Below are 72089 nucleotides of genomic sequence, written 5' to 3' on the forward strand. Positions count from 1 at the left end.
AAGCAAAATTTTTATAGATAGTATTAAGCCTTGGAAAATAAGACTTTCGGAGATATAATGGGGGGAAAACGGAAAATTCTAGCAAGGATCCAAGGAATTCAAAGTTCTAGGAACTATACTCATAGTGACTTCCTTCAATCTTTAGAATACAATCTTAAGAAGGACTACAATGACATCCTTAAAATAGAAGAGGAAAACTGGAAGATTAGATCAAGGATACTGTGGCTTAATGAAGAGGATGAAAATACCAGATTTTTCCATATATCTCCTTCAAATAGAAGAAGAAGAAGAAATAAAATTACCTATTTTAAGGATGATGCTGGAAACTGGATTAATGAACATCACTTGATCATGTCTCACGTGTTAAGTTTTTTTACCAATATTTTCACCACCTCCCACTCCTGTACAAACTGGATTGATATAAGGGAAAATCATACTAGTCATCCTAAGATAGACCTTAATTCATTAGACAATCCTCTTTTAGATTGTGAGATCAAGAGGGCTATTGTAACGACCCGGCCGGTCGTTTTAATAATTAAAGCCCCGATCCCCTATTAACTGCATTCCCCGTGTTTGTTTCTGCTATTGTGAGTTGCCGGGAGGATTTATTGGAGTTTTGAGACACTTAGTCCCTAAATGAGAGCTTAAGTTTTAGAATTTGGATCGTAGTCGGAACAGTGTGAATACGGCCTCGAAATAGAATTATGTTGGTTCCGTTAGCTCCGATGGGTGATTTCGGGTTTAGGAGCGTGTTCGGATTGTGTTTTAGAGGTCGTAGCTCATTTAGGCTTGAAATGCCGAAAGTTGAATTTTTGAAGTTTCTATTTCGATAGTGAGATTTTGATATCGGGGTCGGAATGGAATTCCGGGAGTTGGAGTAGCTCCGTAGTGTTGAATATGACGTGTGTGCAAAATTTCACGTCATTCGGAAGAGGTTTGATAGACCTTTTGATCGAAAGCGCAATTTGAGAGTTTTTGGAGTTCTTAGGCTTGAATCTGATGCTAAATAGGTGCTTTGATGTTGTTTTGAGCATTCCGAAGGTTGGAACAATTTTGAATGATGTTTTAAGATTGTTTGGCATATTTGGTTGAGGTCCTGGGGGCCTCGGGTGAGTTTCGGGTGCTTAAAAATTTGAATTGGACTTAGGAAGAATTTGAGGTTGGCTGGACCTGTCATAACCACACCTGCGTGAATGGGACCGCAGGTGCGGTACTGCAGAAGCGGCTGAGAAACCGCAGATGCGGCCAAGTGAGCGAAGTCTAGAAGCCGCAGGTGCGGAAGTGTGCACGCACCTGCGAGACCGCAGATGCGATAAATTGGCTGCAGGTGCGGAAATGGGAAATTAATGAATTATCGCAGGTGCGGTTGATTTTCCGCAGAAGCGGGACCACAGGTGCGGTCCCATGGCCGCAGAAGCGGATTTGCTGGGTAGAAAAGAGAAAAAAATCGAGAGTTTGAGTTCATAAGTTGCAAAATTGAATTGGGAGCTCGGTAGGAGACGAATTTTGGAGAGATTTTCGGTGGGAGTTTGCGGGTAATGATTCTTAACTACTTTTTGCTTATAACCCATTAAATTAAACATGAATTCATCATCTAATTTCGGATTTGGGGTGAGAAATTGGGGGGAAATTTGGAAAAGTTCTTAGGCCTAAGTTTCGAATTTTGATTGGGGATTTGACATCAGATTTGGATAATTTTGGTATGTATGAACTCGTGAGAGTTTGAGGATTCTGAATTTGTAAATTTTACTCGATTTCGAGACGTGGGCCCGGGGGCATTTTGGTTATTTTTCCTAATTTTGCGTATTAGCTTAGAATTAATTAGTGGAATCAGTTACTTGAAGTTATATTTACATTATGCAAATGATTTGAATAGATTTGGGCCATGGAGTTGAGTACTCGTGGCAAGAGCGTGGTTTCGGGTTGATTTTGAGCCGGTTCAAGGTAAGAGGCTTGTCTAACCTTGTGTGGGGGACATCCCCCTAGGATTTGGTATTGTTGTTATATGAATGCCATGTATGTGAGGTGACGAGTGCAAACACGTGCTAATTGTTGGTAACCCGTTTTTCATTAAGTAAATTAACTGTGTTTCTTTCTTCTTGAACATTTCTTGTATTTTAAGCCTACTGTGTAGTTTAGGGAAGCATGCTTAAGTGTGTTAATTGTCCTATCTGCTTAAACTGTTTATGTGAACTCTATGCAGCATGTTAGGTTAGAATTACCTGTCCATTTTGATGTTAATTGGTTTGAGTTGATTATCCTTGTGTTGTTGCTGTGTGTTTACAATGGGACTACGGGCGGTTCCCGGTAGATTCCCCTTGTCTGTTTATTTGGTACTACGGATGTGGTATTCCGGGAGCTCCCCCTGCACTTTTATATTGGAACTACGGGACTGCACCCGGTAGATTCCCCCAATACTGGTATTTACATTTGGGGACTACGGATCGGGATTCGGTAGATCCCCCGTGCACTATGAGTTGGACTATGGGACGACACCCAGGAGATCCACTGGATATTTACATTTGGGGCTACAGGACGGTATCCTGGTAGATCCCCGGTTGCTGGTTGCTATCTCTGTGTTGAGCTGTATTCTTTCTGCGATATTTTCTCTGTTGTAATTGTTATTATTCTTATCATTATACTGTGTTACTTCATACTGTGTCGCTCTTGAATGAAATTGTGGATTCCTTCCTTGATATTGTTGTCTTTTAATTTTGGGACTACGGATGAGTATTCCGGGAGATCCCCTGCGCATATATTGATTTTGACTGTAGTGCGGGATACCAAGAGATCCCCAACACATATATTGAGGATACCAAGAGATCCTCGGGATATCAAGAGATCCCCAATACATATATTGAGGATACCAAGAGATCCTCGGGATACCAAGAGATCCCCAGCACACATATTAAGGATACCAAAAGATCCTCGGGATACCAAGAGATCCCCAGTACATATATTGAGGATACCAAGAGATCCTCGAGATACCAAGAGATCCCTAGCACATATATTGAGGATATTGAGATATCCCCGAGTATTTACGTTTGGGACTACGGGACAGGATCCCGGGAGATCCCCTGTCGATGTTTCTGTGTACTGAGTGTATATTTGTCTCTGATTTTCTTCTCATTTTCTGATACTGTTTGATTATACTGTTGCACCTTACACTGTCATATCTTGCTTTATATTTTATAGCCGGTACGCCCCTGACCTTCCTCGTCACTATCCGACCGAGGTTAGGCTTGGCACTTACTGGGTACCGCTGTGGTGTACTCATGCCCTTTCCTGCACATGTTTTTCGTGTGCAGATCCAGGTACATCGACTCAGCCATATCGTTAGCGAGGTGAGGCGATCTATAGAGACTTTGAGGTATATCTGCCACGTCCGCAGACCGAGGAGTCCCTATCTACTCTCTCTTTTCATTATAACCCTTCTGTATTTCTTCTTTGTTTAGACACTCTGGAGTTAGGACACTTTATAGTTATTCCATAGCTTGTGATTTCATGAGATTCCAGGTTTTGGGAAATGTAGTTTCAGTTTGAGAGTTTGTATTGTATATGCCGAGCGGCATCTTAAATGTTTCATTATGTTATTCCGCAGTTTTGACTAGTTTTATTATGTTGTTTCGTTTTTTCCGCAATTTGTTAGGCTTACCTAGTCGTAGAGACTAGGTGCCGTCACGATAGTTCACGGAGGGCGAACTGGGGTCTTGACAAGTTGGTATCAGAGCTCTAGGTTCATTGGAGTCATGAATCACAAGCCGGTTTATTAGAGTCTCGCATATCGGTACGGAGACATCTGTACTTATCTTCGAGAGGCTATGTAACCATTAGGAAAATTCCACTTCATTTGATTTTCTTGTCGTGCGAGATTTCTGACATCACAGTCCTAAACCTCTGTTTTCCATTCTCTCACTGATGGTGAGGGTACGTTCTAGCGGAGGTGACCAGGCACCCGCGTCCCCTACGAGAGCCGTCAGAGGTCGGTGCCGGGGTAGAGGCAGTGGACACGCATGCGGTACAGCCAGAGCACCCGCGCGAGCTGCTACAGAGGAGCCACCTGCAGTTCCAGTTGGAGCCCAGGCGCCTGATACGCCTACTGCTACTACTACTCCAACACTTCAGGAGACCTTAATACAGATCCTGAGCATTTTTGGTACATTGGTTCAGGCGGGATTAATTCAGGTTGTACCAACTACTTCAGTTTCACAGATCGGGGGAGGGACCCAGACTCCCGCCGTCCCCACTCCACAGCATCGAGTTCCCATTAGTCAGGTCCCAGGTGTCATGGCGACACAGCCTGTGGTCCCAATTCAGCGGGTGGTGAGGATCTCTCGCCGAGTAGAGGACATGTAGGTCTAGGAGGGAGAGGACAGACGAGGTCAGGAGAAAGAATATAGGGAGGCGAGGAGACCTCGTAGACCGGAGAGATCCACTGGCCCTTATTTTGGAGGAAGAGTACTTTCATGGTAGAGGTTTTATGGGTCAGCTAGCTCAGTTTGCGTTTCGGGCTTCGCACAGTGTTTCATGTGTTCAGGGGTCTCAGAGTAGCCATATCGCACAGTTCCCACTGCCACGTCAGGGACGAGGTTGTTTTGAGTGTGGTGACATACGCCATGTGGTGAGGTATTGCCCTAGACTAGGGAGGGGTGAACCTCCACAGACTTCTCGGCCACAGCGCGCCCCGCAGAGTTCTCAGGCTATGTGACGAGTGTCTAGCGTATATGAATTTAAACTCGTACTCTGTCAAATTATAGTATAGAAAGATGTCGATCCCACAAAGATTGCTTTATCTATTCTACAAATTGTTCTTGTTTTAATTACTATTTGAGAGAATCGGAAAAGTTGAGTTGAGGGTTAACAAGCAAATAATGAACAAACAAACTGTAGAGAAAAGTATTTTGGTTTTAACAAATATGATAAAGATGTTGGGATCCTGATTTCAGTTGATAATTCTATTAAAGCGCATACATTTGTTTTTCAGTCTATATTTCTCAAACAATGCATAAATGCCTCTCTCGATTACACTTATATATGATTACTTAAATTGAACAATTAACAGCACTCCTCTCGGTTATACAAATTAATTATCAAGATAGTAATATTAAAGAACCAGAAATATATATTTGAACTGAAACATGCTCTATTTTCAAAGTAAATCCCTTTCGGTTACCTTACTTTTTATTACTTGAATTTTATACTATTCGCCTCTTTCGATTTCAGAATTAGTATAAAGTCAAATTATAACACAAAACAGATAGATGTGATTAAATAAATGTCAACACTTATCAAAACCACTATTAACCTTATTACCTCTTCTGCCTCTCTCGAATAAAAATGAATAACATGTTAGTTTGTGGTACAAAGAGAATAGGTGTGACTAAATTAAATAACATCTAACTATAAAAGCTGATAAAATTATAAATCGAAAGTTTCAAACCAAACAAGTGAAACTTTAAAATAAACTTTCACTATTATATAAAATTATCAAGATCCATCATTCTCCCAACATAAGATAATTACTCCATACTAGATCTAGTACTGCCAATAAAAATATTCATGTCCATTAAATAAGAAAATAGAAAGAAATATTCAATAAGAATAATTCCGCCTATTTAATTAAAAATAGGAACTAGAGTAATTTCCACCTTGAAATTTATTTAGAACTGAAATGAAAGTGTAGCCACTACCTTGGTCTACGAAGACGATTAAAAACTGAAATAAACTTTATAAGAGGAATGATTTCAAATCTGTCACGACCCAATTCCCAACCCGGTCGTGATGGCGCCCCTCGTGAAGACAAGGCCAACCAACAGATCATTAACACTTCTTTTAACAATTTCTTAGCATAAACAGGTCTAAATCATAGTTACTGAATAATCATAAGTGCGGAAATAAAACGTAACATAACGGAGAAAAACCATCCCACACTCGGCCTGATGATCGGGGTGTCACAAGTCATGAGCTACTACGGAGTTTAAATGAAATACTACAAGTCTGTGTCTAAGAACATAGTCCGAAGATAAATGAAACACTGATCATAAGGAAGAAATGGAGCTGTGGCCGTCGACAGCTACCTCGTCTCTCCAGGTCCGCCTGGTTTGGAAGGAATCAGCACTCAGGAATGAACTCAGCTATGCCTGTATCTGCACACATGGTGCAGGGAGTAATGTGAGTACTCCGACCCAGTGAGTAATAAAAAAAATAACGACTGAGAACATAAAATCCCGTAAAGGCACAAGTAATGCTATCTCAAGCAGTAAAAACTAGATAAAACAGTAAAACTAGTGAAATATAGCAAGAAATTCTCTTTGAAAACAATTAATTCAATTATGCTCAACCAGTAAGAAATGCTCAGAACACTGCCCCTCGGGCATGATTTTTGTTCCTGGTCTGTCATCGTTACCTGACCGGTCAGCCATTGTTACCTGACCAAAACGCATATTACAGTGACATTGTTACCACTGATCAGTCATTGTTATCTGATTGGTCAGTCATTGTTACCTGACCAAAACGCGCATAACAATGTCATTGTTACCACTGTCTAAAAGTTAACTGCTCTAGATGGGTACCCGCGCTCACTGTGGGTGTGCAGACTCCGGAGGGGCTCCTACAGCCCAAGCGCTATCAACAAGGCCTGAAAGCCTGAACCATATCAATACGAGGCCTGAAAGCCTGCTCACAATACACTCGAGGCCTGAAAGCCTCCTCACATCACTCATCATGCACTCACATAAGGCCCTCGGCCTCAATCAGTCCAAAAATAGTCAAAAGACCCCTTGGGCATCAATAAAACAACAATACTCAGCTCAAACAATAGTCCAAATATCAGTTAAAATTCTAAGTTTGAGTAAATATAGCTGAGTTAATGAAACAGTGTAAATCACATGGACTAAGTTCAAATAATATTTCAAATAGTGAGGAAAACAGTGATGATAGTTCATAAGGAGTTCAAACAGTCGGCAATAAGCCCCAAATATGGCAAATAGCCCAAATCACAGTGTAAAACAACAAGTCATAGTTAATACGCGGTAAAATATCCTCCGGATTGGACCAAGTCACAATCCCCAATAGTAAATGACCCCCCGCTCGCCATTGAACGCGTGCCTCATCTCAACACAGCACCAAGTTGTGCAAATCCGGGGTTTCAAACCCTCAGGACGTCATTTAAAATCATTACTCACCTCTAGCCGGCCAAAAGTCTAGCTCGCCAAGCCCTTTCCCCTCGAATCGACCTCCTCGCGCGCCGAATCTGATCAAAACCATAAGGAATACATTACAATAGGCCAAAGAAACATAACCCAATCGAAAATACTCGAAAAACGTCGAAAATCATGAAGTTGGCAAAACCCGAGCCTTGGGTCCACTTCTCAAAAAATTACAAAATTTACATCTCCGGATTCCTCGTCTCGCCACGAGTCTATACATATCAAATTTACCAAAATCGGAGCCCAAATGTCCCCTCAAATCCCAAATTTTCATTTCAAAAACCAAGCCCTAGTTCTTCAAATTTTTACCCAATTTTTCCAAGAATTAAAGGTTGGTTCTTCAATAAAATGATGTTTCTAGGCCATAGGACTTACCTCCAATCGATTCCCAGTCAAAACTCTCTAAAACCCCGTCAAAAGCTCTCAAGCTTGCTCAACAATGGAGGAAAATACATAACCCTCGCGGATGAAAATGATATTAAACTCCTACTGGCCTTCAGGGGTTTCCGTTTCTGCGGTCCCCACGCCCGCTTCCGCGTGACCGCTTCTGCGGTCCTTGTCCGCTTAAGCGGAATCTCATTAAATCTCAGAGGCCGCTTCTGCGACTCATATTCCCGCTTCTGCGGAACTTCACCCCCAGGCCCAAGCCGCTTCTGCGGTGACTTTTCCGCTCATGCGGATCCGCTTTTGCGAATACCTTTCCGCTTCTGCGGAAACTGCTCAGCCTCACCCTCTTCCGCACCTGCGATGCCTTCTCCGCTTCCGCGCAGCCGCATCTGCGGTCTCCTTTCAGCAGATGCAGAAATACCTGCTGCAACCAAGAACCTGCAATTTCCAACTTCAATTCCTTCCGTTTAACCACCAGAAATCACCCCGAGGCCCCCGAGACCTCAACCAAAAACACCAACACATCCTAAAACCCCATTCAAACTTGTTCCCATCCTCAGAACACCTCAAACAACGCTAAAACCATTAAATCGCATCGGATTCAAGCCTAAGTTTCTTAAAAACTTCCGAAATACGCATTCGATCAAAAACCCAACCAAAACATCTCCGAATGACCTGAAATTTTGCACACACATCCAAAATCACCTAACGGAACTACTGCAACTCTCGGAATTCCATTCCGACCCCCGAACCAAAATCTCGCCCACCAACCGGAATTCGCCAAAATACTAACTTCGCCAATTCTAGCCTAATTCCACACCGGACCTCCAAAATCACTTCCGATCATGCTCTTAAGTCACAAATCATCCCATGAAGCTAACCGAATCACCGGAAATCACATCCGATCCCTCTAACTCAATAGTCAACTTCCGGTTGACTTTTCCAAATAAGCTTTCCTTAAAGAGACTAAGTGTCTCATTTCCATCTAAAACCAATCCAATTCAACTCGATCACCTCAAATACCGATAATGAAGCATAGAGAAACATAATATGGGGGAAACGGGGTGGTAACTCACGTGACGACGGGCCGGATCGTCACAAAATCTCCCCAGTTACTTTTGCAGAGATTGGCAATGTCCATTTTATAGCCATGAGGTAACTTGATGGTAACCGTTTTGCTTTCTTAGAAACGGTTTTTGATTAAAAATGTTTTTCTTGGTTGTAATTTTGTTGCAGAATATCTTTCATTTTTTTTCTTGATACGTACTGCTTCTTGCGTTTTACTCTGATGTATTTCTTGTTTGAAATCTTCTTTGACCTTGCACTACTACTTTTGCACTCTTTCCTGCATTATTTAGTTAAATATACGGAAAAGATTTGATAATTTTTATGATTTTACAAGGATAATCATATATATTTAAAATCTAGCAAAATGCACTTATCAAATTCTCACACACTTAAACCTTTGCTCGTCTCGAGGAAAGAAAATAAGAGAATAATAAAAATAAAATAAAAAATAACTCTTTTTTTTTTTTAGATAACTACACATTCATAACCTTTCAAAACCTAAAGACTTCACCTGATATGTCAATCCTTTTGAACTTTGAAGAACTTACATTATTTTATACCTCTATTTTTACTGTGCAAATGTCATTGTTAGAAATCCTTGATTTTCTGGGGAAAAAAATCAAGAACATTGATTGCTCACAGATGGAGTTCAATAAACCATAGGCTTGCCTTTCTTGTCAATCTCCACTAATGTAGATTAATGCTGATTCTAGAATCTTTTAGGACTTTTATTGGCTTGTAATGTTAGGCTGAGGGCTGGTAGGATAACGGAATATTTTAAAAGTGACTATATTTTTATTTTCTTTCCTGGCTTCTCTTTTTTGTACAAAGAATGACTCTATGTATCAGCAATGATTATGAGGATTTTAATATCTATAATCCTCTCTTCTTCTTCTTCTTTTTTCTTTTTTTTCCTCTTCTTCTTCTTCTTTTTTTTTTCCTTAAAGATACTTTTTCTGAGGTAAATATATATTTCATTATACATATACAAGATACGAGTTGATAATGTGTATGTTGTGGAACTTAATTGTCCAACATTCCTTTTGATCGTACACATATATACAACTTGTAATCCTTTTTATCTTAAACACGAGGCCATGAAAAATAATAAGTGGGTGTTATATAATAATATTTTTTCTTTTTGGTTTTGGAGTCAAGGTTTATGAATAGAAAAGATATAGGCTCAAAATTTGGGCACTAGGGATATATTTTCTTTTGGTGGGATTAACATAAAGGCTCAAACGATCCAAAGATGGCCTAATTCATTTTCCAAAATCAACATTTTTCTGGGATTTCGCCTTGACAAATAATAGAGGCAAGTTCTAGTTATTGACTATCATGAGTTTCATGTCTCAATTATTTCCCAAAATTCAAAGTTTCATTGCAGTAGACTATTTACATTTTCAAAAATAGTGGCAAAAGTTAGAAGTTCTCAACGCTCTTATGGATTTGAAACATTTCCAGAAGTGTTGTCAAAAATTTATTGATGTCATTCATGTGCAAAATCTTCTAAAAGCATTTTTTTAATTATAAATATTTATAAATTTTACTTCTACAAAAGAGAAGAACCCTTTTACGAGCAAATTACCAAAGTGCATATGAGTGTTAGGTATACATCACTTTCCTGACAAAGATAAGCATTTTATAAAAAACACATGAAAGTTAAGCATCTAAAAGCAACAAGCTACATAGATTTAAGATATATTTACAATCACCAAATCTTACCTACAAGAGTGCGAAATTTCTTCCTTCAAAAGCACAAAAATATTAGTTCTACCCTTCATGGGCCATTAATATTTACAACAAAAAATATTTCTTGTTAGATTGCCAACCAAGATCACCATAGCTTGTCACTACAACAAAAGTACATAACCAAGACAACCAAAAAAAAATTCCAGTTAGAAGCCTCCAAAGCAACCAAAAGTTTTTTTTTTCCTTCCACAAAATATAGTAACCTTTATAAAAACTTCAGCCACATCTTTGGAACCATGGAAAGAAAGAGCAGAATACTTACCAACTCCTCGTCACTTAGATTGTTCATTGTACCAAATGAACACCCCCAACACTAATATCCACTACTACCTGTTCCATCATAATGAAAGAAATCAAGATCCATATCAAAATTATTTTTCTCCATGTGTGGAGTAGCATCAGATGGTCCTTCATTGAAGAAATGGATAGGAATGCTAGTAGTAGCGATTCCGCTGATTGTTGTCACATCTGAGAAAAATGCTCCACTGCTAAATGGCATGGGATCAAGTGGTGGCAGCGGCATTGAGATTGAGAGTTGTGGGATTTGACACCAACTGGTACCTGCATCAGGAAAACTACTGCTGCCCGGACCTGTGAAAGAATGTGGCTGAAAATTTGAACTGTTAAAGCACTTGATAGCATTAGAAAAATTGTACAGAAAGTTCTCCATTGAGCACATAGTTGGGGACGTGTAAGAAACATGATTTTGTAGAGTCTGTCTTATAAAATTTTGACCATTTTTAGTATCTGCCAACTCTAACATAACACGTTCCATTTTCGCTCCAATCACTGCTTGTGTATTTGCAAAGTTATCCCAATTTTTTCTCATTGCAGCTTGTTCCTGTAATATCTGTTGAAGATACTCAAGAATATCTGTTGAAGTTGTAGAAGAGGAAGTACCCGAAGTTTCTGCCCGTTGTGCCTCAATCACAGGTGGACTTGCAAGACAATAAGGCGGCATCAAGCTTTCACCTTTGATGTCCTATCTAGCTTGTTGAGGTTGGCGTAAAATTCAAGGACAATTTCTCTAACATAATCTCCTGGACTTTTTACAAAGGAACCCCAACCTAGAGATCTGATGGTCTCGAAAATTTCACGAGCCTTTTCTTCATCAGTTGGCAAAAACTCCATCTCGCATTCTTCAACCACAGTCCGGTTTTTTTCAGAGATTATCCATAGTGCTGGATCAATATGTTGTTTCTTAGGGGCCCTTGAACTATATTCTAACAGGGGTCTCTTCAAGGAAGTCATTTATTTGCTTAAAGGGTTTGAGGAGTAGCAAAAGATGGTAAAAAAGGGGGGTTCTATAAGAGAGAGTAAGAGAATAGAAAATGGAGGGAAAAAAAAGAGAATACTTTTTACATTGTGACCAAGGTAGCTAGAGAAATTTGAGAAGGGGGAGAAGAAAAGTACCTTCAGATGATGGCCATGGCTGAGATTGGTATGGGAGGATGGTGGCTTTTTGGTGGTGGTAGGTGAAGTGAAGCGGGTGGGGTGAAAAAATTTAATCAGATGTGGGTCTAGAGACTTCTTACTCTTAAAACCTTATTTAATGCAATAATTATTTATTATTTTTCTTTTCTTTTTAAAATCAAAATGAGGCAAAACAGGTCATGTTTCTGTTCGCTTGTATGTTCTTGACAGGCCATGACATGTTATGGCTCAAAATATCTTCTCTATTTTTTTTTAATTGGAAAAACATATACTAAGATTAAAACACTTATGTAGAATAGTATAACTATACATATTTTCTACGTCACTCTAATAGCAGTACATAAATTCTCTCTTTTTTTCTTTTTACAAAGTTTAAAAAGTAAAAGACATACTACTAATAGCTAATTATAACGTCTGCATATTAATTTTAAGTAACATATATATACACATATATACCCAATACTAGAAAGATTAGAGTACCTAAGTTATTTATTTATTTTATTATTTTTACTCATATTAGTAATAAAAGTACTACTAATATTAACAAACAAAAAAAATATATAGTTCTGAGTTTAATGTCGTCAGCTCGACTTAAAATTTTTTCTTAAGCAAAAAGAATTGTTGAAGCCTGTTTCTCAAACATTTTGGTGACATAAGGTTTCAATCGATGTCCATTTACCTTGAACTTTTTTCCGCCATCAATATGTTGTATTTCAATTGCACCATAAGGAGTAACATTTATAACATTGTAGGGACCTGTCCACCTGGACTTTAATTTTCCTGTAAATAGCCTAAGTCTGCTATTGTAAAGAAGTACAAGATCTCCACTTTTGAAGCTTTTTTGTCTGATCAAATTATCATGCCATTTTTTTGTTTTTTCCTTGAAAATTTTGGCATTTTCATAAGCTTCTAACCTCAATTCTTCTAACTCATTAACTTGAAAAAAGCTATTTCTTCCAGTCGAGGTTAATTCAAGATTCAGTGCTTTTAATGCCCAAAAAGCTTTATGTTCTAATTCAACGGGTAAGTGACAAGTTTTTCCAAAGACTAATCTATATGGAGATGTTCCAATTGGCGTTTTGAATGCCGTTAGGTATGCCCATAATGTATCATCTAATTTTAAAGCCCAGTCTTTTCTTGAAATTCCACCTGTTTTTTCAAGAATTCTTTGTAACTCGCGGTTGGAAACCTCAACTTGTCCTTGAGTTTGAGCATGATATGGTGTTCCTGTTTTATGAGTCACGCCATATTTTGACAGCAAAGCATAAAATTGTCTATTCATGAAATGAGTCCCTTGGTCATTAATGATGACTCGTGGTGTGCCAAATCTGGTAAAAATATTTTTTCTTAAAAAATTACACACCGTATGAGCATCATTCTTCCTTGTGGGGATGGCTTCAACTCATCTTGATACATAATCCACGGCCACAAGGATATATTCAAAAGAGTGAGAGGAAGGAAAAGGACCCATGAAATCCGTTCCCCAAACATCAAATATTTCACATACCTGTATTGATTGTAACGGCATCTCATCTCTCTTAGTGATGTTACCTGTTCTCTGACACCTGTCACATTGTGCAACATAAGCACGGGCATCCTTAAAAAGTGTTGGCCGGAAAAATTCAACCTCCAATACTTTAAAGGCGGTCCGATTTGCTGCATAGTGTCCTCCAATTGCTCCATCATGGCAGTGATACAGAATATTGTTCATCTCTTCTTCGGGTACACATCTTCTGATAATATTATCTGCACAATTTTTAAACAAGTAAGGTTCGTTCCACAAATAATACTTAGCATCAGATATAAGCTTTTTCTTTTGTTGGTAAGAGAAATCTTGGGGTATCCACTTTCCAACCAAGTAATTTGCAATATCTGCAAACCAGGGTGGTTGAGTAACAACTGAGTTGATAGAAAAAATTTGTTCATCAGGAAACTCTTCTTTTATATCACAAGACTCAAGAGGAGGGTTTTCTAATCTAGACAAATGGTCAACTCCTTGATTTTCTGTTCCTTTTTTGTCTTTTATTTCAAGGTCAAATTCTTGGAGAAGTAAAATCCACCTTAACAATCTAGGTCGAGCATCTTTCTTTGCAAAGAGGTATTTTAGAGCTGCATGATCTGTAAAATCAGTGAGAATAGGAACGAAACTTATCAAATGCAAACACTACTGCTAGTAACTCTTTCTCTGTTGTGGCATAATTTAATTGAGTCTCACTCAGTGTCCTACTAGCATAGTAAATGGGACGAAAAATCTTATCCTTTCTCTGGCCTAAAACAGCTCTGACTGCCGTATCACTAGCATGACACATGACTTCAAAAGGTTGGTTCCAGTTGGGGGACACAACTACTGGGGCAGTTGATAACTTTTCCATAAGGGTCTCAAATGCTCGTCTACGTGGACTTGTGGTGGGATTTCTTGTGGGTTGTCGTCATCACCTAGTTGATGTTCCACTCCGCTGCAGGTTACGTTTTGAAAAGAACATGCGTGTCCTTTCCTGAGCAATCGAAGAGATCTTTCAATTTCAGGATCGTAACTCACCAGTTCTTTTGTAGAAGAACGGGTCATAAACTACCTGGAATTCTTGAAGTAAAGAAAATTAAACCCTTTTTTTTACTTAGTTCCTAAAAAAAATCTTGAAATAAAATATTAGAAGTAAAATCAAAAAAAATAGTACTATTATGATATAGGTAAAAATAATAGTTTAAGTATAATACTAATAATTATAATATTATTAAATTGTTAGCGATATTATAATAATAGTAATAATAATTATAATAATAAGTTCTCAAACTAGTAACAAAACAATTAATCTGAAGTAGATGTTTGCCAATCCCCGGTAACGGCGCCAAAAATTTGACGAGTGTCTAGCGTATATGAATTTAAACTCGTACTCTGTCAAATTATAGTATAGAAATATGTCGATCCCACAGAGATTGATTTATCTATTCTACAAATTGTTCTTGTTTTAATTACTATTTGAGAGAATCGGAAAAGTTGAGTTGAGGGTTAACAAGCAAATAATGAACAAACAAAATGTAGAGAAAAGTATTTTTGGTTTTTAACAAATATGATAAAGATGTTGGGATCCTGATTTCAGTTGATAATTCTATTAAAAAGCATACATTTGTTTTTCAGTCTCTATTTCTCAAACAATGCATAAATGCCTCTCTCGATTACACTTATATATGATTACTTAAATTGAACAACTAACAGCACTCCTCTCGGTTATACCAATTAATTATCAAGATAGTAATATTAAAGAACCAGAAATATATGTTTGAACTGAAACATGCTCTTTTTTCAAAGTAAATCCCTTTCGGTTACCTTACTTTTTATAACTTGAATTTTATACTATTCGCCTCTTTCGATTTCAAAATTAGTATAAAATCAAATTATAACACAAAACAGATAGATGTGATTAAATAAATATCAACACTTATCAATACCACTATTAACCTTATTACCTCTTATGCCTCTCTCGATTACAAAATGAATAACATGTTAGTTTGTGGTACAAAGAGAATAGGTGTGACTAAATTAAATATCTAACTATAAAAGCTGATAAAATTATAAATCGAAAGTTTCCGGTTCGATAGTGAGATTTTGATATCGGGGTTGGAATGGAATTCCGGGAGTTGGAGTAGCTCCGTAGTGTTGAATGTGACGTGTGTGCAAAATTTCAGGTCATTCGGACGAGGTTTGATAGACTTTTTTATCGAAAGCGCAATTTGAGAGTTTTTGGAGTTCTTAGGCTTGAATCCGATGCTAAATTGGTGTTTTGATGTTGTTTTGAGCATTCCGAAGGTTGGAACAAGTTTGAATGATGTTTTAGGATTGGTTGGCATGTTTGGTTGAGGTCCCAGGGGCCTCGGGTGAGTTTCGGGTGCTTAACGAAAGTTGAATTGGACTTAGGAAGAATTTGAGGTTGGCTGGACCTGTCATAACCGCACCTGCGTGAATGGGAAATTAATGAATTATCGCAGGTGCGGTTGATTTTCCGCAGAAGCGAGACCACAGGTGCAGTCCCATGGCCGCAGAAGCGGATTTGCTGGGCATAAAAGAGAAAAAAATCGAGAGTTTGAGTTCATAAGTTGCAAAATTGAATTGGGAGCTCCGTAGGAGACGAATTTTGGAGAGATTTTCGGAGGGAGTTTGAAGGTAATGATTCTTAACTCCTTTTGCTTATAACCCATTAATCTAAACGTGAATTCATCATCTAATTTCGGATTTGGGGTGAGAAATTGGGGGAAAATTTGGAAAAGCTCTTAGGCCTAAGTTTCGAATTTTTATTGGGGATCTGACATCGGATTTGGATAATTTTGGTATGTATGAACTCGTGAGAGTGTGAGGATTCTGAATTTGTAAATTTTACCCGATTCCGAGACGTGGGCCCGGGGGGCGTTTTGGTCATTTTTCCTAATTTTGCGTATTAGCTTAGAATTAATTAGCGGAATCAGTTACTTGAAGTTATATTTACATTATGCAATTGATATGGATAGATTTGGGACATTTGGAGTCGAGTACTCGTGGCAAGAGTGTGGTTTCGGGTTGATTTTGAGCCGGTTCGAGGTAAGTGGCTTGTCTAACCTTGTGTGGGGGACATTCCCCCTAGAATTTGGTATTGTTGTTATATGAATGCCGTGTACGTGAGGTGACGAGTGCGTACACGTGCTAATTATTGGAAACCCGTTTTTCATTAAGTAAATTAACTGTGTTTCTTTCTTCTTGAACATTTCTTGTATTTTAAGCCTACTGTGTAGTTTAGGGAAGCATGCTTAAGTGTATTAATTGTCCTATCTGCTTAAACTGTTTATGTGAACTCTGTGCAGCATGTTAGCTTAGAATTACCTGTCCATTTTGATATTAATTGGTTTGAGTAAATTATCCTTGTGTTGTTGCTGCGTGTTTACATTGGGACTACGGGCGGTTCCCAGTAGATCCCCCTTGTCTGTTTATTTGGGACTACGGATGTGGTATTCCGGGAGCTCCCCTACACTTTTATATTGGAACTACGGGACTGCACCCGATAGATTCCTCCAGTACTGAGTATTTACATTTGGAGACTACGGATCGGGATTCCGGTAGATCCCCCGCGCACTATGAGTTGGACTACGGGACGACACCGGGGAGATCCACTAGATATTTACATTTGGGGCTATAGGACGGTATCCTGGTAGATCCCCGGTTGCTGGTTGCTATCTCTGTGTTGAGTTGTATTCTTTCTGCGATATTTTCTCTGTTGTAATTGTTGTTATTCTTATCATTATACTGTGTTACTTCATACTGTTTCGCTCTTGAATGAAATTGTGGATTCCTTTCTTGATATTGTTGTCTTTTTATTTTGGGACTACGGATGAGTATTCCGGGAGATCCCCTGCGCATATATTGATTTTGACTGTAGCGCGGGATACCAAGAGATCTCCAGCACATATATTGAGGATACCAAGAGATCCTCGGGATACCAAGAGATCCCCAGTACATATATTGAGGTCCTCGGGATACCAAGAGATCCCCAGCACATATATTGAGGATACCAAGAGATCATCGGGATACCAAGAGATCCCTAGCACACATATTGAGGTTATTGAGATATCCCCGAGTATTTATGTTTGGGACTACGGGACGGGATCCCGGGAGATCCCCTGTCGATGTTTCTGTGTACTGAGTGTATATTTGTCTCTGATTTCTTCTCATTTTCTGATACTGTTTGATTATACTATTGCACCTTACACTGTCTTATCTTGCTTTATATTTTATAACCGGTAGGGCCCTGACCTTCCTCGTCACTACCCGACCGAGGTTAGGCTTGGCACTTACTGGGTACCGCTGTGGTGTACTCATGCCCTTTCCTGCACATGTTTTCCGTGTGCAGATCCAGGTACATCGACTCAGCCATATCGTTAGCAAGGCGAGGCGATCTCTAGAGACTTTGAGGTATATCTGCCACGTCCGCAGACCGAGGAGTCCCTATCTACTCTCTCTTTTCGTTATAACCCTTCTGTATTTCTTCTTTGTTTAGACACTCTGGAGTTAGGACACTTTGTAGTTATTCCATAGCTTGTGATTTCATGAGATTCCGGGTTTTGGGAAATATAGTTTCAGTTTGAGAGTTTGTATTGTATATGCCGAGCGACAACTTAAATGTTTCATTATGTTATTCCGCAGTTTAGACTAGTTTTATTCTGTTGTTTCTTTTTCTCCGCAATTTATTAGGCTTACCTAGTCGTAGAGACTAGGTGCCATCACGATAGTTCACGGAGGGCGAACTGGGGTCGTGACAGCTATTTTCTCATTCAAACCTTTCATAGCCCCGGGGCCAGATGGCCTTTACCCTTTTTTCTTTCAAAGAATTGGAACATCATAGGACATTCTGTAATGAATTTTTGTCATGATATTTTCAACAAACAAGAAATCCCTAGGGATATAAGTAGAACCTATCTTTGCCTTATCCCAAAAATGCCTAATGCCAATAATATTAAAAATTTTAGACCAATTGGCCTTTGTAATACTATTTACAAAACCATCTGAAATTCTTGCAAACCGTCTCAAACCCTACCTAGAACAAATTATTAGTCCTTTGCAGGCTAGTTTCATGAAGAATAGAAGAGCATCTGATAATGCAATCATCATTCGGTAATTAGTTTCCAACCTAAATAGATTAAAAGTCAAACAAGGCCACATGATCCTAAAAATTGATCTTGAAAAGGCTTTCGATCGAATAGAATGGTCCTTTGTTTGCCGCACTCTAAGATACTTTAATTTCCCTCCTAAATTCTCTGAACTCTTACTAAACTGTATTTCAACCAGCTCTATAGCAATTCTTGTTAATGTCTCCATCACAAAATTCTTCGAGCCAAGTCGAGGGATAAGACAAGGTGATCCTATATCACCTTATATTTTCATCCTTTATTTAGAAATGTTATCTAGGTATATTGATCACCAAGTTGATATTTGTAATTGGGATCCTATTACTATAGGGAGAAGAAGCCCCAGCTTTTCTCATCTTTTTTTGCAGATGACCTGACATTAATGGCCAAAGCAAATAGCAAATCTTGCCAAGCCATTAAAACAGGCCTTGATTATTTTTGCTATCTATCAGGCCAAAGCATAAATGCGTCAAAATCAAAAATTCTTTTTTCAAAAAATTGCTTACCTCACATTAGTAATGACATTACCAATAATCTAGGTATAAAAAAAAGTGAGACCTTTGGTACCTACCTAGGTTTCCTAATATTAATGAAGAATCCAAGACCGGCGGATTATCAATTCATAATTGACAAAATGAGAACAAAACTTGCCTCCTGAAAAATAAAATTTATGAATATAGCAGGGAGAACTACTTTAGCCCATTCGTGCCCGAACTCCATACCAAACCACTACATGCAATATGCCCTACTACCAAAAAAGACTCTTAAAAATATTGATAAAGTCCAGAGGGATTTTATATGGGGAACAACTGCAGAAAAGAAAAAAAATCACCTTATAAAGTGGTCAAATGTTTGCCAACCTAAATCCAATGGAGGCCTAGGCATTCATAATGCTAACACAAAAAATATGTGTAACTTAGCTGGCCTAGTATGGAGATTACTCACAAATGTCACGACTCCATGGGCAAGGCTTATTATTACCTCATATGGGGTGAGTACTGCTAAATTTAATCACTCCTTCATTTGGAAGGGCATCTTAAAGGGGTGGGAGTTATGTTCGAAAGGGATTACATGATCACCCCACTACCAAACAAATTTGAACATATGGAACACAAGTTGGATTCCCGATATAACAAATCTCAGAAATTCGATTGAAGGCTCCCTCTCGATTAGTGATTACTCCCTAAAATTAGAGATATCTACATTGATCATAAATGGGATTTCACTAAGTTGTCCATTGATATCCCTAATGATATCAAAGAAAATATTTCTAAGGTTAGAATTCGATCAAAGGGACCAACAAGGGATATTCCTATATGGTCACTAACTACTAAGGGTTTTTTCACTACTAAGACTTGCTACAACCTAATTGAACCCGCTTTGCATAGCCAACTGGATTATAAATGGATTTGGGATTTAACTTGTTCAAACAAGATAAAATTCTTCTTATGGCAATGCCTTCATAATAGGATTCCATGCAGGAAATACTTAGCTAATATAGGAATTAATATAGAGCCTTTGTGCCCTATTTGCGAATCGAAAGAAGAGGAAACTATCACCCATATTTTCTTTCAATGCAAAACCACCAAATCCTTTTGGGAAAATATGGGATGGCCTAATTTCTATAATCCAACATGTGATCGCTGGCTTCTCCAACTAAAAGAATTTGATTTCTCATTAAGAAGTAAGTATATTAAGTGGAATTCTTTCTTTCCATTTGCCACCTGGCATATATGGGTAAATAGGAATACTAATAACCAAAACAACACAAACAACCCCATTAACATAAACCTTATTAACCAAAAGGCAACTGAATTCGCTCTTCTTACTGAAAATAACTTTGTCCCTTTAAAGAAAATCTCCTTCAAAGTAAAATGGCACAAACCTCCTATGGGCTGGTTTAAATTAAATATTGATGCTAGTTTTAAGAACAACTATCAAAAGAGCGGCCTGGGAGGTGTATTCCGTAATACAAAGGGAAGTTGGGTGGTTGGTTTTACAAACTCTACATATGCAAATGAATCGTTAGAAGCAGAAATTAAGGCACTTCTTGAAGGGCTTCAGACAGCTCAAGAATGGGGAATGTTTCCACTGGAGATAGAAACAGACTGCACAGAGATAATCCACTCTATACAACATGGAAATAGACTATATGATGATTTTGTTAATGAATGCAGGTTGTTAATGCACCAGGAGAAGGAAGTGATCCTCCGGCACGTATTCATGCAAGGGAATAATGTGGTACATCAATTGGCGAAAGAGGCTAATACTCAAACAAAAGGAAAAAAACTTTCTGTACTACTTCCCTCTTATGTTGAATCTTTTGTAAGGAATGAACAAGAAGAACATTATGTTTCTGTTAAGTACCTAGCTTATGGTGCTTGCAACGTATTAGCAAGCTTAGGAAATCAATATATCCTAAGTGACAAAAGTATGACTGTGATGTACTAAACATTACGTAGTTTTAATACAAATATTTCCTGTTTGCTCAAAAAAAAAAAGATACACAAAAAAAAAAAAAAAAAATTAATCCACAGTCAAAGTTGGGGATGCAAGCAATACCCAATGCAGTAAGCACCAACCACTTATGTCCACCAGCAGCACAATTCGTTGAATTATACTGAACAATCAACGAGCTACAGAACCAATGCTATTGGGAAATACTATTTTTTTTAATCTTTAGGGATTCCAATTCTCCGGGGAAATGACAAAATCACAAATGCAACCTGTGTTTTCCAGAATCTTTAGCCATAACTTAAATTAAAACCAATGGCATAGTTGTAAACATCTATATATATTATAGTATGCAAAAAACCACCTGGAAATGATGAGAAAAAGGATAACCTCCACCGTCTAATACAACCTTTGCTTGTCAAATAGACAGCAGTTAGTCAATATTCTAATTGTTAGGTGTTTGTCCAGATTTTCTTATCATCATTGGTTTTCCTATCTCATGAAGGAATGGACAACATATTTACCATAATTGGGTTTTTCTTTTCCTAGAAGGAAAATATAATTCTTCAATATTTGGCTAGTCCCTTTTCTTGTAGGAAAAGGTTTGGAGTTCTATAAATTGAAGATCCGTCCTTCTCATTCAGTAGCATCCACAATGTAGTCATATGGGGTTTGAGAGTCGCGTTTAGGGGGAGAACTTTACGGGACAAGTGTTAGTGTGTCACTTGTGTTTGCCTCTTCGTGAGGTTGTTCTCTCGATATTTTGTACTCTCTTTTATTATAGTGGATTGCTCATATCCACGTGGACGTAGGTCAGTTGACCGAACCACGTTAAATGTTTGTGTCTCTTATTTGGTATATTTCTCTTTGTTGTATAATTTATCGTCGTTCAAGGTTTGCTTTGCTAGCTTCCGCATGACACCTGACTTTTTTCGGTCCTAACACTAATCTCTTAGATTAAACACTGACCATAGCCTTCAAAACTTGTACTCATGCTATTAGTTGCTAATAATCCAACTAGACTAAGGGACACGAGATATATAAGGGGGGAAAAGTATCGTTCAAAGATCAGAATACCTAACACATAACAGGAAGGAAAAGAAGAAAGGGATGGTTACCCAATACATTATCATCTTAGTTGAAAAATGAGAATTTTACATGATTTGATATTTTCTTTACGCACACGGAAATAGTTCAGATTTTATCATGTACTAAAAGAATTATTTGATTTTATCCGTTGTTAAATTTTTGGTTTATTATAGTTTCATATTTTTATTATTAGCAAATTGTCTCGTAATTGTCCATAATCCATGTCATTAGCTGCGCTCTAGCATGAAATGGGCGGACTTTCATGTGTCCAAATTCTTCGAGAAAAAAGGCTTGTTTAAATTACGCTTAGGTTGGAAGTCCATCAGAGGTTTAAGGTGAAAATGAAACTTTTTCCTAACAACAGAGTAAGATTAGACCAAAAGTTTAAAGGAAGACAGTTTCTCAATTTTGATTAATACAGGGGCAAATATAAGGTCTCAAGTTCAGTTAAAGATGAAAAGTTACATGGATTGACTATTGTATTAAAATAGTCGTATTATGATGATTTGATTTTTGTCATACAACTGAAAGCCATTTCAGGACACTTAAGGATTTTGGATGTAGGACTGAATACTTAAATAATGTTAATAAAATGAACTAATTAAATCATGGAACCGAGTAACGGTCTAGCAAACTCAACTGGCTAAATAGTACTGAAATAAGGTATATGCTAACAATATATCATCTTTTGATGCTAGTATCAGTCTTTCTCAATTTATTCAGACATTTCTTCTTTCCTCTCTTTTTTTTCTTTTATATTCTGTGTGTGTGTGTGTGTGTGTCTTCAAACAATGCATTCTCGACTCTCACATCACAATTTAGTGAAATCAAACCCTATTTACATGAAGGCATGTTTGCATCTATTTGAAGTTCAAAACATATGCTCCTATTTGTATTTTTAAGAAGCTGCTTGTAGCATACTTCTGTCCAAATTCTGTGGACTAATATGTTTGGCAAGTGAATATTCAGTTTGAGTCATAGATTAAGATCTTAGGCAGGAAGAGTTGGAGTAAATAATTATTTCTGCACTCAACCAAACAAAGTGGAGAACTAGCTAATCAACAGGAAAACGTACAAACTTGAAGCTGAGAAAAACATCAACTCTTCTTAGAGTAAACTTTCTACATACTTATAGACTTACCTAAACTAAATGGAGGTTCCACAAGCTCAAATTGCTGGAAACTAAAATAGCTAACTCTCATTTCCCCTCCTCCCCGGAGCCGGAGGAGAAAGTAATCAGGGATTCTGCAGGTACAATTGTAAGATCAACTTCATTATAAATTGTATATCATTTTGAATTCGACCCACAGTTCACACTTAAACGTGTGAGTTCGTGCTGAACTCACAGTTCGTATTAGTTTTCAATCTAGATATAATCAGTGAATAGTTAAATATGCAAAAGTATACACATGAACAAGGATGATTTACACATGCTATCTACCAAATTTTGAGCTTGTCTACTTATCAGAACTCTTAATTCTCGGATTTAAAGTTGATAGCTCCCATCATCTTGCAGATTCAATTCAAACACCGGAGAATCTGAATCATCGAACTTGTCTACCACATTAAACATTCCACCCTCTCCATCATTGTCAGCTGGTCTATGACTCTTATTCTTTATTCTAGACATCCCAGTTTCCGCTGAACTAAATTTTTCAGGGTGACCAAACATCTTCCTCCGATTTGTGTTCTTGCTGAACTTATTTTGCATGCCCTTGCGATTGTTGCCATCTATTGACACTTTATCGGAATCTTCCATATTCAAATAACCCTCTTTTCCTTCTCTATCGGATCCAGTTCTTAGTGTTCTTGAATTTCGCTCACGCCTATTACTCTTCATTCGCACCTTCCTATCACTTTCACTTAGAGAATCTGAACCCAAATTTGAAGAGTCCTCAAAACCACCAATAGCATTCTCAATTTTTCCATAGGGTTTAATGCTATGAACAACTCCCTTAGGGAAAAACCTTGCTGAGGGTAATCCATCTACGGGCTTGAACAGTTCTGGCCCATCTTTGTCAGACCACATATCAAACCCTCCAGGCTTTTGAAACCGATCAGCCAAGACGCTCAATTGCTCATCAGCACTCACAGAGAACAATGTAGGTGCCTTTTCAACCACTTCCCAAGGCCTCTCAAGCTCAGAGACAGCAGCTTTGAGCTCGGCCCGCTTCCTCATCTCATAGATTTGGCGTTCCCGAGCCAATCGAGCCTTAAGAAGCTGCTTCGCTTTCTTTGCTTGCATTCGTTTCCACTGCCACTTTGAGACGCCTCCTGGATAGGTTCTTGGGCCACCACCCATCCTAATTGTTGAGGTCTTGTAAGGAACATTTGTGATTGTGGTGGTGGTTAGACTAAGAGAAGAGAATTTGGTGAAGAGGAAGAGTTGGGATGCCTCTGAAATTGTTTTGGATGAAGAGAGACTCTGCCGGGGTCCAACTACGAAAGGTGAGTGGAGAAGAGACATCTTTCTCCTGTAAAAAAAAGACTTAGAGTTGGGATTTATGTTGCAAGCACATGGGAGAAACTTCATGAATCAACATGGCTATGGCACACCATCTAAAACTAAAACTTGAAAAAAAAAAAGACTATATGTAAAAAATAGTTTATAACCACCGAACGTCTGTATCATTAATTAAGGATTCTCAACTAACTGCCTCACCTCCATGAGACATTGTCCAGTTATTTTGGCACATGACCATTCTAGTAATCATATAGGAAGACAATTCTCCACCCCTTTGATCACTCCTTTTTTTTATGATGGTGTTATCCAAGCCAGCTTGCGTGCACCTCGACTTTTCACCAGGTAAAGAAATAGGATTTATACACTATCATCGCATGGTGAAACCAAGAATTTCGCTAAAGGTGTTTAAGATTTAACATAGATGTATAAAAAAGTACTTAATTTTTGACCTATATACACATTATAATTTTCTATATACTCAATACAATTTTCCTAGGATGGGTGTTCGATCACCCTTCACTCTATCTGGCTATGTCGCTGCTATCATCAATTGATCAATCAATCAACTAATTTTTGATCTTAAACTAGTTGTTGTTTGCTATACGAATTGTCTATACCCATTTTCCTCTATTCGGACTCATTTCGTTCCAGTAGTAAATCTTTCCCCTAAAACAAACTAAGGGTTCTCTGGAACTACAATTCTCTAAATTGCACATTTATCGCACGCTGACATACAAATACCTAATTTGAACTAAAGCTCCTGGAAAACAGCTGATATTCAATGTTCTTCCCACCAGAACACTAATTAAACAAAATAGAAACGGTATATGAAAAATAGATAAAATTGTGAAAATTTCCACGGAAAGAGATAATCAAAATTGCGATTCTATCAAACAAATATGGGAAAATTAAAAATTCAACACTGTAAAGAACAAAGCATATGCAAGAGAAATTAAATGCCACAAAAAAGATAAGAAAATGAAGTAAAGAATGGGAGAAAGTAAGCTCACTTGGAAAAGAACGTTCAAAAGAGCTGACAATTGAAAAGACAGCGTTTTTATTCTCCGTTCGATAGCTGTCCGTCGCCGGTAGGAGCTACTGTTCATTCATCTCTCTCTCCCTCACGGACTGATATGGCCATATGGGCCGCTGGACTTCTCAAATTGCAGATTCGATGTCACTAAGCTGCACTGGTGAAATAAATTGTTTCTGCGTCATCTTTCAAGAAGCACCAGTGGTCTAGTGGTAGAATAGTACCCTGCCACGGTACAGACCCGGGTTCGATTCCCGGCTGGTGCATCACATTTTTTTATACTCCAAACAAGTAAAAAATATAAGTTTAAGCTAAATTGTTTCCAAATTTAGAAAGGAGTCATTCTTTTTAAAACGGACCAAAAAAAAAATAGATTCACATAATTATAACGGAGGGAGTAATACTTTTTCACACTCGATAATATGTTTACGCAACCCTTGCGCCATCTTAAAGAAGTCACAAAGGCTACGCACTCAATAAACCTAATATTTTGGTTTTAATAAAACATTCATTCACCAAATATTTGAAGCTAATGTTTCCTTTTTGTTAATCAATTTGAAGTAAGAAAATTTGAAAATAAATAAATTTATCCTTTTGCAAAATATTGAAGCTAATTCTTTCTTTTTGTTACTCATCTATAGTAAAAAAAATTGAAAATAAAAATAATTTTGTTATAAATAATACTAAGAGTGAATATCCATGTATTATGAAATTATTTGGGAGCAAATTAGCTGGTCATAAACTAGTCTATTGTAGTAATAAATTATTTCAAATGATTATTTTAAGTGAAAAGACAAACAATTTGGTGTCTTCTTTATGAAGACTTATGGCCAAGTGGCATGGCCTTCAGCAAGTGGCAGGCCTTTCAACAAATGTCAAGATTTTCAAAAAGTGGCAAAACTTTTTCAACAAATGTCAAGACTTTCAACAAGTGTCAAGACTTTGGACAAGTGGCCAAATCCTTTTATGCAAAAGTGCCTGTAAATAAAGCCCAAACACTTGAAGAATATCATCAAGAAAATTTTATTAATTATCTCCCTCTAAATTTCTCTTATTTTACTTTATTTTCTATTATTTCATAACACGTTATCAGCAAAAGACTCTAATAATTTTCACTACCACTTTGGGATTTATCTTCATAACCTCTTTCAGAATATGGAAATTTCTCAATCTTTAGTTGGATCCAAGATCAACAAAAATGATATATGTCTTTTGGATAGTGCCAAAACACGTACTATTTTAAAAGATATTTCTCATATATAGTGATGAAAGAAGCCAGTGTTAATACAATATCTGGTGGTACAAAATTAATTGAAAGATCTGAAAGAGCTAATTTATTACTATCTGGAGGAACAAATTTGGCTATTAATGAAGGACTATATTGTAGTAAGTCTCAAAGAAACTTACTGAGTTTTAAGGATCTCCGTCAAAATGGATATCATTGAGACTACAATGATGAAAAGATTGAATATCTTTATATTACTACAATAAAGTCGGGTAGGAAATATATGCTTGAGAAGTTACCCGTTCTTTCCTCTGGCTTGTACTACACAAATATTGGCATGGTTGAAACACATGCTATAGTAAACCAGAAGTTTACTAATTCAAATAATTTTATTATTTGGCATGACCGATTGAGCCATCCTGGTTCAAGCATGGTGCGCAAATTAATTGAGAATTCACATGGACATTCATTGAAGAACCAGAAGATTCTTCAGTTTAAAGAATTTTCTTGTGTTCCATGTTCTCGGGGTAAATTTATTACTAGACCATCAACAACTAAAGTTGGGATTGAATCTCCAGCATTTCTGGAACGTATACAAGGTGATATATGTGGACTGTTCACCCATCATGTGGACCATTTAAATATTATATGATTTTAATAAATGCATCTACAAGATGGTCACATTCGGGCATTTGCGAGGTTGTTAGCTCAATTACTAAGATTAAGAGCACAATTTCCAAATTATGCAATTAAGACAATTCGTCTTGATAATACTAGTGGATTTACATCCCAAATGTTGCTCATGTTCATACTCAAAATGGTCTAGCAGAATCATTTATCAAGCGTCTCTAGTTAATTGCTAGACCATTGCTTATGAGAACAAAACTTCCTATTTCGATATGGGGTCATGCTATTTTGCATACAGCAGCAGTTGTACGCATCAGGCCAACGAGTTATCGTAAAATCTCCCCATTACAATTGGCTTATGGTCAGGAGCTAAATTTTTCTCATCTTAGGATATTTGAATGTGCAGTATATGTTCCAATTACTCCACCACAACGCACAAAGATGGGTTCTCAAAGAAGATTGGGAATATATGTTGGATATGAATCTCCTTCTATTATTAAGTATCTGGAACCCATGACTGGAGAATTATTTACGGCAAGATTTGCTGATTGCCATTTTGATGAATTAGTTTTTCCAACATTTGGGGGAGAGAATAAGTAGCTGGAAAAAAGAGATAGATTGGAATGCATTATCACTATCTCATTTAGATCCTCGTACAAATCAATGTGAACTGGAGGTTCAAAAGATAATTTATTTGTAAAATATTGCAAATCAACTGCCAGATGCATTTACTAACCGACCAATGGTTACTAAATCTCATATTCCGGCTGCAAATGTTCCAATTCGAGTTGATGTCCCGGTAGGACAATCTAATAAAGCAAATGAGTCTAAGCCACACTTAAAACGTAGTAAACCAATCAATTCCAAAGATAAAATTCCCGAAAAAGGAAAGAAGCAAAGGATAAAGATGATCATAATACGGAGGCAATATTTTAACTTTTTCCTTAACTTTTCGCGTTGATACTCTAAGTTATAAGGAAGCATTGATTTTAACCTTTTCCCTACAAATCCATGTTTCCATCCAAGATTCTAAAATCATGGACGATGAAATAGATGGTGGGGAAACTCATTAGATTCGGTAATATGTTAATTTATATAATATCTTGAATAATTAAGAGGAGAGGATGTTATCAAAGAAAAGCTTATGGCTTCTCACTGCTATCTAATATTTCTTTAGTTTGTTTCATGGCATCTCATATTCCACAATTTTCATAAATTTTATAATTACTAGTTTTAGTGTACGTGCGATGCACATGTGTGTTGCGTCTATTATTAGTAAGTGTACATAACGTAGAATAAGAATGAATTTGAGATAACAATTAACGTCAAGATAGATGCAATAATTATTGGTATTGTAATAACTGATAGACACTGACAGTACTCTATAAAATAACGTACAATCTTCAGTTCCCGTGAATTAAAAAATATGGTGAACTAAAAAAGAACGACAGTATTTTAATATAAAACTGGATGCTCAAAATCATATTTAAAGTGAGTGGTATTTAATTTAGAGACTTGAACATATTTATCTTAGTCCTAAACTTGTACATATTTTACTATAGTTATTTGCGATGGGAAGATGTTGTTATACTGATATTAGAGAACCAATTTAACCTTATTTAAATTAAATAAGAGATCGGTCACTTTAAATTTTATAAACTTTATAATTAATTAAAGAAACTCTATTTCTTTATGTCATTATTACGTTAAAAAACAATAAATTAGAATCCATCGAATTTTCCTGTTTAAACACATAATTAACGCATGTAATTTTTTTTAATTTCACGTTCTCTATTTCTTTTTTTGCAAGAGTAAAAAAAATCTTTTAATTGATTTTGAAGGTCTAAACCTAATACCAATAAGAAAAGTTTTAATAAACTAAATTTTATCTGATTTTATGTCCTAAATATTAGGAAAATTACTAAATGACAACGTTGTCCAATGCAAAATTTACTTTTAAGGGGTAAAAAGGGCGAACTGCTTTTCATATTTGACTGTAACGTGGAAGGAATTACAATAATATTATATTGTTCAAAGATAACAATAATTTATGTAAAATAATTATAATTTAATTGATTTAAATTACCAAATGTTAGGAGAAGAATCAGTATTCTCGATTTTAAGTCCTAAGTATTAGAAAAATTACTAAATGACAATGTTGTCCATGGTAACATTTACTTTTAAGGGGTAAAAAAGGCGAATCATATTTCGCTAAGAATCTTCGTACTTTTAATATTTGACTGTAACGTGGAACGAATTACAATAATATTATATTGTTCAAAGAAAATAATAATTTACATAAAATAATTATAATTTAATTGATTTTAATTACCAAATGTTAGGAGAAGAATCAGTATTTTGTTGGACAAATATGTGGCTAGAGTGGAGCTCTTTTTAAAAATTAGCGACAATGATGTTTGGATTTTGTTTTTTCTTTCAAACATGGATAATTCTCTTTTGACCCAAAATCTCAAACAGTATAATCTTTTATCGTTAAACGAAAATTAAATTGGATGGGAGAAAAGTAAACGAAAAGAAGGTAGCCTCACAAATTTTGAAAGAAACTGCTAAATAAGAAAGAAAACCTGCAGATTAGTCATAGAAATCCATATTGACACTACATTAGTCTTTAAATATTTCTTTAAATGTGTAACCTCTTTTGTGATGACCCGACCCGTCGTATCGGGTATTACTGCCCGTTTTCCTCATTTATTACTTCTTCATGTTTCATTACCGGTATGTGGTGAGTTAGAGTTGATTCGGATTGGTTTTGATAAGAAATGAGACACTTAGTCTCTTTTAAGAAGGCTTAAGTTGGAAAAGTCAACCGGACGTTGACTTATGAGTTAGAGGGCACGGATGTCATTTTCGGTGATTCGTTTAGCTTCGGGAGATGATTTGTGGCTTGGGAGCGTGATCGGAATTTATTTTGGAGGTCCGGTGTAGAATTAGGCTTGAATTGGCGAAGTTAGTATTTTGGCGTATTCCGATTGATAGGCGAGATTTTGATATAGGGGTCGGAATGGAATTCCGAGAGTTGCAGTAGCTCCGTTATGTCATTTGGGATGTGCGTGCAAAGTTTCAGATCATTCGGATGAGGTTTGGTAGACTTTTTGATCGAAAGTGCATTTCGGAAGTTTTTGAAGAACTTAGGCTTGAATTCGATGTGATTTGATGGTTTTAGCGTTATTTGATGTGTTTTGATGATTGGAACAAGTTTGAATGATGTTATGGGATATGATGGTGCTTTTAGTTGAGGTCCCGGGGGCCTCGGGGTGATTTCGGGTGGCCAATCGGACCATTTTTGGTCTTATAGTAATGCAGGTTTTCAGCTGTGTTGTTGCAGAAGTGTTGTTCATCGCGTTCGCGTGGGGTGTGTCGCGAACGCGTAGAGTAAATTTGAGAGGCCTGGAAAATGGTCTTCGCGTTCGCATAACTCAGGGCCGCGTTCGCGTAGGTAAGAGAACCTGTGCATCGCGTTCGCGTATCTGGTAACGCGTTCGCGTAGTTGGAGGATTTAAGTCGTCGCGTTCGCGTACTGGAAAACGCGTTCGCGTAGAGTAAATTTGTGGTCAACATTATTTGGTCATCGCGAACGCGTGGGTCTTGGACCGCGTTCGCGTAGTGTAAAGCACCTGGGCAGAAAAGGTTTTATTTGATTATTTCATCCGCGAGCCTATTCATTTTTTCCTCCATTGTTGACCACCTTAAGAGCTTTTTGGTAGAGATTGAAGAGGATTTTGACGGGAATTGATTGGAGGTAAGTCTCGTGACCTAGAAACGTCATTTTATTGAAGAATCAACCTTTAATTCATGGAAATTGGAGTAAAAATTGGAAGAGCTAGGGCTTGAGTTCTTATATTTTCAAATTGGGATTTGATAGGTCATTTGAGCTCGGATTTGGGAGTTCTTGGTATGTACGGACTCGTGGCGAGACGAGGAATCCGGTAATGTAAGTTTCGTAATTTTTCGAGAAGCGGGCCCGGGGCTCGGGTTTTGCTAGTTTCGAGATTTTTGCTATATTTTGATTGTTTTCGATTGGGTATTGTTCCCTTGGCTTAGTGTGACGTATTCGCTCTGATTTTGGTTAGATTCGACGCGCGTGGAGGCCGATTTGAGGGGCAAAGGCGTCGCGGGCTAGAGATTTCGCCGGATCGAGGTGAGTAATGATTGTAAATGATATCCTGAGGGTTTGAAACCCCGGATTTGCACCCATAGTGCTATATTGAGGTGACTTGCATGCCAGATAGAGAGCGTGGGGTAGAGCACCGTTGGGGATTGTGACTTGGTCCGTCCCGGTTGTTGATTTTACCACGTATTTCGCTATGACTTGTTGTTTTTCACTAGGACTTGGGCTTATTGCCATATTTGGGGCTTATTGCCGACTGTTTGAACTCCTTATGAGCTATCATCACTGTTTTCCTCACTATTTGAAATATTATTTGAACTCAGTCCATTGTCATTACACTGTTTCATGAACTCAGCTATATTTTTACTCAACCTCGAGTTTTAACTGATATTTGAACTATTGTTTGAGCTGAGCATTATTGTTTCTTTACTAATGCCCGAGGGGCTTATGATTATTTTTGGATTGATTGAGGCCGAGGGCCATATGTGAGGATATGCTGAGTGATGTGAGGAGGCTTTCAGGCCTCGAGTGTACTGTGAGAAGGCTTTCAGGCCTCATGTTGATATGTACAGGCTTTCAGGCCTTATGATGATATAGCGCTTGGGCTGTAGGAGCCCCTCCGGAGTCTGCACACCCACAGTGAGCGCGGGTACCCATTTAGAATTGGACAGAGGTAACAATGACACTGTCATACGTGTTTTGGTCAGGTAACAATGACTGACCAGTCAGGTAACAATGGCTGAGCAGTGGTAACAATGGCACTGAAACATGCGTTGGGTCAGGTAACAATGACTGACCAGTCAGGTAACAATGGCTGACCGGTGGTAACAATGGCACTGAAACACGCATTGGGTCAGGTAACAATGGCTGACCATTCAGGTAACAATGACTGACCAGTGGTAACAATGGCACTGTAATACGTGTTTTGGTCAGGTAACAATAGCTGACCGGTCAGGTAACAATGACTGACTAGTAACGAAATTCATGCCCGAGGGGCGAACTTTTATGTGTTCATCTTGCATACTTATTTGCATTTTTACCTGCTATGCTGTGGTATTTGTGCCCGAGGGGCGAATTTTCTGTGCTAATCCGCACTAACTATTTGAAACAGCTTTCGTAATTATTGAAAGGACCATTTTCAAAATAGATTTGAACTGAGCCGAAACATTTTTAAAGAAGTTCTCTGATTTCACTTTTTCTCGAAAATTGTACCCGGCTTCTGTACAGCCCATTGGTTGCTTTACGTGATTTCTTGCTGCTCAGTTATTATTTACTTCTATTACTCACTGAGTTGGAAGTACTCACTTTNTTTATGAAATCAAAAGGAGTGAATAAAACCGAGTTATGAAAACAGTAAGAACATAGCATGACTGAGTATAAATATTAAACCAAAACAGTGAGGTAAAACAGTAATAAAAGCCCCTAAGGGTCCAAACAATCGGCACAAGGCCTAGACACGACATTTAGCCCCAAACACAATATTATTTTTCCAAGATATAACAATATTAAATAGTTTTCAAGAAAAATACGCGACTTAATAGTCGTACGGGATGGACCAAGTCACAATCCCCAACGGTGCACGACCTCACACTCGTCATCTAGCGTGTGCGTCACCTCAAAGTAGCACAACGATGTGAAATCCGGGGTTTCATACCCTCAGGACAACATTTACAATCATTACTTACCTCAATCCGAGCAAAATCCTACTCCAAAATGCCTTTGCCCCTCGTATCGGCCTCCAATCAACACGAATCTCGTTATTTTCTCTGAAAATCCCTCGAAATATCGCCCCACCCGAGCTTTATTGGTCCCAAAAATGTAAGAATGGGACGAATTTGGACTTTATTCTGCTGCCCACGGGTTTTCTCTTCGTGTTCACGACCCTTCTCTCGCGTTCGCGATAAACAAATTCCTCATCAGCAATTTCCAAACTCATTCCAGACAGCCTTTAGTATAATTGTCGTAACTTTTTGCACACAACTCCAAATTATAAATAATTTGATTTTCTGAAAACTAGACACCAAGAGCTATAATTCCATAGGTCGTTCATTTCCCGAGTCATTAGATATTGCGAGTTATAAGCTTCCAAAGTCAGCCCTGTGCAGCAGAGATTTTTGAACTCTCCCCGGACAGCCTGTAGTGTAACCACCATAACTTTTTGTACACATATCTAAATGCCAATTAATTTATATTTTTAGAAACTAGACACAAAGGGATACAACTTTCATGTTTGGATCATCTCCAAATTCTTTATAGATTGTGAGATATGAGCCTCCGAAGTCAGACCTGTGCAACCGAGATTTCCTTCTTCGCGAACGCGAAAGTCTCTTCGCGAACGCGAAGAACAAACTTCTAGAAGCCAAATTCTTCTTCGCGTACAACACTAAACTGAAGAAATCTGCAACTTTCAAAACAAGAATTTGATCCGTTTAACCACTCGAAACTCACCCGAGGCCCTCGGGATCTCAACCAAACATGCCAACATATCCTATATCATCATTCAAACTTGTTCCAACCTTCGGAACGCTAAAAACAACATCAAAATATCAAGATCACGTCGGATTCAAGCCTAAGAATTCCAAAAACTTCCAAATTCCGCTTTCGATCAAAAAGTCTACCAAACCTCGTCAGGATGACCTGAAATTTTGCACACACGTCACAAATGACACAACGGACCTACTCCAACTTCCGGATTTCCATTCCGACCCCTACATCAAAATCTCACCTATCAACCGGAAAATGCCAAAATTCTCAATTTCGCCAATTCAAGCCCAAATCTACCACGGACCTCTAAATTACATTCCGATCACGCTCCTAAGTCCCAAATCACCTAACGGAGCTAACCAAATCATAAAAATCCAAATCCGAGATCAAATACTAAAAAGTCAAGACTGAGTCAAACCTTTCAAATTCAGAGCTTCAAGCTGAGATCATCCTTCCATATCTATTCCGATTAACCTGAAACCAAAACCGATGATTTACATAAGTCACAATATATAATACGGGGCTAGTCATGCCCGAGAACTGACGAGCGAAGTGCAAAAGCCCAAAACGACCGGTCGGGTCGTTACACTACAGATTGAATAACATAACATTCATACAAATCTTGGTCTTCACTCAAAAGAACATTGGTCAGGTCCTCGATAGAGGAATTAGAAGCAGGAGCAGTTGGATCTACGGGTAGGAAATTGACGACAACATTGTTGAGGAAGCTAATCAGTTCGTACATTCTTCAACTTATTGATTCGACTGAGTAGTAGTTCACATGTCTATTCGAACTATTGAGCTGAATGTTAAGCCAAATTTTTTTTTGTATTAGTGAAATATTATTTTATAAAGTAATTACACCAAGAGTGAGAAGAATAGTAAGAACTAAATGGAACAGTGACGTTCTTACATTCCGAATACCATTAATTGTTCCCAGCTATTAGATCATATTATAATAGGATTACCAAATAGAGAAGGCCTCATCAATGGAACCATGATATTAATCATATCTTTACTGCCAAAGTTACAAAGAGCACAATCAGAACAAGTATAAGAAAATATAGTATATCGCGCTGATATCGCACCAATGGTAGACAAACAAAAAAAAGTTATTAGATGAATTACCAGTATCTTTTAACCGCCATATTTTTCTTTTCTCTAGTTGGACAATATTTTAATTAATGCAAAATTCACATTATTCAGTTGATGAAATACCACATTAAAACCTCTTTTCTAGATGACATTCAATATTTTTTTCATCAACATGAGTCTCTTGCAATGTAAGAAGTACTGTTACAGCAAGGTATAGCAAAATATATTTTAACCAGTTCATGATATAACAATTTCAAAGAATAAAAAACAGATTAAATTTTTTTCCAAAAGTAAAACATACCTATTAAATGTTTCAGGATTCACGGTAACAACTCTTTTCCCAATTAGTTTATCAAACTTTGCAAGAAAAGTAGTATATAAACCTCAAAATCCTACTTCATTAGGCTCTTTGGATGCAGCAACCAAAGCTCCAATTTCCTCTGAACTACCACCTAAATCACCTACTTCATTAGGTTCCTTGGATGCAGCAACCAATGCTCCAATTTCCTCTGAAATACCACCTAAATTACCTACTTCATTAGGCTGTTTGGATCTAGCAACCAATACTTCATTAGGCTGATTAGATGTAGCACCAAATGCTCCAATTTCCTCTAAACCGCCACCTAAATCACCTACTTCATCAGGATGCTCCGATCTAGCATCCAACACTCCAGTTATGGATGCAATCTCAACTTGCTCTTCTGTTGCTGGTGTTGCTAAAACAACTGTAGTTTCAATAGGAAGAATATTTGACTCATCAGGATTAGATGTAGGTAGTTCAGATGCTACACGCTTTGTATTTGAATCCTACAAATGTTTCTGGAATCACCTCATGAACTCTTTTCCCATTTGGTTCATCAATCCTAGCAACTAGGGCTGCTTATCGGGCGGATTGGGCGGTTATTTACTCTTAACGATTTGGCTTATCGGTTGTCGGCTTTTAAATGTATTAATCTGCTAGCCGCCCGATAAGCTATTTGGCGAATTGGTATCGGTTTAGCTCTTATCGGGCGGCTATCGGACGGTTTATCGGCCTAGCAAAATTATCAATAATTCTAGGAATCTAGCAGTACTACCAGAAGAAGGAAAATAAACAAAAAAAATTAGGACTTGACATGACTTTGGTTTTAATAAAGAAGACAAGAAACGGCTACTCTTTGCGCTTCTCTTCGACAACAGCTTCCTCTTGAAATCATTAAGGTTTGTGAAACGTGTGTTCCTTTTTTCTTTAGATTTTCCAACTTTCCCTCGATCGCAGAAATCGTATTGCACTAAGAGAAGCCAGGTCTAGTCTCATTAATTTCTCGGGGACGGATCTGTAGTTTCATCTAATTAATGTTCATAAATATAAGAAATTTATGTATGTCATTTTGCTCCGGAAGTAATTGATAATGAATCAATTTCTTTTATCTTTGTTAGTGTTGTAATAAATCAGAAACTTTTTATTCTACTTCTTCTTCCAGTTAAATTGAATATATTACTATACTCCTATTTAGCGAAATTTGATCAATTCTATATTCCATTACTGGACTCACTATTAACGGGAAACGGATTAAATTTTTTTTATTAACGGCTTATCGATTTGGGGGAGGATTATTCAATTTTCTTATCCGTTAAGAAAATTGAATAATCCGCCCCCAAAACCGATAAGCCATTAATAAAAAAATTTCAATCCGTTCCCCGTCCGTTAAGCCGTTAAGCTATTACCAGTAAGTCATTAAGCTTCGGTTCGATTTTCGATTTCGGATCGATTTTGAACACCCCTACTAGCAACAAAAGTAGTAAATTCAAGAGAAGATGTATTTATTTATGGAATTGCTGAATCGTCAACATTAAGTTCAATAGGTCATGGGGGGACCAACTACATATTTGTCTTAACTACTCATAAGAGGAAAAGAAATAGAACCATAAATGACAGAAATTCAGCATTGAGTTTAAAAGAACATTTGTAAAATTTTACAAAGAACCTACACCATATTTTTGAATGTAATGTAATTCCAGAAGTTATTTTTCCAACGGCACAAGCAGAAAGTGGTTTCAACGTGAATACAGACAATATTCTTTCCAAGTCTAACTGTGAAAAGCGGAATACCAAAAATATATAACTAAATTTAAAAGTATATATGTATAAATCACCAAAGAATCTTGGTCTAATTTTTTTATATATTGTAGTTCCAGAAGTCCTCTTTCTAACGGCACAAGCGGATCGCAATTTCGACATGCCATTGAAGAGATAAACATTTTTTAGTCAGAGCGTGCAAAGCTGTAAAAATCAGATTTGCAGAAATTTATAACTGAGTTGAAAATAATATCTGTATAAATCTACAAAGAATTTGGACCTGATTTTTGTAGATATTGTTGCTTCAACAGTCTTCTTTCTAACGGCATCAGCGGAACGTGTTTTTGACGTGTCTGCAGAGAGATATAAATTTTTTTAAGTCAGGACGCACAAAGCTGTAAAAACCTTAATACCTGAAATTCAGAACTTAATTCCAAAGCATATATGTATAAATTTATAAAGAATGCTAACCTTATTTTGTACATACTGTAGCTCAAGAAGTTCTCTTTCCAACATCACAAGCGGATCGTGATTACTTTCAACATGCTAAATAAAACAATGTAAACAAAAGACATTATCATCAACAACAAAAATCTTAGTAGTTAAATAATTTAAAAGTAAATAAAAGAAGCGTACCACCTCAACAATTGTCAGAATAAATTTTGAAAAACTTCTTTAAAAACTACATTTATAGCTGCAGTAGTTATTTGTCCATCATCATCATAAACCAAAATGTTTAATCCCTTTCTAGTTGTCACCCTGGAAAGAGCAACATATAGCTGTCCGTGGGTAAACACAGGTTTCTTCAAAAATAATCCCACATGAGACTATGACTGTCCTTGACTTTTATTGATTGTCATGGCAAAAGATACAGTGATCTGAAGTTGTCTTCGCTGAAACTTAAATGGAATTCTAGCATCAGATGGATTCAATGTCATTCTTGGGATAAACACTTTCTGTCCAGCCATATGTCTTGATAAAACCTTGGCTTTAATAACTTGATTTTCAAGTTGAGTTATGATCAACCTTGTTTCATTACACAATCCTGTTGATTGGTCAATATTTCTTAATAACATCACCGGAACACCTACCTTTAGAGTAAGAGCATGATTTGGAACTCCAGAATATTTAATAGTATTCAAAAATTCTGGTGTGTGTACATGTTCCAATGCTGAATAAGTTTGATTAGAGCTGCAAATTGTATCAGAACTCAAATATGATTTCTCAGGACTATGATTGAGTGAAATCATATATTCGTTGATTGATTCTACCATATCAAGAGTTGGAGCAAGAATGGCTCTTTGTTGGAGGTATCCTATATCGTTGCAACAATTGATAAAATCAGGATATGTACTTTCCATAATTGCAGATATTGGATCAACAGAATCTTTTATCAGAAGATCATCTGGTATTTCGACTATTTCATTTCTATCAACTGTGTCACGACCCAAATCCACTACGGGTCGTGATGGCGCCGGACACCGTTGTCAGGCAAGCCAACTAAATTATCAATTAAATTCTCTTTTAATACCTTTAAAAATCTAAGAGTTTTCCTTCCATTTTTCATATATAAAACAATCTCTGTTTCAATTCAAATTAAGAAATAACTATTAACACACATCTTTCGAAAAACCATCCAAGAACCCGGTGTCACAAGTGCATGAGCAACTACTAATAAGGAAAATAAATTACAATGTCTGTCCGAAATACAGTGGACAGAAAATAAACGAATAAAGTACTGGAAGGGAACTACACTAGCTGCGGGTCGCCTCGAACAATGCCGCTCACCTAGTCCCCAAATCATCCGAGCTGCTATCTAATATAAATTGTACCTGTGCAACAAAAATGCACAGAAGTGTGATATGAGTACGTAATCAACGTGTACTCAGTGAGTATCCCGCCTAACCCCGAAGAGGTAGAGACGAGATGGTCAACCTGGACACTCACTAGCGGTCCAATAATAATATACTAAATGTGTGCGGAAATCATGGATTCATATAGCATGTTCTAATTCACAAAGCTGTAAAACAGGTAAACACCTTTTAACAATTAACAAAGGACTTTCAAGATTTTACTTTCCTTCATGTAATCAGTTCATCTCAAGCCATGAAAGGCAATGTCATAATTTAAGATTCCTCATGCATCAATATATAAAAGATATCATGCGCAAATCATACCAAGGCGACGGCCCGATCCAACAGAAAGTAAATGTGCACTTGCCGAGGGTCGACGGTGCGCCTATAGATGCATCTATTAATCTGCCGAGGCGTTCGGCCCGTTCCAAAATAAAAACACACAGATAGACAGTCAGTCAATAAGTCAACATGGAGCAATTATCCAAGAAAGGCCAACTCTCTTTAAATAATTGTCACGACCCTAGTTCACCAATCGTAAACATGTCGTGACGGCACCTGGTCCCCATGACCAGGTAAGTCTAACATCTACGGAAATATAATACTTGCGGAAAAATAAAGAAAATTAAATCAGGTATCTAAAGGAAACTGTACTGAATGCCGCTTGGCAAGTACAACTCAATATCACAAGCCTAAAACAATTCCCAAAACCCGGAAACTCACGGGCAACACAGGCTACAGAAGTGTATAGTAAGGTTCCATACTCCAGAATTTCTAACAACCGAAAGAAGGAAAACTAAGTACTAAAGATAGAGTAAGAGGGAGACTCATCGGTCTGCGGACGCAGCAGATCTACCTCGAAGTCTCCGTAGTCCTCCTTCCTCACTGATAGTGCGCCTGAGTGGAGGTACCTGAATGATCTGCACATGAAAAACATGCGCAGGAAGGGCATGAGTACACCACAGCGGTACTCAGTAAGTGCCAAGCCTAACCTCGGTTGGGTAGTGACGAGGAAAGTCAGGGCCCTACTGAGACAATATATAATAATAATAATAATTTAACAGTATAAAAATCTGACAGATATAATAAGTACAACAGGGAGATAAGACAAGTCAACGAGGCTATAACAACTACACGAGTACAGAATAAACACAGCTCAATACCAATGGTAACAATGAGGGTCTACCAGGATACCGTCCTGTAGCCCCTTTTTCTCAACTGTCCAGTGGATCTCCCGGGATACCGTCCCGTAGTCCATCATATGTGTACATCCGAAGGATCTCCCGGGATACCATCCCGTAGTCCAACCATCAATGTGCAGGGGGATCTATCGGGAATCGAACCCGCAGTCCCAAAGTAAAAGTGCAGGGGGATCTATCGGGAATCGAACCCGCAGTCCCAAAGTAAAAGTGCAGGGGGATCTATCGGGAATCGAACCCGCAGTCCCAAAGTAAACAAACAAGGGGGGGGGGGGGAGCTACCGGAATCCCACATTCGTAGTCCCAATGTAAATGCACGATCACAACCAGAAGGTACACGGAAACGAAGTACAAAAGACAAGCAACAGGTAGTACTGGCCTAGCATGCTTCACGTAGTACAGTCAAGGTAACTTAAGCAATGAGACAAGTTAAATTAACTAAACATGCTTTCCTAATCTAGCACAGGTTATAGGTGCAAGTAGAATAAAGCAAATATGAAAGGAACTCAATCTCAATATCTTAAGAAAATCAGATTTTCAACAATTGGCTCAAGTACGCGCTCGTCACCTCGCGTACAAGGCACTCAAATCAACAAACAACAAATCCTAAGGGAAAAGGGTCCCCCACACAAGGTTATACAAGCCACTTACCTCGAACCGGCTCAATATCAATAGAAACCACGCCTTTGCCACGAGTATCCGACTCCAAATGGTCCAAATCTATTCAATTCAATTACATATCGTAAATAATATTGCAAACAACTGATTCCACTATTAAATTTAAGGCTAGGGCGCGAAAATAGGTAAAATGACCAAAATGCCCCTCCAACCATCGTCTCGGATTCGAATAATTTTTACATTTTCAGGACCCTCGTACTCTCACGAGTCTAACCATATAAAATCTCCCAAATCGGAGGTCAAATGTCCCCTCAAAACCCCATAGTTAGGTCTAAGAAGTTTACCCACTTCCCATTCAAAAACACGAAATTAAAATGTGACTTTGCGATTAGAATAATGGGTTTTAGTCATAGGAGAGTAGAGAATCGTTACCCGGTGATTGCCCTTGAAAAAACCTTGAAATTGCTCCCAAATCCGAGCTCCAAACCTTGAGTTTTGATAAAAATGGCAAAACCTCGTTTTTGAAATGTTAAGTACTGTTTAGGTAATTAAATCATCGCGAACGCGATAGGAAGCACGCGTTCGCGAAGAAGGAAAATTTCAGGGCCCAAAAATGCCCTTCGCGATCGCGAAGGGAGGAGCGCGAACGCGAAGGCCAGGGGATCAAGAACTACGCGAACGCGACAAGGCTTACGCGAACGCGAGGGAGGAAATAGTGAAGCTACGCGGACGCGAGAGATCTTATGCGAACGCGAAGAGGAACGAGCCCCCTCTCCAAACTTACACCACGCGAACGCGGGAGAGTGGCTGCGAACGTGATGAGAGGATAGGCTACTACTACGCGAATGCGATGCCTTCTTCGCGAACGCGAAGAAGGACTTCGCGAAGAAGGAATTCAGCCTGCAACTTTCTGCAACATTTCCAAACTTCAAATTGCTCTGATGAGCATCCGAAACACACTCGAGGCCCCCGGGACCTCAACCAAACCTACGGACATATCCCATAACATCATTCAAACTTGTACCGATCCTTAAACCACCTAAAACAACGCCGGAAACACGAATTAATCAAAGATTCAAGCCTAAGAACTTCAAATTCCAACAAAACACACTTTCGATCAAAAACCTAACCAAACCTCGTCCGATTGACCTGAAATTTTGCACGCACATCCCAAATGACATGATGGTGCTACAGAAACTTCCGGAATTCCATTCCGACCCTCGGATCAAAAATTCACTATCGGACCGGAAACTTCAAAAATTCAAACTTCGGCATTTCAAGCCTAAATGAGCTACGAGCTTCCAAAATGCATTCCGAACACGCTCCCAACCCCGAAATCACCTAACGGAGCTAACAGAACCATCGGATTTCCATTCCGAGGTCGTCATCCCACTGTTCCAATTACGGACTATCTTTCAACACTTAAGCTCTCATTTAGGGACTAAGTGTCCCAAAACACTCCGAATCCTAACACCGAACGTCCCGGCATACCGATATAAAAGAAATGAACTTAGGGGAAGCGGTAAATGGGGGATCGGGGCGTAAATTCCAAAAACAACCGGCAGGGTCGTTACAATAATCTGAGGAGGCGAAGCTTAAGTCTTTTTAGAAATCCATTTATAAATTTAATGTGATTTAAGCAATTCAAACCCTCAAAGGGTTCACAATTAATCCAAATATAACATGCACAATCAGTCGAGTAAGAACTTATCAGGGAGTGTTTACCTATATATATATATATATATATAAATTCCTCTTTTAACAAAATTTTACAAGTAAGGTTAAATCTCTTTGGAAATTCATTTACAAATTCCATGTGACACAAGCAATTTGAGCTATCCAAGAATCTACAATTAATTCAAGTATTCATGCTTTTGGGTCCTAGCTACCCGGACAATAGCAAAAAGTAGCTATGCACGGACTCTCGTCACCTCGTGCGTACGTAGCCCCCACAAATAGGAGCACATAACCAATTTAACTCACCTATGGGGTAAATTCCCCCTCACAAGATTAGAAAGGAGACTCACCTCGCTCCGAAGACTCATAACCGGCATTCTACATTCTTCCGAAGGCTTGAACGGACGCACAATGCACCAAAACTAGCCAATTAACGACAAACTAATGAGAACATGCTCAAATACTTGTTAGAAATTCAAATTATACAGATTCCCAACTCCGCTTAGCGAAATGACCAAAAAACCCTCTGGCCTGCGTGCCCGGATTCCGAAATTTCTCGAAGAAAAAGGTTACCCATGACCTTAGGAACTCAAATATATGATTTTCTCCTAATTTCATACTCAAAATCGTGGTCAAATTCGAAGAAATGAAAATTCCTAGGTTTTCCACCAAAACCCCAAATTTCCATAATTTCCTTGCCTAAATCCATGTATAAACCTTGTATTTAACTCAAAGCTAGCATAAATTACTTACCTCATGACAAGTGACGAAAATGGCATTTCCAAGCTGCTCCCAATCGACTCCAATGGAAGAAAAATGGGGTTGAAATGAAATCAACCCCGAACTTAAAACATCTCACTGCCCCAGCTGCTTTCGCTTCTGCGGAAATAGTTCCGCTTCTGCGGATGTCGCTTCTGCGACTTTTCGCCACTTCTGCGGCTTTGGGCAAAAGGAAGCTGACCGCTTCTGCAGTCTGGGGGCTGCTTAAGCGGAACCGCTTCTGCGGTCCCTGGGCCGCTTCTGCGGTTTCCTTGGACCTGGCCCCCTTCCGCTTCTGTGAGCTTTTGACCGCATCTGCGGTCCCGCTTCTGCGGTCCAAGAACCGCAGATGCGGTTATGAAAGAAGCAGCAAATCTCAAGCCTCCCCAAATTCCATTTTTTTGGTCCGTTAACCACCCGGAATCCACCCGAGGCCCCCGGGACCCCGACCAATCATACCAACCAATCCCAAAACACATTACGGACTTGCTCGAGGCCTCAAATTACATCAAACAACGCAAAAATCATGAATCAACCCCCAATCCAAGCTTTATGAACTTTAGAACTTCCAACTTCTACTTTCGATGCTTAAACCTGTCAAATCACGCCCGATTGACCTCAAATTTTGCACGCAAGTCATATTTGACATTACGGACCTACTGCAACTTCCGAAATCGGATTCCGACCCCGATATCAAAAAGTCAACCTCCGGTCAAACTTCTCAAAAACCTTCAAATTTCCATCCTTAGCCAAATGGCTCCAAAATGTCCTACGGACCTCCGAATTCACTTCCGATCGCGCCCCCAACTCCAGAATCACCATACGGAGCTATTCATAGTCTCGGAATTTCAAACGGACATCGATAATTCTGAAATGCACTTCGAACCAAACTTATGAAATTCTTTCTAAAATGCTAACTTCCACAATAGGCGCCGAAACACTCCCGGGTTATCCAAAACCCGAACCGGACATACGCCCAAGTCTGAAATTATCATACGAACCTGGTAGAACCTTCGGATCCTGATTCCGAGGTCGTTTACTCAAAATTCTAATCCTAGTTCATTCTTTTAACTTTAAGCCTCTGAAATGAGAATTCTCTTTCTAAATTAACTTTGAACTTCCTGAAACTTAATTCCGACCACGCGTACAAGTCAATATACTTGAAATGAAGCTGTTCATGGCCTCCGACTGCTGAACGGAGTGCTAGGACTCAAAACGACCGGTCGGGTCGTTACATTCTCTCCCACTTAAACAAACGTTCGTCCTCGAACGTGCTGAGAACTATTCTGGAGTAGTCTGAAATCACTGTTTAACACCTCGTGTACCTTCCCGTGCTACCATAACTCAGTTGAGCACATTGGCTCGATCAATTTGAAGATATTCCCTTTTTATTAAGGCAAATAAGCCTTAGAGCCCTATTCCAACATCCGAAATTCTATGCCTGACCTGTTTCCAACATACGTACACCGTATCAACCACCACACGTTGTATCCAAACATGATTGCATAACTTTGCTGAATTCACACTTTTCATCATTTCACTCGCCGGATCACGATAACATTTTCTGTTCCACTTAATTGAAATTCCATTAATCTGGTGCTCCCATTGCACCCCATAACATACACAGGTCTTACTCCCACTCTTACAACACCGCCACAACGAAAGAGGTGCGAAGAAATTCATAATCAACTGCTGAGTCAACCAATCATTGAGTCTATACTTCTGGCAGGAAACATTACCATATTCTGAATCAAATAGCGATCCTTGCTCCTTAATATACTTCACGTAATCAGATTGCACTGATCCTAAATCCAACAATCTCGTCTCACCCAATACGAACTGCTCAGGCAATGAGCCACCCCGACATAACCAAAAGTCTCATATGATGCCACAATGTGCCAATAGGCTACCAATTCGAACGCGATACCAAAGGAAAACGAACTCTGGAAGGAATTACCTAACTCCCGCACTAATACGGACTTTCCCTAGAAATAGGAAACGAGACATACAGAAATAGCATATAGAAAAACTATACTCAACATCACACTGTTGCGGCGCGCAACCCGATCCAACTAACATACCCATGGCGGTGTGCCACCCGATCCACACATAGATCTCACATAAGGAGATGCATATCGAGCTAGATTGCTCATTACAATAAAATACTGAATGTCAGTCACGAACACACTAAGTGCATAATAGCAATCCCTGAGAAAAACACATAGCGCTATAGGCTACAAAACTCAAGCACAACTGAGGTGCGTTACAAGATCTAAATCTCAAGAGCCATCCTGCTCACATAACATCATCGCCACGCGGAACCTTAACACATAAGAATTTACCAAGCCGTCTCACAACCCATACGGCGCAATACATCATTACCCGGAAAAACTGATGACAAAATAACACCCCGACTGTTCCTCCATAGGGAACGCTCGCTGAAACGAACACAACTGGCCTGATATACAGCCCTGATCACATGTATAAATCCATTGATCTCAAGCCGATTTCTGATTGCACCCACTTGGCTAATCACCTTTCAAAGGTCCATAGTAACTCCCTTTTCCTCATAACACATAAGAACAACCGTCATAACCGGAGCAACCTCCTCGGTTCATAACCCAGTAAACAAAGTGCCCTCCAGGCATAATTTCTCAAATTTAGTGACATTACCACAATCCTCATACTTGGTTCAAATCTCTAGCCAATCAAGTGACTACATGTCACACTTATACAATCTTCCCGTGGGACACGCTCCCAAAATTTGCCGAAATAAATAGCGGGTTCGCCCGTCTAATCCACCGGACGCACTAACGCTGAAAAGCGATCAAAAATCCTTAACCAGGATGCAAAGCCTCTTTCACAAAACACCGATTTCATGTGATGCTGAAGATAATACCAATTTACTCTAATCATTCAACCCTTTCCTCGCTCATCCGAGACCGTGACATCCTTACCAGGACCCAACTGCAACCTTGATCCTCACTTCGAATTTCCATGCTACTCACTGCATCCAATGTGCCAACATACGATAGAACACGATTTTAACATTAACATTTTAACACTTCATCATATAAGAACCTTCTACTTAACTCACTTCTGGAGTACCATAGCAGCACACAGGCGAATTTTTCATAACCGTAGAATATGCAAATCTCTAAGTAGTGGTCTAAGCCACCATAGCCTCTTTCGGAATCTGCTTCCACACAACAAGCCATAACAATAGAAGGCCTCTGAATAACATTAATTGCCGCGGCTGACAAGCCTGATACGTACCATCACAAATCACTTACATAACCCGATCACGCTGCAGAAACTGAATGCCAACACCCATATGCCAAATTCAACTATGGCTAATCAACTACCTTCTTCCAACTTATCCTTGATTGCCTTAAAGATTTTACTGATTTCTTCCAACACATAACATACTCCCTCTGCGCTCATCCTGAGCGACCTCGAATCACGAGACCATGCTGTCTCAAATCCCACGAACCATTTCATATCTCTCTAATGCTACATCTCAAGTTAAAATATCATAGAACGTTTTGAGTCTCCATTCGTAGGCTGCTGCACGATCTTGATTCTCAACTGCACCTATAGGCTCGAAATCATTAAGTATCATACTTCATCTTCTGAATTTCACTAGGATCGCTGCTGAGAGCCACCCGCTCTGACTCGGCCTCGAATATAACCAATTCCCTAAATTTTCTAGCACATGAGTGCCCCATTGGTGATGCACCTGGCAGAATCACTTCCCTTGAAACTCACACTTATACTAGGCATAAACCCTGAATCCTTTCTCAGATCTGAACATGAGCCAACAAGGCCAACCATGGCACACCTTCAACAATCCCTTTGCTCAATTCATCTCTTATGTTCTTTTCCCGTAGCTAGAATAACCCATCAACATACTAATAACCAGAAACCTTGCAAGTAATCAACTCTGCAACCCCATCACAAGCGGTGGGACTCTCCCACTTAGCTTGAAGCCATAATTTCACCAATCTGGAACTCACTCGTCCTTTTTATCTCTTATTGACATAACCTTGCACAATCAACCGCCAAAATTCTCGAGATCTCTCTGTAAAACCCCCTTCTTATACTCTAAATCATCCACCACATTCGCACGATCGATCCTTTCGCTACATACCCGATAAGATTCTTCGCAGAAGCCTCGCCAACCACGCGACTGCTAATCTGCTCACTTGGCTAACCCACCTATAGAAGGCTCTCCCCGGCATCTTCCAACACTGCTGCACAGGGTACAATTACTACGACATCAATGACCCTTCCTGGGTCTGGGCTCACACTCCAGTTGCACAGGTCCATTTTACCCCTTGTGGACATCATTTACATGCGCGGCAACATCCTTCCAATTCCAAGTTATGCTGCATCCTTCTTCACTTAAGCGGCTCCTTTCCGTTGTATTAAATCTCATGTCGCATGATAGCTCTTACTTCTAATCAATTCCGTAGGCACCAATAGCCAAGCACTAATATCATCAAATCACTCCAAACTCTCCTTAAGGTACGTGGTCCTTCCACTGCAAGCCCATATGCATCTCCGCCACTCTCCCACTTTGGCGGAGCTCATCCCCTTAATCGATTACTCAACCTTTGCTTCATATACCTGGCCTTTTAACAATTTAAAACTCCGCCTAACATTTTCCACAAGCCCTTCTCATCTTTTGCTGCTCAGTTGTTGCCTTAATAAAATTCATCTTCATAGAACTTGAATCCTCAATTTGCTACTAACTCCAAACCTTTCCGAAGGTCATCTTTCTCGAACCGTCAACATTAGAAATACTGATTCAATCCTGAACCACCGCATCTTGCGGTATCTGATAGTTGTATCTCCGATACTATTTCACAATACCTTGCCTCAAAGGCGAATTGTAGAAAATCATAACACCGACAAACTTAATATGCCCAATTAGGACAGCAGCTCCCCCAATATAGAAGAAAAATCCACCACGTTTGCAATTACGAAGTCTCATTACTTCCACCAGTCCACCTGACCCTCCTTAGTTCGATTACCTTTCCCCCTGCCGGGAATAACGTACTGAATCTCTTGATTATGCACTGAGTAAACCTCCCTTGAAATCATTCACTGCCCTGACACGTGGGCAACACCCTACCATCATATTACTACTGCAGAATAGTCATTCATAAGCATTGCGGCAACTTGTGCCTAGCCTCAAGCCCTCGAAAATACCGCTATTGGGCTGAAACAATAAAATATTCTTCTATAAGGCGACGACAATAATCTGATCAGCTATACCGGGAGAAACATCCCGTATCACATCTGTAGTACCATTACGGTTCTTCAATTTTTGATTTATAACAAGCGGTTCGCGTCGCATAGGATTGAGTAAGAAAGAAACAAAGGCATAAGCCTCTCATGAAATCGAATCGCACGATAAGGAATCAAGAAGGGAAGTACTCCTAACAGTCCTACAGCCTCCCGAGGATAAGTACAGACGTCTCCGTACCGATCCGCGAGACTCTACTAGACTTGCTCATGACTCGTGAGACCCTGGGAACCTAGTGCTCTAATACCATGCTGTCACGACCCAAATCCACTACGGGTCATGATGGCGCCGGACACCGTTGTCAGGCAAGCCAACTAATCAATTAAATTCTCTTTTAATACCTTTAAAAATCTAAGAGTTTTCCTTCCATTTTTCATATATAAAACAATCTCTGTTTCAATTCAAATTAAGAAATAACTATTAACACACATCTTTCGAAAAACCATCCCAGAACCCGGTGTCACAAGTGCATGAGCAACTACTGATAAGGAAAATAAATTACAATGTCTGTCCGAAATACAGTGGACAAAAAAAAATAAAGTACTGGAAGGGAACTACACTAGCTGCGGGTCGCCTCGAACAATGCCGCTCACCTAGTCCCCAAATCATCCGAGCTGCTACCTAATGTAAATTGTACCTGTGCAACAAAAATGCACAGAAGTGTGGTATGAATACGTAATCAACGTGTACTCAGTGAGTATCCCGCCTAACCCCGAAGAGGTAGAGACGAGATGGTCGACCCGGACACTCGCTAGCGGTCCAATAATAATATACTAAACGTATGCGGAAATCATGGATTCATATAGCATGTTCTAATTCACAAAGCTGTAAAACAGGTAAACACCTTTTAACAATTAACAAAGAACTTTCAAGATTTTACTTTCCTTCATTTAATCAGTTCATCTCAAGCCATGAAAGGCAATGTCATCATTTAAGATTCCTCATGCATCATATATAAAAGATATCATGCGCAAATCATACCGAGGCAACGGCTCGATTCAACAGAAAGTAAATGTGCACTTGCCGAGGGTCGACGGCGCGCCTATAGATGCATCTATTAATCTGCCGAGGCGTTCGGCCTGTTCCAAAATAAACACACAGATAGACAGTCAGTCAATAAGTCAACATGGAGCAATTATCCAAGAAAGGCCAACTCTCTTTAAATAATCTGAGGAAGCGAAGCTTAAGTCTTTTTAGAAATCCATTTATAAATTTAATGTCATTTAAGCAATTCAAACCCTCAAAGGGTTCACAATTAATCCAAATATAACATGCTCAATCAGTCGAGTAAGAACTTATCAGGGAGTGTTTATCGATATATATATAAATTCCTCTTTTAACAAAATTTTACAAGTAAGGTTAAATCTCTTTGGAAATTCATTTACAAATTCCATGTGACACAAGCAATTTGAGCTATCCAAGAATCTACAATTAATTCAAGTATTCATGCTTTTGGGTCCTAGCTACCCGGACAATAGCAAATAGTAGCTACACACGGACTCTCGTCACCTCGTGCGTACGTAGCCCCCACAAATAGGAGCACATAACCAATTTAGCTCACCTATGGGGTAAACTCCCCCTAACAAGATTAGAAAGGAGACTCACCTCGCTCCGAAGACTCATAACCGGCATTCTACATTCTTCCGAAGGCTTGAATGGACGCACAATGCACTAAAACTAGCCAATTAACGACAAACTAATGAGAACATGCTCAAATACTTGTTAGAAATTCAAATTATACAGATTCCCAACTCCGCTTAGCGAAATAACCAAAATACCCTCGGGCCTACGTGCACGGATTCCGAAATTTCTCGAAGAAAAAGGTTACCCATGACCTCAGGAACTCAAATATATGATTTTCTCCTAATTCCATACTCAAAATCGTGGTCAAATTCGAAGAAACGAAAATTCCTAGGTTTTCCACCAAAACCCCAAATTTCCATAATTTCCTTGCCTAAATCCATGTATAAACCTTGTATTTAACTCAAAGCTAGCATAAATTACTTACCTTATGACAAGTGACAAAAATGGCATTTCCAAGATGCTCCCCATCGACTCCAATGGAAGAAAAACGGGGTTGAAATGAACTCAACCCCGAACTTAAAACATCTCACTGCCCCAGCTGCTTCCGCTTCTATGGAAATAGTTCCGCTTCTGCGGATGTCGCTTCTGTGACTTTTTGCCGCTTCCGCGGCTTTGGGCAAAAGGAAGCTGACCGCTTCTGCGGTCTGGGGGCCGCTTAAGCTGAACCGCTTCTGCGGTCCCTGGGCCGCTTCTGCGGTTTCCTTGGACCTGGTCCCCTTCCGCTTCTGCGAGCTTTTGACCGCATCTGCGGTCCAAGAACCGCAGATGCGGTTATGACAAAAGCAGCAAATCTCAAGCCTCCCCAAATTCCATTTTTTTGGTCCGTTAACCACCCGAAATCCACCCGATGCCCCCGGGACCCCGACCAATCATACCAACCAATCCCAAAATACATTACGGACTTGCTCGAGGCCTCAAATCACATCAAACAACGCTAAAATCATGAATCAACCCCCAATCCAAGCTTTATGAACTTTAAAACTTCCAACTTCTACTTTCGATGCTTAAACCTGTCAAATCACGTCCGATTGACCTCAAATTTTGCACGCAAGTCATATTTGACATTACGGACCTACTGCAACTTTCGGAATCGGATTCCGAGTCCGATATCAAAAAGTCAACCTCCGGTCAAACTTCTCAAGAACCTTCAAATTTCCATCCTTAGCCAAATGGCTCCAAAATGTCCTACAGACCTCCGAATTTACTTCCGATCGCGCCCCCAACTCCAGAATCACCATACGGAGCTATTCACAGTCTCGGAATTCCATACGGACATCGATAATTCTGAAATGCACTTCGAACCAAACTTATGAAATTCCTTCTAAAATGCTAACTTCCACAATAGGCGCCGAAACACTCCCGGGTTATCCAAAACCTGAACCGGACATACGCCCAAATCTGAAATCATCATACGAACCTGCTGGAACCTTCGGATCCTGATTCTGAGGTCGTTTACTCAAAATTCCAGTCCTAGTTCATTTTTCAACTTTAAGCCTCTGAAATGAAAATTCTCTTTCTAAATTAACTTTGAACTTCCTGAAACTTAATTCCGACCACGCGTACAAGTCAAAATACTTGAAATGAAGCTGTTCATGGCCTCCGACTGCTGAACGGAATGCTAGGATTCAAAACGACCGGGCGGTTCGTTACAAACTGAATTATCAATCATACCATCGCCGATTGCCAAAATCCAATCTGAGAAAACTTTCAACTCTTGCATTTGGGGCCCTATTTCATTACTTTGCAATCTCATATTCTTTGTTAGCGTTAAGAGTTGACAATGAGACCATAAATAAGAAGATTGAGAGAAGCATTAACAATATCTTGCCTAGTACCTTTTGGAATGACAGGTAATATTTGTCTGAAGTCACCACCAAGAACAAATGTTTTACCTCAAATGGTCGTTCTAAGTTGGATGCATCTTTGAATCTAAGAATATCTCTTAGAGTTCTATCAAGAGCCTCAAAACAATATCTATGCATCATGGGTGCCTCATCCCAAATAATCAACTTTGCCTTGAAAATCAAATTTGCTAACGGAGAACCTTGCTTGATATTACATGTTGATTCTTCAGTAAGATTGAGTGGAATTACAAACCTTGGATGAGTTGTTTGACCACCTGGTAATAAAAGAGATGCAATCCTGCTAGATGCAACAGTTAACACAATATCTCCTTTAGATCTTATGGCAGAAGAAAGAGTCCTCCAAATAAAAATCTTGCATGTTCCTCCAAAATCATATAAAAAGAAAAATTCACCTTTGTCTTCATTCACAGCTGTTATTATTCTTTTATAAATACAATTTTGCTCATCTGGCAAATTCTTTACTAACTCTTCATGTTCCTCTGCCAAAGCGCGTCTATTATAACACACTTCATCTCGAATTAATTTGTTACTGATGTCAACTTCTTCCTCTTTATTAACAGGCGTTGGCATTGTTGGAAAATCCTGAAAACTTCTTCCACAACCTTTTAAGAAGTTTTCCAACTTTTGCAAACAACGATTTTTTAACTCATCATTTGTTAGGTCAAATTTTGAAAAAACCAAAAAAAAAATTAAATACAATTTCAATTAAATCTTACGGGTTAGTGTACTTACATGAAATGAATAATAAGATTAATGGATCGGTAAAATGAAAAATGGTGATTTAGATGAATATGAAGGCCATTTTAATTATCTGCAAAATTGAAGCAATAAGATAGTCCAAACCATCTAGTTCATTTTATTGAGAAAAACTAAAAAGCTTGAAGTGAAGATGCATTTTCTTATACCTAATGTTACTTTATATGCCTTAACAGGCATACTGGATGACCTGGAAAGTAACGGAAGTTAGAGCAGCATTGGAGCAAATGCAAGTTACTTTAAGCAAAAGCATAATCAGACAAATGTACTTGCAAATGTTAGGCAGCTGTCCTCGAGTGGTGTGGAAGTGCATGGTTTTTAATAATGCTGCAAGGCCAAAGGCTAAGTTCACCTTATGGCTGCAGTAATAGGGAAAATTACTTGCATCTGACAGGCTAGCTAGATGGGACTGAGTGTGGATCAATGCTGCATGCCTGCACATTATATCAATCCCAATATAATCTAGAGACCATTTATTTAATTACTGTGATTTGATAAAGAGATCGTGGATGAAAGTGATGCAATGGCTAAATTGTTTAGAATGGTGTATGCTGAGTGTGTTCATTCCATTTGGCTTGAGCGAAATCAGAGAGTGTTTGAGAAGTAGGCCAGGGACTGGAATTGCATAGCGAGAGAAGTTGCTATATGTGTAAGCAAATCATCCATAATTTTGAAATATCATATAATAACTCGAAATTGAAAGCATTATTTTAAGTACTTGGGTTATCCAATATCGTTCTTTCTGCATGAAGGATATCTTCTGATAGTAAATGCCATGTTGCTTGCCAAACACTTTCTGGACGTGACATTGAATTTGATAAAAGTAGCATAGCAAATAATTGCCTAAGATATGCTGGCATTCCCCAATAACTTGCTTCTATTATAGCATCCACATATTCTTTGTCATTATTTAATAAACCCAAAGCATAACATGCATCTCTAAAAGTCTTATGATCGCAACCGTTGATTTTTCTGAGTTCCTCATAGGACTTTGGACCTTTAATGATATTTAACAACAATCTAAGGTAATATTGCTCGCCAGATCCAGGTAGAACAAAGAAGATTCTCCCAATAGAAAATGCAGATGTTTGTCTTTTTTCCCATCTTTTCAAATTCTTTTCCCACACAAACTTGAGAGGGAATTCTGCATAAGTTAATTCTCTTGCTCCAGGAAATATCTTATTTGCTTCAAACCAACTTAAAAACATAGATTCCTTTATTGTTGGTTTATTGACAACTACATCAATTGGATCATCATCCGAAAATATGACATTTTGATTATTTGGTAGATGAAATAATAGCCTTTCTACAGATGGTTCTCTATGGTGTAGTGAAAATTTAAAAAAACTCCAAGAAGCTTCACATGGAGATATGTATCGGCAATCACAGTACATATTTATTTCATCAACACCCGATGAGTCTTCTTTATTTACACTTTGAGAAAAAGTTGCGGTGACACAATCATTTCCTTTATTAACATACTTAAATAAGTACTTAATGGATTATGATTGATTGCACCATTCCACATTAATATGTGTGCCATACTTCAATAATAAAAATTTATTATGTGGCACTACATACCTGTTATCCAACTCAATACCTACTCTCCTTGCGGTTCTATCATTATTCCTTCTTCTATAAATAGGGTACCCTTCTTCATCAATTGTGGTTGATGCCACAAACTTTTTTGGAAAGTGCTTTGTACATCTGCCATTTTGCATGCAAGGAGAAGATTTTCTAGTAGAACCACAAGGGTCATGCATCATAAAATTTGTAACAGCATTATAATATGAGGATCAGCCTTTTTATCTGGTAATTCTGTTAAAATTATCCCATCAATATCTGCGATATTTGGGTATTTATTACACAGAAAAAGCAAAAATGTGCATGAGGCAAGCCTCGCTTTTGGAATTCAACTGTATAAATCACAGCATAAAAAATAATTAATTACATTAGTAAGGATTTCTTTGTTTTATATTAGCTTATAATAACTTAAGATAATAATGTAATAATTGATATAGAATATAAATATTATACCTACTTTGACTTCTCCAAAAACTTTATTATCTCTCAAGTCTTTTATCATGCGATCCAATTTTACTTTGAAAACTCTTGTTAAAATGCCTGGACGATCTTCTAGAGATAATCCCTTACTCGTCACAAATCTAGCAATCTCAGGCCATTTTGGATTGCAAGTAAATGTGATGAAGAGATCAGGGTACTCTGCCCATTTGCATATTGCCATGGCATCTTGATTATTTTGCAACATGTAACGTGCGCCCCCCGTGAAGCTGGAAGAGAGTATAACTCTTTGTCCTTGAGAAGAAGGTTCAATATCTCCATGCAAAACCGCATCTTCTAACCCTTTATAAAAGTGGGCTCTCAACTGTTTTTGATGAAGCCTAATAAACCTTAATCGAAAAGATTCCATCATTGTATATCCATCTACCAAAAATTACTGAAATAACCTTCTACATGATACAATTGTTGGGAGTTCATGCTTCCTTTCTTGAATTTTGTATGATAAGTACTCACGTATGCTAACACATTTCCATCCACCGGTCGATTCATCCTTTTTATTTAAAGGAATATCTTCCTGGTATCCGTCTTCACCATATGGAAATAGTAACGGATATTGCAAACCTAAGAATGCAGCATTTAATTCATTTATCCTTTGTAGTTATCCAGATTGGCTTTCAACTATGATATCTCTGTCAGACCTTGTTTGTTCAAAATCGCCAACCACCAAAGCAGCTACCTCTGAAACTGTCGGCAAGTTGTATCTTCTTCCACTAGTGCCTCTTTTCCCTATTAATCTGAGTCTAACATTTGAGCTTCGATCTACTTGAAATCGATCTCTTACCATTCTAAATGACTTTGCCAGAACATTGTGTTCATCAAGCACTTGCTTCAGATCATTCACAATTTCAGCATGAAGTTGATTATTACTTTTACCGCGACTGTGAAAATCAAAGATTGAATTCAACTAATAAGGTATATCTTTTATAAAACTAATTCTTAAAATAATATTGTTAAGAAATTGATGAATACTAACTGGATAGCCTGAATTCTATTGTCCACCTCATTTTCTGTATCATAGATATATAATTGTGCAAATTTTGGGGTAGATCCGTCTGGAGGCAATAAGCTTCCAATCTGATGATAATTTTGCCCAAATAATCTGAATGTTCTCGGCCCCTTAGTTTGGTAGACAGAGACATCAATCTTTCCTCCCATTGATGTAAATAAAAACATAGAATTATATGTTCGAATATTCTCTCTGAAATGTTTACTTTTTTCACCTTCATGAAAATAGAATTAATTAAAGGAGATATACGTACAATTTTAGTGTTGTTTCATTTTATTAAATGAATCTATATATTAACCTGATCCAAACAATAATTCCTTTAAAACCGAAGGAGGCTCCTTTGTATTCGGCAGCTTGATCTTTCCGCGACCACAACACAAGCTGAATACCAGTTCTTTATTCTTATACTTCTTCTCAATTCTTTCCTCATACCAAAAATATGCCCCACAATAGTCACATTCATAAGTAGCATCTCAAATATCCCAGTAATCTGATATTGTTAGAGTAAAATATAGAGTTACAGTCACATTACTTATTATATAGATAGTATAATTATATTGTATACATAATTTTAATAAACATCATACTTACCTTGGCAGCATTAATGGACCAGGGAAAGTTTCTCTTAGCAACCCGGAGGTACAGAGATGGTGCTCGTATTGAATATATAGTATCTCTTGATGCAGACGATTTGTTTCAGAGAAGCAAGCCGTATGTTGGGAAGTTAAGGCAAAATGTTTTACTCATTTCAATGTGGGAAAGTATCATTTATAAGTGATGATGACTGACTAAAAAAATTATATGACTATAATGGCATGTCGAAACGATGATGCGCTTGTGTCGTTGGAAAGGGGAGTTATGGAACTACAATATTTAGAGGAAAATAGGTCCAGATTGTTTGTTGATTTATACAGATATGCTTTTGAAATCAGTTATGAAATTCTGATTTTTTGTTTTTTACAGCATTGCATGTCCTGACTAAAAAAAATCATATCTCTATGCATAAACGCCAAAGCACGATCTGCTTGTGCCGTTGGAAAGAAGACTTATAGAAGTACAATACCTCTTTCCAACAGGTCCAGATTCTATGTTGATTAATACAGATATGCTTTTGAAATCAGTTATGAATTTTTGGTTTTCTATTTTTTACAGCTTTGAGTGTCCTGACTAAAAAAATCATATCTCTATGCAGAAATGCCCAAAGCACGATCTGCTTGTGCTGTTGGAAAGAGAACTCATGGAACTACAATATTTAGAGGAAAACATGTCCAGATTATTTGTTGATTTATACAGATATGCTTTTGAAATCAGTTATGAATTTTTAATTTTTAATTTTTTTACAGGTTTGCGTGTCCCGACTAAAAAAATCATATCTCCATGCAGAAACGCCCAAAGCACGATCCGCTTGTGCCGTTGGAAAGAAGACTTATAGAAGTACAATACCTCTTTCCAACAGGTCCAGATTCTATGTTGATTAATACAGATTTTCTTTTGAAATCAGTTGTGAATTTCTGGTTTTCTATTTTTTACAGCTTTGCATGTCCTGGCTAAAAAAATCATATCTCTATGCAGAAACGCCCAAAGTAGGATCCGCTTGTGCCGTTGGAAAGAAGACTTATGGTACTATAATATTTTGTGACGACCCGACCCGTCGTATCAGGTATTACTTTCCCGTTTTCCTCATTTATTACTTCTTCATGTTGCATTACCGGTATGTGGTGAGTTAGAGTTGATTCGGATTGGTTTTGATAAGAAATGAGACACTTAGTCTCTTTTAAGAAGGCTTAAGTTGGAAAAGTCAATCGGATGTTGACTTATGAGTTAGAGGGCACGGATGTGATTTCCGGTGATTCGGTTAGCTTCGGGAGATGATTTGTGACTTGGGAGCGTGATTGGAATTTATTTTGGAGGTCCGGTGTAGAATTAGGCTTGAATTGGCGAAGTTAGTATTTTGGAGAATTCCGATTGATAAGCGAGATTTTGATATAGGGGTCGGAATGGAATTCCGAGAGTTGCAGTAGCTACGTTATGTCATTTGCGATGTGCGTGCAATGTTTCAGATCATTCGGGCGAGGTTTGGTAGACTTTTTTATCGAAAGTGCATTTCGGAAGTTTTTGAAGAACTTAGGCTTGAATTCGATGCGATTTGATGGTTTTAGCGTTGTTCAATGTGTTTTGATGATTGGAACAAGTTTGAATGATGTTATGGGATATGATGGTGCTTTTGGTTGAGGTCCCGGGGGTCTCGGGGTGATTTCGGGTGGTCAATCGGACCATTTTTGGTCTTATAGTAATGCAGGTTTTCAGCTGTGTTGTTGCAGAAGTGTTGTTCATCGCGTTCGCGTGGGGTGTGTCGCGAACGCGTAGAGTAAATTTGAGAGGCCTGGAAAATGGTCTTCGCGTTCGCATAACTCAGGGCCGCGTTCGCGTAGGTAAGAGAACCTGTGCATCGCGTTCGCGTATCTGGTAACGCGTTCGCGTAGTTGGAGGATTTACGTCGTCGCGTTTGCGTACTGGAAAACGCGTTCGCGTAGAGTAAATTTGTGGTCAACATTATTTGGTCATCGCGAATGCGTGGGTCTTGGACCGCGTTCGCGTAGTGTAAAGCACCTGGGCAGAAAAGGTTTTATTTGATTATTTCATCCGCGAGCCTATTCATTTTTTCCTCCATTGTTGACCACCTTAAGAGCTTTTTGGTAGAGATTGAAGAGGATTTTAACGGGAATTGATTGGAGGTAAGTCTCGTGACCTAGAAACGTCATTTTATTGAAGAATCAACCTTTAATTCATGGAAATTGGAGTTAAATTTGGAAGAGCTAGGGCTTGAGTTCTTATATTTTCAAATTGGGATTTGATAGGTCATTTGAGCTCGGATTTGGGAGTTCTCGGTATGTACGGACTCGTGGCGAGACGAGGAATCCGGTAATGTAAGTTTCGTAATTTTTCGAGAAGCGGGTCCGGGGCTCAGGTTTTGCTAGTTTCGAGATTTTTGCTATATTTTGATTGTTTTCGATTGGGTATTGTTCCCTTGGCTTAGTGTGACGTATTCGCTCTGATTTTGGTTAGATTCGACGCGCGTGGAGGCCGATTTGAGGGGCAAAGGCGTCGCGGATTTCGCCGGATCGAGGTGAGTAATGATTGTAAATGATATCCTGAGGTTTTGAAACCCCGGATTTGCACCCAGTGTGCTATATTGAGGTGACTTGCACGCCAGATAGAGAGCGTGGGGTAGAGCACCATTGGGTATTGTAACTTGGTCCGTCCCTGTTGTTGATTTTACCGCGTATTTCGCTATGACTTGTTGTTTTTCACTAGGACTTGGGCTTATTGCCGATTGTTTGAACTCCCTATGAGTCATCATCACTGTTTTCCTCACTATTTGAAATATTATTTGAACTCAGTCCATTGTCATTACACTGTTTCATGAACTCAGCTATATTTTTACTCAACCTCGAGTTTTAACTGATATTTGAACTATTGTTTGAGCTGAGCATTATTGTTTCTTTACTAATGCCCGAGGGGCTTATGATTATTTTTGGATTGATTGAGGCCGAGGGCCATATGTGAGGATATGCTGAGTGATGTGAGGAGGCTTTCAGGCCTCGAGTGTACTGTGAGAAGGCTTTCAGGCCTCATGTTGATATGTACAGGCTTTCAGGCCTTATGATGATATAGCGCTTGGGCTGTAGGAGCCCCTCCGGAGTCTGCACACCCGCAGTGAGCGAGAGTACCCATTTAGAATTGGACAGTGGTAACAATGACACTATCATACGTGTTTTGGTCAGGTAACAATGACTGACCAGTCAGGTAACAATGGCTGACCAGTGGTAACAATGGCACTGAAACACGCGTTGGGTCAAGTAATAATGACTGACCAGTCAGGTAACAATGGCTGACTAGTGGTAACAATGGCACTGAAACACGCGTTGGGTCAGGTAACAATGGCTGACCAGTCAGGTAACAATGACTGACCAGTGGTAACAATGGCACTGTAATACGCATTTTGATCGGGTAACAATGGCTGACCGGTTAGGTAACAATGACTGACTAGTAACGAAATTCATGCCCGAGGGGCGAACTTTTATGTGTTCATCTTGCATACTTATTTGCATTTTTACCTGCTATGCTGTGGTATTTGTGCCCGAGGGGCGGATTTTCTGTGCTAATCCGCACTAACTATTTGAAACAGCTTTCGTAATTATTGAAAGGACCATTTTCAAAATAGATTTGAACTGAGCCGAAACATTTTTAAAGAAGTTCTCTGATTTCACTTTTTCTCGAAAATTGTACCCGGCTTCTGTACAGCCCATTGGTTGCTTTACGTGATTTCTTGCTGCTCAGTTATTATTTACTTCTATTACTCACTGAGTTGGAAGTACTCACTTTACTCCCTGCACCTCGCGTGCAGTTGCAGGTATCGTTCACCCGGTAGCGGGTTATTAGCGGATTGAAGGTATTGTTATCGTAGCTGAGCAAGGTGACCGCCAGCGTTCGCGGCACCGGATGTTGTCTTTTGTTACCAGAAATTTTACTAGTATATATTTATTGGCTTGTAGTTGTGTTAAGGTTTTCTTTAGATGCTCGTGACTTGTGACACCCCGGTCGGGTTGTGTTAGGTTGTAAATACCGGTTATTATTGTCGTTAAGTTGTAATTAACTATTCATTTATGTTTAATAGTTGGTAAAGAGACGATTTGGGTTAGTTGGCTGGCCTTGTCTTCACGAGAGGCGCCATCACGACCGGGTTTGAAAATTGGGTCGTGACATCTTTCAATCCAAAATCAGCTTAATCTTTTATTCCTTGAAAAGTTGAATTGGATGGTCAATAAGAAAAGAAAAGACTTTAACGGAAAATAATTCTTCCAAAACCTATATATCGGAAAAAAGTTTAAAGAACTCACCTGCTAAGGAGCAATACTTATATCGTCGGCAAATGGCAATAGATTAGCAAGTCTTTTTATACTATTAGATCAAATAATATGGAAGGAATAAAAATTATATTACAGGAAAGAATTTATGTAAAGAAAATTATAGTTGATTTTGAATTCCTAAAATATTTAGATTTTATACATAGTTTAAATAAGGAAAGATTAATAATTAATATTTAGTTGATTTTAAACTAATAATTAACTCACAAATTTATCTAATGTGAAAGCTATTTTTAATGGACAAAAAAGGCGAATGATATTTTGCTAAGACATTCGTGCTTTTAATATAAATAGATAATTGGAAACAATTTGATTACCTCTTGAAAAAGACATTTCTCTTTTGTTTAACTTAGACTTAGATTTTAAGAATTGAAGACAATTTGATTATTTCTCAAAAATAGTATTTTTTTTTTCTCATTTATTCATCGTAAGATTTTAGGAATGTATTTTTCACTTTCTTTTATTTATGTTACAAAATTTAGGAATGTTATATTTTTCTTTTTAACACTTACATCAATTATTTTTACTCTTCATAAGTTTATGTAGTTACAATTAGTTTATTTATTTGTTATTTAAATTAGGAATTGCTAAACACTTTGAAAATAATTTTATTACTTCTTGAAAAATATTGTCTTTTTTTATTTGTGTTGTGATACTTTTTTATTTTCCCTAAAAAATTATTTTGACTTTTTTGACCAAAAAAAAGGAATAGGACATATTTCAAAGAAATAAATTTAGCAATAAAATTTTATAGGAGAATCCTTTGGTGCGTTTAGACGTCATAAAGAGGATAGTTTTCAAAATTTCTTTTTTTAGTTTTATTTGGTAAGCAATGTCTTCGTGGAAAAAATTCTCACTATCAAAGTAGATAAGTTTCCTTCTAAAGGATTTGAAGGAATTTTATGCGGAAAATCAAAGTACCAAATATTAGGCAAGTAATTAAACGACTATTCCTAAATATTAGGAAATTAATTTAATAATTATTTCTAAATATTATGAATATAATAAAATTACTATTTTGTCTAGTGGGAACTTCATTTTTAAAGGGTAAAAAAGGCGAACGATATTTCGCTAAGGGCCTTCGTGCTTTTAATATAAATAATATAGAATATAAATATAGATAGATTTTATGGCCCCTAAACGATCTAGTTTTGCCTTACTATTTTATTTTTCTTATTATTTCTATTCTTTTGGGGATTATGTTGTATCTTTCCGTTAGCAAAGTTAGCATACTTCCAACATGCAGAATTACAGGTTCCTAAGAAGGAAAAATATATTATGTGGATGAAGGAAGAGCCAATAACTAAGATGGTATGACATCTAAGTATGTGTAATAAATACAACAGGCTGCAAATTTAATTTTTGTAAGATGCCATAATGTTCTTCATAGAATGATTATGCTTTATGAGTATGATTCAAATGATCTTTACTACATTATATAAGGTAAATAAAGAATTATGATTTACTACTGAGTTCTGAAGTTTGCCATTTGTAGAAACACATCTTCTGAGGAGAAAGGACCAGCTTAGAGGCAGAAATGATGATAGCCATTGAAGCTGCCAAAACGAAGGTTTTTAGTGTTTCTTTGTATAGATAAAGATGACATGATAATTCCAAATCAAGTTTCGTTTGCTTTCCAGAGATAAAGAATCCGCATGAAAAAAATTGGACCAAATGAGATATGCCGCAACATATAACCAAGTAGCATCTTGGTAGAAGTGTTTGATGCCAAGGTCTTAGGGTTCGGGCTTGTAAACTCAAGATTCTTGGGAACAAATCGTACATTAACAGTTAGATAGAAGATAACTTGAATATTTTTACTAATGCCTTGATGTTTAAGCTGTGATATTATTTATATAATATCAATGACTTAATATTACTTGCAGAGATCTATTTGATAATAATTTACATGCATCAACTGTTAACATCTGCAATTTCATCTCAAAACAATATTGATCAAAAAATGATAGTTTTGACTTTTATAATATTGGGCCCGTGTTGGCACGAGTTATCACTGCCTAGTTCCTATAAAATAATGCAGCTATTATTATTGTTTTTGTTGATTCTTCTTCGCCATTTCTTTTTCATTTTTGATTACTATTTTTCAATTTTTTGTATATTTGATTGGGCTAGACAATGATAATGAATATAGTAGAAAATAACATAAAAAATAGTTAATTTTAATAGTAGTAGAAGATGATCAAGTCCTCATTGATACAGTAAGAGCACGATAGTTTCCAAAAGTTCCTCTGAAGTTAAGTAAGAATAAATGTAAAAAACATTATAAAAGCGCATAAATAAATGAAGAAGTAATCTATTATTCAAGTATCATTTGGTAAACAAATTTGAATTTGGTATAAAAACATTTCAGATGCTGAGGAAGAATAAATTATTTGTAAAATATTTTAAGAGAATAATTCAACAATTGAAGTATTTGTGAAACAATCTAAAAATCTCAATTACGGACTTTAAGAGCCCGTTTGGCCAAGCTGCCAAAATCTGCTTATTTTGAAAAGTACTTTTTTCAGAAGTACTTTTGAAAAAGGCAAAATACATAGTTTACCTATCAAACTTGCACCGAAATCCCTGTTACACACCTTATTTTCACGAGAAACCTTTTACACACCTAACCTTTCTAAAGTGCATCTAAGACACTTATTCGGTGTTTGACCACTTTTTTCTCAGCAAGTGTAGTCACGCACCAGTAATAACGTAACACGTGTTATTGACTTTAAAAAAGATTAAATTTTTAATTATATCCATCTTCTTCATCTTCCCCAAGTTGTACTACCATTGTTGCCCCCTCCCAAGTGAGTACTTCTGCACCAGCATCAACCATGAAACCTCTATTTTTAGTTCCAGTTTTTTAAATATTAGGACGACATTGAATTTTTATCATCACTACTGATTAAATATTTTCCTAATGTTTCTCGTATTTGTATCGTCCCTCTTTCAAATTGACCTAACTAATACACCAACAACAATAAGACCAGAAAAAACCAAAAAATTTTAACACATCAATGGCTGAAATAGAAGAAACTCCACAGACCCAGTTCTCACGACACACATACGAAGAAATCCATGAATTTTTCCTTCAGATTTGGCCACCCACGAAGCGCACTTGTGACGCTGTCATTCAGTGATTCCCCATGTTAAATGTGAAACTCTAATTTTTTTATCCTTCTGTCACGACCCTAAACCCAAACCCGGTTGTGATGGCGCCTCTCGTGAAGACAAGGCCAACCGACACACTTCTAATTCACTTTAAGCAATTAAATAAATAAATACTAAGTCTTTAACAGAAATAAAATCCCAAAATAATGGTATAAGTTGCGAATTTAAAAACCAACACAATCCGACATCGGGCTGTCACCAGTCATGAGCATCTAAAATAATACTACAAGTCTGAAAGTCTAATCCACTACTACATAAATTAATCAAAAGGAAATAATAGAGGGAAAATGCACTGGGCTGCGAATCGCCAAGCAGCTATATAGTAACTCTCCGAAGATCTGCTGGAAACTATCAACCCTCTGTAGCAAGACCTGTAGCGCCCGAATCTGCACACAAGGGTGTAGGGAGTAAAATGAGTACTCCAACTCAGTGAGTAATAACAATAAATGAAGACTGAACGATATAAAATTACGTTAAACACAACAACAAGCTATAAGAGGCAGAACAAAATCAATAAACATAATTAAACAGTGAAATCTCATAAAACACCCTTTTAAGCAGTTAAACAATTAAAGGAAAAACAGCTAGAAAGGTAAACACACAAGAATTGCCCCTCGGGCTCAGTAACAACAACAGAATCGGCCCCTCGGGCAATATCACAGAACAATACCAGCCCCTCGGACTATATCTCATATCACAATGGGTACCCGCGCTCACTGGGAGTGTACAGACTCTGGGAGGGGCCCCTTACGGCCCAAGCGCAATATCAAGCCATCTCGTGGCATCATAAACAGGCTCTCGGCCTCATATCAATCACAAGCCACCTCGTGGCGTACAATCTTAGGCCCTCGGCCTCATTATCATAATCAGTATATCACTGATGCGGCGTGCAGCCCGACCCAAAAGTATCCTCACAATACAGGCCCTCAGCCTTACTCAGTCAGAATCTCATAAGCCCCTCGGGCAACAGTAAAATATGAAGCTCAGCTCAAAAACATCTTTAAAAATATCATTTAGGGTGTTTAAAATAGAATAAAATAGCTGAGTTTTTGAAACCAATAAAATATGGCATGACTGAGCACAAATGTGAAATCAAATAGTGAGGAAAATATGAGTAAAAATCCCCTAAGGGTTCAAACGGTTGGCACGAAGCCCAAATATGGCATTTAGCCCAAAACATAATAATATCAAACAATTAGCTATCAAATACGCAGTAAAACAGTCATTCGGGATGGACTAAGTCACAATCCCAAATGGTGAACGACCCCACGCTCGTCATCTAGCGTGTGCATCACCTCAACATAGCCGAACGCTGTGTAATCTGGGGTTTCATACCCTCAGGACAATATTTAAAATCATTACTCACCTCAATCCGGCCCAAACTCTAGCTCGCAATGCCTTTGCCCTTCGAATTGGCCTCCAGATGATCCGAATCTACCAAAATCAGAACGTAATCATCAAAATATGCTAAAGGCACAAAGCCCACTAGAATATAATCGAAAAACAATGCAAATCCCGAAATTACCAAAACCCGACCCCCGGGCCCACGTCTCGGAATTTGATAAATTTTACGTCATTAGATTTCTTATCTCCACACGAGTTCATACATATCAAAAGTTCCACAATCCGACCACAAATGGTCTTTCAAATCTTCAATCAAAGGCCTAAGTTTCTAAGCTCTAGTTCTTCCATTTTTGGCTTAGTTTTCATTAATCTCAGCCCTAATCCGTGAATTATTACAATAAGAACGAGTTTTAGGTCCAAATTCCTTACCTCAATGAAGCTCCCTTGAAATCCTTCTTCAAAAATTGCTCAAAACTCCCGAACTCGCTTTTAAAAATGGTGAAACCCTCTGAAAATCGCGAAGGAAATAACTTATATGTTCTGGTCCAGGGATTTCGTACCTGCGACCAAAATCCCGCATTTGCGGTCCTGGAACCGCTTCTGTGGTTTTCACTTATTCCCCGTTTTCCGCATCTGGGATGCAACAGCCGCACCTGCGCCATCGCAGGTGCGGTTCACCAACCGCTTCAGCGGTTCTTGCCCTCCCAGGCCTTTCTACGCTTCTGCGACCCTTACCCGCATCTGCGGTGGTTGCACCTGCGATCCTTCAACCGCAGATGCGGTTATGACAGCAATCAAAAGACTTCAGCTCTCAAACTCAATCCCAAACCTTCCGTCAACCATCCGAAATCACCCCGAGGCCCTCGGGACCTCAACCAACAACACAAACACATCACATACTACTATTCAAACTTATAACAACCTTCAAAACACCTCAAACAACATCAAAGCGACCAAAACACATCGAATCTAAGCCTAAGGTTTTAAAATCTTCCGCATTCCGCTTTTGATCAAAAAGTGTACCAAACCATGTCCGAATGACCTGAAATTTTGCACGCACATCCCAAATGACATAACGAAGCTACTGCAACTTCCGGAATTCCATTCCGACCCCTATATCAAAATCTCACCTATCAACCGAAAGACGCCAAAAACTCAATTTCGCCAATTCAAGCCTAAATCTACTCTGGACCTCCAAAACACATTTCAATCACGCTCCTAAGTCCCAAATCATCTCCCAAAGCTATCGAACCATCAGAACTCACATCCGAGCCCTCTAACACATAAGTCAACATCCGGTTGACTTTTCCAACTTAAGCCTTCTTAAAAGAGACTAAGTGTCCCAAACCTTATCAAAACCTTTCCGAACTCAAACCAACCAACCCGATCATATATACACCGATAATTAAAGCAAATAGAAGCAGAAATGGGGAAAATGGAGCGGTAACTCATGAGACGACCAGCCGGGTCGTCACATCCTCCCCCTCTTAAACAAACGTTCATCCTCGAACGAGTTAAGAATCATACCTGAAGCCTCAAATAGGTAGGGATATCTGCTCCGCATCTCCCGCTCTGTCTCCCAGGTAGCCTCTTTCACGGGCCGACCTCTCCATTGCACTTTCACTGAAGCTATATCTTTTGATCTCAGCTTTCGAACCTGACGCTCCAAAATAGCTGTTGGCTCCACATCATAAGTCAGATCACCCTCCAACTGAACCGTACTGAAATCCAGAACATGAGACAGATCCCCAATATACTTCCGGAGCATGGAAACATGAAACACCGGGTGCACACTCGACAAGCTGGGTGGCAAAGCATGTTCATAAGTCACCTCCCCAATCCTCCGAAGTACCTCAAAAGGCCGAATGAACCGTGGACTCAATTTACCCTTCTTTCCAAATCTCATAACACCCTTCATGGGTGAAACCTTCAACAGAACCTTCTCACCGACCATGTAGGACACATCCTGAACCTTCCGGTCCGCATAGCTCTTTTGCCTCGACTGCGTTGTACGAAGCCTCTCCTAAATCACCTTGACCTTGTCTAAAGCATCATGTACCAAATCTGTACCCAATAGCCTGTCCTCGCCCAGAATACTCGATTGGTAGCTGTTATTATAAGCAAACTCTGCGAGTAATAGAAACTGATCCAATGACCTTCCAAAATCAATGACACAAGCGCGTAACATATCCTCCAATATCTGAATAGTGCGCTCGGACTACCCATCCGCCCGAGGGTGAAAAGTTATGCTCAACTCAACCTGAGTACCCAACTCTCGCTGTACAGACCTCCAAAACTGTGAAGTAAACTGAGTGCCCCGATCTGAAATGATGGATACCAGGACACCATGCAAACGAACAATCTCCCGGATATATATCTCTACCAACCGCTCCGAAGAGTAAGTAGTACAGATAGGAATGAAGTGCGCAGACTTGGTAAGCCGATCTACAATTACTCAAATAGCATCGAACTTCTTCAAAGTCCGTGGGAGCCCATCTACAAAATGCATGGTGATCCGCTCCCACTTACACTCTGGAATATCCATCCGCTGAAGCAAGCCACCCGGTCTCTGATGCTCATATTTCACCTGCTGACAATTGAGACAACGAGCTACAAATACCACAATGTCTTTCTTCATTCTCCTCCACCAGTAATGCTGTCTCAGATCCTGATACATCTTCGCGGCACCCGGATGAATGGAATACCGCGAGCTATGGGCCTCCTCCAGAATCAACTCCCGAAACCCATCCACATTGGGCACACAAATTCGGCCCTGCATCCTCAATACCCCATCATCGCCGATAGTCACATCTCTAGCATCATCATGATGAACTCTGTCCTTAAGGACAAGCAAATGAGGATCATCATATTGGCGCTCTTTGATGCGCTCATATAAGGAAGACCGAGAAATCACACAAGCCAATACCCTGCTGGGCTCCGGAATGTCCAACCTCACGAACCGATTGGCCAAAGCCTGAACATCAACTGCAAGAGGTCTCTCCCTAACTGGAATATACGCCAAACTCCCCGTACTCACCGCCTTTCGGCTCAAAGCATCGGCCACCACATTGGCCTTCCCCGGGTGATACAAGATAGTAATGTCATAATCCTTAAGCAACTCCAACCACCTCCGCTGCCTCAGATTGAGATCCTTCTGCTTGAACAAGTGCTGGAGGCTACGATGATCGGTATACACCTCACAAGATACACCATACAAATCAACGCGTGAACAATGGCAGCCAACTCCAAATCATGAACAGGGTAGTTCTTATCATGAGGCTTCAACTGACGAGAAACATAAGCAATAACTCTACCCTCCTGCATTAGAACACAATCAATACTAACTCTCGAAGCATCATAATACACGGTATAAGAACCTGAAGATGATGGCAATACTAACACTGGAGATGTGGTCAAGGCAGTCTTGAGCTTCTAAAAGCTCTCATCAGACCACTGAAATGAAACACCCTTCTGAGTCAACTTGGTCAAGGGCGATGAAATAGACGAAAATCCTTGAACAAACCGGCGATAATAACCCGCCAAACTAAGAAAGCTGCGAATCTCTGTGGCTGAGGACGGTCTGGGCCAACTCTGAACCGCCTCTATCTTCTTCGGGTCCACCTGAATACCCTCGCTGGACACCACTTGCCCCAAGAAAGCCACTGAACTGAGCCAGAACTCACATTTGGAGAACTTTGCATAAAGCTTCTCCTCTCTCAATCTCTGCAACACCACTCTCAAATGCTCCGCGTGCTCCTCCTGACTATGCGAGTACACCAGAATCATCAATGAAGACTATGACAAATGAGTCGAGATACGGCCGGAGCGCACTGTTCATCAAATGCATGAACGTTGTTGGGGCATTGGTTAGCCCGAAAGACATAACCAAGAACTCATAATGGCCATATCGGGTCCTGAAAGTTGTCTTAAGTATATCTGAGTCCCTGATCTTCAATTGGTGATAACCCGAACGGAGATCAATCTTGGAGAACACTCTCGCTCCCTGAAGCTGGTCGAACAAATCATCAATACGAGGCAAGGGATACTTGTTCTTAATTGTTACCTTGTTCAACTGCTTGTAATCAATGCACATTCTCATCGTGTCATCCTTCTTCTTCACAAAGAGAACCGACACACCCCACGGTGACACACTAGGACGAATGAACCCCTTATCCAGGAGTTCCTAAAGCTATTCCTTTAACTGCTTCAACTCCCCTGGTGACATACGATACGATGGAACAGAAATAGGCTGAGTGCCCGGCACCAGGTCAATACCAAAATCTATATCCCTGTCCGGTGGCATGCCCGGCAGGTCTGCAGGGAATACCTCGGGAAAATCCCTCACAACTAGAACAGAATCGATACTGGGAGTCTCTGCACTGACATCCCCCACAAAGGCTAGATATGAAAGATAACCTTTCCCAACCATGCGCTGGGCCTTCAAGAAACAAATCACCCTGCTGGGGACATAATCGGTCGAACCTCGCCACTCAATCCATGGCACACCAGGCATAGCCAAAGTCACTGTCTTGGCATGATAGTCCAGAATAGCCCAGCACGGAGATAACCAGTCCATGCCCAAAATAACATCGAAGTCCACCATACATAAAAATAACAGATCCTTTTGGGTCTCCAGACCCCCAATAGTCACAACACACGACCGGTACACACGGTCTACCACAACTATATCGCCCACCGACGTAGAGACATGAATAGAAGAAACAAGGGACTCGCAGGGCATATCCAAATAATGGGAAAAATAACACGACACATAAGAGAAAGTAGAACTAGGGTCAAATAACACAGAAGCATCCCTGCGACAGACTGAGATAATACATGTAATCACCGCATCTGAAGCAATCGCATTAGGCCTAGCTGGAAGTGCATAGAAGCGGGCCTAACTACCACCGGATCGACCTCCCCCTTTGGGGAGACCCCTAGATGACTGTCCTCCACCCCTAGCTGGCTGGGTGGGTGGTGAAATGGCTGGGGCTGAGGCTTATGACTGACCCCTCTGCTGAGATGAACCTCCAAGACGACGAGGACACTGCTTCCACATGTGACCCATCTCTCCACACTCATAGCAACTCCCGGGTGCTGGAGACGGGGACTGATGGGAATCCCTAGCACCGAAATAACTAGTGACGCACCTAGCGTAGATGAATCCTGAACTGATGGAGCACGGGACGAACCCTAGGCAGGAAGTGCACTGAGTGAGGAATGACCCTGTTGAGAACCGTGAGAACCATGGCTTGATGATGCCCTACGATAACCTGGGCGAGCTGACTGAGCATGCCTGAACTGACGGCCTCTGTCGTGTTGAAACTGGCTCCTCGAAGGAGCACCCCCATAACTACCATGACCACGAGGCCTCTTGGCCTCTCTCTCCTCGCGCTCCTGACGATGAACTGACTCAATCTCACAAGCAATATCCACAACCTCCTCAAATGTAGCACCTGACACTCTCTCCCTAGTCATGAGAACTCGAAGCTGGTAGGTGAGGCCATCAACAGACCTCCTGATCCTATCTCTTTCCGCAGCAACCAGCCAAATAGCATGTCGAGCTAACTCTGAGAACCTCATCTCTTACTGAGTAACAGTCATATCTCCCTGTCTTAACTGCTCGAACTGCCTACGCAGCTCCTCCCTACGGGACTGTGGAACATACTTCTCCAAATATAGCGGAGAACTGCTGCCAATTCAGAGGTGCCGAACCAACAAGCCTACGCCTCTCATATGCCTCCCACCAAGTGAAGGCATCTCCGGTAAACTGAAAGGTCGTGAAGGCAACCCCGCTAGTCTCCAGAATACCAGCGGTGCGAAGAATCCTCTGACATCTGTCTAAGAAGCCCTAGGCATCCTCGCCCTCAGTACCACTGAAAGTAGGAGGCTGGAGTCTGCCAAACCTCTCGTATTTGCGCTGCTCATCCTCTGGCATAACTGGAGCTACGTAACCCTGAGAAGCTGCCACCGGCTGGGCTAATGGTGCCTTCGATGTCTGCACTCCCTGAACCACCGAATCGGGTGTAAGGGCGGCGGGAGTCTGAGAGACTCCCCTTGCCTGAGAAGTGGCTGCGGCAGTAGAGACCACGACCGACAGAGCAAGACTCGTACATACTATCAAAATCTGGGCCAAAGTCTCTTGAAGACCCGGAATCACAATGGGCACAGCTGGTACCTGAGCTGGTACTGCTGGAGTGTCCACAACTGGGACCTGCTCTTGAACTGGGGCGGCTGGTGGATCAACAGGTGCTGCCCCAGCTGCTGTGTGGGCTGCACCTCTACCCCTACCACGGCCTCGACCACGTCCTCGGCCTCTAGTGGCTCCAGCTGGTGGTACTGGTGGTCGTCCATCGTGACCGGTCGCTCGTGTCCTCACCATCTGTGAGAGAATAGAATGGCAGAAGTTTAGTACTTAGGTCAAGAATTTCAAGAATACGAAATTTTACTAAAGGTTCTGCAGCCTCTCGAGGATAAATACAGACGTCTCTGTACCGATCCACGAGACTCTACTAAACCTGCTCATGACTCGTGAGACCTATGTAACCTAGGCTCTATACCAACTTGTCACGACCCTAAACCCAAACCCGGTCGTGATGGTGCCTCTCGTGAAGACAAGGCCAGCCGACACACTTCTAATTCACTATAAGCAATTAAATAAATAAATACTAAGTCTTTAACAGAAATAAAATCCTAAAATAATGGTATAAGTTGCGAAATTTAAAACCAACACAGCTCGACATCGGGGTGTCACCAGTCATGAGCATCTAAAACAAT

The 72089-nt window shown here is 39.1% G+C and overlaps 1 protein-coding gene and 1 non-coding gene across 2 annotated transcripts; one reads left to right on the top strand and one right to left on the bottom strand.

The window, feature by feature from the left end:
* Positions 1–23292: 23292 nt before the first annotated feature.
* LOC109208815 (putative DEAD-box ATP-dependent RNA helicase 33) lies at positions 23293–25661 on the bottom strand. The gene is made up of 2 exons (XM_019371967.1): positions 25515–25661; positions 23293–24514 (listed from the first exon to the last, which is right to left on the bottom strand). The coding sequence occupies exon 2, from the start codon at positions 24505–24507 to the stop codon at positions 23527–23529; it is 981 nt and encodes a 326-aa protein (XP_019227512.1). The 5' UTR covers positions 24508–24514; positions 25515–25661; the 3' UTR covers positions 23293–23526.
* Positions 25662–25732: 71 nt separating this feature from the next.
* Positions 25733–25803, top strand: TRNAG-GCC. The gene has a single exon. It is a non-coding gene; the product is annotated as a tRNA-Gly (tRNA).
* Positions 25804–72089: the final 46286 nt, after the last annotated feature.

Source organism: Nicotiana attenuata, unplaced genomic scaffold (assembly GCF_001879085.1).
Source record: "Nicotiana attenuata strain UT unplaced genomic scaffold, NIATTr2, whole genome shotgun sequence".
Classification (NCBI taxonomy): domain Eukaryota; kingdom Viridiplantae; phylum Streptophyta; class Magnoliopsida; order Solanales; family Solanaceae; genus Nicotiana; species Nicotiana attenuata.

Bases quoted from the DNA above. Each gene is read 5' to 3' on its own strand.
- LOC109208815 (XM_019371967.1), bottom strand. From the start codon at position 24,507: ATGTCTCTTCTCCACTCACCTTTCGTAGTTGGACCCCGGCAGAGTCTC.